The sequence below is a fragment of the Corylus avellana genome, chromosome 4 (genome assembly GCF_965113065.1).
Source record: "Corylus avellana chromosome 4, dhCorAvel1.hap1.2, whole genome shotgun sequence".
In the NCBI taxonomy this organism is placed as follows: Eukaryota; Viridiplantae; Streptophyta; class Magnoliopsida; order Fagales; family Betulaceae; genus Corylus; species Corylus avellana.
The window spans coordinates 6,449,858-6,521,946 of NC_142493.1; the positions used below are offsets into that span (position 1 = coordinate 6,449,858).

The following is a 72,089-nucleotide window of genomic DNA, read 5'->3' on the forward strand; positions in this document are numbered from 1 at the left end:
ATAATAATTGCCTGTACGTTGAATTCCACACGCACCTAATTATAAGCTATTTGAAAACAACCGGCAGATTATTAAAATAGAAGAAAGTTCAATTTCTAAACCTTTCTTTGATGGATGCCATTTTATTGCGTCATAGAAAGGTCAACGATCTGACTGATTAACAAAATTCACAAAATACACCATTTAACAAATTTTTTATTCAATATTAAATTTAATTATTGTGACTAATGCTCTCTAAATTAATTTAAAGAGAGTCCAAAAGTAAATTAACGTTATTATTGTTATTTTTTTTAATGTTATTTCTTTTTCAAGTCTTTTTTCATCTCAATTAAAGAAAATTTTAATGCAAAGAGTTCAAAACTTGGTTTCATAAAAAAAATATTTTTTTTAGTTAAAGTAGATAAATATTTGAAGCGTTTGATGTTTAGTGGTTTTAAAAGTGGCTAGCTAAATCAACTCAAGGAAATTTTTAGAGTTAAATTTTAAAACAAATTTGAATAGTTCATTGTGAATGCTATAAGCAAATTAGTCAAATAATAATATCAACCATATTTGGTTAATATTCACCATTTTTCTCTTCCAACTGACTAGTTAAAACAATTTTTGTATTATTGTAAGAACAGAGTTTTCTTTCAAACTGGATTAGAGGAATTTCTTTCAACTCAGTCTATAAAAATGACATGTGTCTATTTTTTTAATAACATGTGAGATGCACATGAATTTTTAATATTATTTATTTCAACTTTGTCCCTACTATTAAAAAAACATGTGCATCTTACATGTTCAAATGACACATATCACTTCTGGCTATTCACTATAGCATACTACATCAATAAAATATTGATTCTTTCTTTTTCTCTCTTTTTTTCTTTTTTTTTTTTTTTAAAAAAAGGAAAACTATTAAAAAAACTCAAAAAACTAATATTTAAATAAAATTAAAAATCTATCGTAGTGTATAAAAAAAAAAAGTAAAAAACAAAAAAAATTTCTTTTTTTTAAAATTATTTTATTGGAGATGCTCGATCCAACACGTCTCTCTCTATTTGAAAACAATACTTTAAGAATGGTAAGAAATGAATCAATATTTTAATGTAACCTAATGACGGTGTTGACATTTTAGATGAAATGGAAAAGATCATGATGCTCCCCTAATCAGAAGTCCAATTCATAACTCACCTTTGTCAACTCGAATAACTGGATACTTTACTATTTCTAAAGGACGACGCACGTGCTAGGTGATCACAAGCCAATACTATACATTGTTGAGAATTTTCTCATCAAAATGTTTCATAGTTCAATTCTGGTAGCTAGTATGACATGTATGATATGTCACAACAGTTACATTCTCTGTACGTATTTGAATATGGTGCATCTTTGAATATAGGATAAGAGACTTTATCATCCACCTTAAGAATCTTCAAAGTAATTGGGCGTGTACTAGTTAGGATCGAATGAGAGTTTAATTCTCGAAATGAGAATCTCCAAACGCTAATTAGCATCGGTACTCGTTTTGGATTTTATTGTTATGTCAGATTATGACTCAGTTGGATTTGAAGGACCGCTTGTGGTTTTCATTGTCTAATTAAGCACTCAGCATGTCGGTGCCACTATGATCATACCCAGATAAAATAAATACATGTGGTCTCCCTTGCTTGCCTTTTTAATTTATAAAAGAAAAATTAAAAAAAAAAAAAGAAAAAAAAAGATGGTGATGATGATGACAATGAGAGACTTTGTTTACGGTTGTTATGGTAACCCAAAGTCATAGATAGTTAAGTCAATATCAAAGTCCAATTGCATTATTCATACTCAATTCCCAACAGTCTCACATCTTCACATTATGCTTCTGAAATATCCGCGCGTGCATATTGGATAAGAAAGATTTAGAGGCTATATATTGCCCATATCTCCTTAAGGTCAATAACATCAATTAAACCAATATTAAAATCACACCCAACCTGTGGAACTTTTCAACGCATGCACTCAATGAAAATTGTGCTCAAATCCACGACCAGTTCAATGCATTTTGCAGATTTGCTGTTGTGATTATTGGTTCAAGCTTTTGTTAAAATAGGAGACTTTAGAGATTTGCTGTAAATCCTTTATAAAATTGGATAATCAAGGGCATGTTGTAGATTTGGTGTTTCACGGTCAAGGCACACATCTCTTTCATTCCAGAATGGCAAAAAAATGAAAAGGGAAGTGAGTATTGACAAGGTATTGAAGTGTTGGGAGATTAAAGCGATTATGGTGTTTTTACGTACCAAGAATACATTAATATACATAATTGAACATAACTCTAGCGCGCCCAAAAGTTGATTATGGAGTTTTTAACTAGAGTACATTAATATAATTAATTGAACACAACTCTAGCCCAAACGCTTAAGCTAATGGGCTAAGGTCCATTTAGATATATTAAGCACTCTTTTCTTTTATATTTTTTCAATGTGGAACACAACACTCACATGTGCACTCACAACATGAAGACATATATAGCTAGTGGAAGATTTCTTATATTAATAATGGCCTAATTACCTTGAGACGGGCAAAAAGGAACACGTTTTTGGACCACCACTTGACTTGTCTCCAATCCTCTTTCCAAGCGAGTGTGCTGAAGTGCCTTGGATGTTTGTTAATTTGTCAACACATGCAGTTACACTAATGAGAAAACTAGAATCAATCTTACCAATTGTAATAGGTTTGTTCTTCTTAATTAAGATGCAAAACTTCTACACTAATCACACCTTGAATCAAAATTAAAGTTCCTATATAAATTTATTCAATGAGTTCATTTTGCTGCTCATTGACTTAATTTCTTCTACTTCTAGTAGTATGTCTACTACTTTTAATAACAGATAAATGTAAGGGAATGGTCCCCATTTGAGCGCTCCCCCTATCTCTCCAATTTACGTATTGATTTATTTTAATAGCAAGTGTTGATAGGTTTTTTTTTTTTTTTTTAATAAGAATCCATGATTTTTATAAATTTATTTGTTAAGAAATTTATTAGAGAAATGCCAAAACTATACATACTCCCATTCCATTCTCATGATTTTGTATCCTTAAAAATAGAAAGTTTGCAGTCAGTAATTAGAATTGAGTATTTTATTTTGAGAAAGACTGTTACACATCGAATTGTAGTGATTTACCTTGATCAAGCGAAGTGGAGACTTCGGATTGATGTGATAATGATGTGGGCCCCCCCATTTGGGCACATGGGGTTGGCCGGACCTCTCCCATATGACAAAAGGTTTTAACCACCCCCAATCGGCTAGCATAGGGGTGGTCGAACCACCCTTATGGCCAAATAAGCTTAAGATCAAACCCAAAAGTCTAGAGGAGAAACAAGCGTATAAGGCCTGGAAAAATTTCCTAGCCCTACGTATTGAGGACTAAGAGAAGGGTATTGGGTAAAACCCAAGCCCAGTTCTCTAGGCAAGGGAATGCATGGACCAGGGAGATATTTCTAGCCCTATGCATTGAGTACAAAGATAAGGGTATGGGATAAAACCCAAGCCCATTTCCCTAGGCAAGGGAATGCATGAATCAAGGAGAAATTCTTTGTGCACATGCGATAATTACAGGGAGGCTAGGGTTTTTGATGTAGATCGCAGGTCCCCTGAAAGTACGATCGATCGCACACGTACCTGTAATCGAGCTCACTTCTAGACATTTGTGCACCAGGTCCCTAGAACTGCGATTGATCGCACTTGTACTTGCGATCGATCGCACACGGAGCTGCTTATGTTATATTCCTCGTTTTAATTAGGTTAAGCCGTCTTTATTTCCTTGTTTTAGTAGCATTAAGGTTTTGGGAGTCAATATTTCGTTATTTTATTAGGTTTAGGGTTTTAAGGGATATTTATGTTATATTTTATTATGTTTATGGTTTTGGGCTATAAATATATGCTTATATCCTCCAGAGAAAGACAATTGTTGATTATTATTGGGGGGAACTTCACTTACCCCCCCTATACTTTCGCGCTTTTTGCAGACACCCCCCATTGTTCAAAACCTCTCACTTTGATGTATCTAACTTTTGTTTCCTTTCACTTTGCCCCTTCCATTAGGATTTTCTGTTAAATCCTAACGGAAAGGGTGAAAAATTACAATCGTGCCCTTATTTTTTATTAAAAGATAATTTTTTTAAAAAAATAATTTAGGGGTAGAAAGGTCAAAAGTTAACGGTAGGGGGGTATTTGAAAGGAAACGAAAGTTTAATACACCAAAGTGAAAGGTTTTGAACAATGGATGGGTGTCTGCAAAAAGCGCGAAAGTATAGGGGGGGTAAGTGAAGTTTCCCCTTATTATTGATTTTGATTAATGAGAATACTCATAGTTGAGTTTATTTCTATTTTCCTTCAAAACCTAGAGAGTATCTAGTTTTGTTAAGAAGAATTCTTAGATCTTTGATATAATCTAGATCTTGAGTTATTTATCTGCTGCTTATTGATGATCTTCGCTGCAGCCCACTGAGTCACGCTGCATCAGTTGGTATCAAAGCTTAGTTACTTTCCATGAATGGGGAGGAGCAACCGCTTTGAAGACATGAACGAGGTGTACGTGCGCATAGAGACAGCACATAAGAAGTAACCGGCAATTCGTTTGCGGCACATGGAGGAGAGGTTTGGTGATCTAACCGTGTGGAAGAAGGGGTGTGCACACACCCAACACGGGGTTCCTACCCATCACTTGGCCGACATGGATGGTCCGAGCATTCGTCGTCGCCAACCAAGACCGCAGTACGCGGGGGTGGGAGACAAATTTATCGTTGAGGGTGAACCTGTCAATCCTTATGCGGGGCGCGGAGTGCGGAAGGAATTTCCAATGGCACAAGCTCATGCTATACTACGGGACGCAAGCGTTAAGCTCGACACCCAAAAAGAAAAGATAGAAAAGTCAGAAAAAAGAGGGTGCCTAGGGAGGCGGCGGAGATGACAAATCAATCGGCGATTCGTTGGCAACGCATGAAGGATGATGTGACAACCTGGTTGGCCCTAAAGTTCGTCACCATCAAGCAACTCCACGCTTTGTGGATGAAGATAATGTGGTTGTCGTTCATAGGGCGCAATCTTAACGACAGAGGGCATGGGTGAGACGGAGATGCCGCGACAGGCCAACTTGACCATTATTCGCAAGCCTTAAACCCATCAACCAAATCCATATTCTGTGGAGGAGGAATGAGAATTTGTGGATGAAGAGTTCAGACATAAAGATGTTGAAGATCCTTCGCAAGGATTCATGGATTGGAATTCTCCACCAACCTATGATGAGAAGCTCGAAGAAGATGACTCATGGGAAGAGGAAAGACCCACGGAGGAGCACAAAAAAGATGATTTTTTTCCAATGTTTGGAGGTTTTTATCCCGAAGGAGATGACCCGTTGGAAGAGGAAGAATCCACGGATGATGTTAGCGATTATGAAGAGGTTGATGAAGACTTTTCAGGTGAAGTGTCTAATTTTAATGGTGAAAAGGTTAATTATGTTGATTTCCTTGGTGTTGAAGATATTTTAAATTCGCCTAACAAAGATTATGGTGAGTTTTATGTGAATGAGGAAAATTATATGTTCACAAGGGAAACAATAGTTGACCCGTTCTTGAGTATTTTCATGACACGTGGAAGGGAGAAGGAACGAGAGAAGTATGGCAAATCCGAGATATAGCCAAGTAGTGTGTGGGGCTTTTATGACAACCATCAAGGTATTTCGATGATGAGAAGCGTCATGTTTATTTTGGAGTGTTGCCTTGTTTTGATCTTGAGGAAGGACGAGTGGAATAAGTTGACTGGACATCCAAAGGACCATGGAAAGAACCAGCCGAATTCGAGCGCGAATTCTCTCCAACAAGGGGAGAATGATGTAGATCGCAGGTCCCCTGGAAGTGCGATCGGTCGTACATGTACCTGCTATCGAGCGCACTTCCAGATATTTGCGCGCCAGGTCCCTGGAATTGTGATCGATCGCACTTGTACCTGCAATCGATCGCACACGGAGCTGCTTATGTTATATTTCGCGTTTTAATTAGGTTAAGCTGTCTTTATTTCCTTGTTTTAGTAGCATTAAGGTTTTGGGAGTCAATATTTCGTTATTTTATTAGGTTTAGGATTTTGAGGGATATTTATGTTATATTTTATTATGCTTATGGTTTTGGGCTATAAATATATGCTTATATCCTCCAGAGAAAGACAATTGTTGATTATTATTGATTTTGATTAATGAGAATACTCATAGTTGAGTTTATTTCTATTTTCTTTCAAAACCTAGAGAGTATCTAGTTTTGTTAAGAAGAATTCTTAGATCTTTGATATAATCTAGATCTTGAGTTATTTATCCGCTGCTTTTTGATGATCTTCACTGCAGCCCACTGAGTCACGCTACATTAGTTTTTAGCCATAGCCGTCCATGCAGTCTCACACTCCTTGGATTGTGATTTGCACTTAGTTTAACATTGCTTATTTCTCAATCTCCGTGACTGCTAGAATACTAAGCATATAAATGGAGAAGAGCCTGAGCTCTTAAATCAATTCATTAAGTTCTCTTGATAATTAATTCTTCAGGAATTCTCTAACAATTAATAGTTCTTGGATTAAGTCTCGAAAAATAAAAGTTAAAGATTTAAAGAGCCAAGTAAGAGCCCACACTTTCATGGTTATTGTCAGTCATTGGTTAGACGATCTAGATGTCTCATTATCCTTAAGGTGAGTTGTGTTTTTGGAAGAGGAAGAATCAAAACATTTTTGCCCAAAGGTAAGAGTGGCAACTGATTTCCAAGTAACTGTTATTCTTTTTAAAGTCAATCTTGGTTTAGAATTTATTCTGCTGTGCAAACTAGTTTTTGCAATCCTATAGCCAACAAGTTATGCCCTGTGTCAAACTCTCTCTCTCTCTCCTTCCAGAAACTGACGGTCTTCTTATCATTTTATGTCCGTACGGATGGGAAGGGACTAATAAGCATGTTCCATCAATATATAATAAAACAAACAAATCAAAACGATCAAGAGATGTTATATTTATATACTCTACCATTTTGGGAAACAAACCAGCTGTAAGAAATTATTTAAATATCAAAATCTAATGCTTTCATACTTGACTCGACAATATTACAGGGAAACATAAATATATATAATCTAAAAATCAAGATCAGAGCATGATTTTAACATATAACTATGAAAACAAATACATCGATCCTGGATAAAAATGAGTTTAACGTCCGATGTTAATGGATGAGAAAGACATCGTGGGCGCCAAATCCGTGCTTACTCGAGGGGCCGCAGGTACATTATAGTTGGCATCTGGCATCTTCTTCGGAAGATTTGGCAATGGTGCATCAAAATTGAGAACCTGTATGGCTTGCCTTATGGATGGTCTCAGGCTCTGATCCGGGTGGGCGCACCAGAGTCCAACAATCAACAAACACTCCATCTCTTTCATGTCAAACTCCAACAATGTCTTGTCAACCACTTCATCAAGCCTTTCATTTACGTACGAATCCCAAACCCATCCAGCAATTGGAACATGAGGACCCTCATATTTTGCTTCTGTTGATCTTTTTCCGCATGCTATTTCCAGTGCCACTATGCCGAAGCTAAAGACATCCGATCCCTGTTAGAATATCAATTAAATGATTAAATTTATTTCTTCTTATAAGCTTAGATTTTTAGAATAAGTGGTGATGTAACATGATATCAGAGTTGTGGTCCTGAGGTAAAACCTTGTCTTTGTTATTCATCTTACATTTCAGTTAAATATTATACATATTGGGCATTAGAATATAAATTAAGGTGCACATAAAATATATTCAATCGGAAAATATTTCAAAATATCAATTTTTAAGAAAAAAAAAATGATTTTCCTAAATATACTTTTTGGCGTTTGGCTCGTACAAAAAATAAACGACAATAGAAAATAGCCGGCGACTTCTAGCGGAGGTTCGACAGCTTTTGGTAGTAGTCTGGCAAACCGGTGGTGGTCCGAAAGCTTTCAGCGATGATCAAGTGAACTCTGACGCAGACTGACAGCTTTGGACAAATTTTGATGGTTATCTGATGATCTGATTAGAAGAAGCTCATACGCGAAAAATAGTTTATGCTTTCATAAAAGGAAAACATTTTACGGAAATCAAAAGATGGTTTTTCTCGTCAACCATAAATATTTTTGGTTTGACCAAAACTTTTGGTAGCATCAAATAAACACCAGAAAATATAAAAAACCTTTTTCTATAAAACATTTTACATGGAAACAAACCGAACCTAATTGGTTAAATTCATCTATTCTTAAAATAAACTTTTGAAATAAGTAATGATTTAACAATACCTTTGTGGCCTTGCCTGTGCTTGCATATTCTGGTGCTATGTAACCCCAAGTTCCAGCTAGCCCTGTCGTCTTCACGCCTGCCTCTTCATCCATGAGCCTTGCTAGACCAAAGTCCCCAAGCTTCGCATTGAAATCTGAATCCAACATTATGTTGCTCGATTTGATATCTCTATGCACCACATATTGTCCTGATTCTTCGTGCAGATAAAGTAGAGCAGAGGCAAGACCAAGAGCTATCTTATACCTAACTTCCCATGTAAGAAACGTTCGACCTCCAAAAAGGTGAAAATCAAGGCTACCATTAAGCATGAACTCATAGACAAGAAGGAGGGCGCCATTTTCATGGCACCAACCAATGAGTTGTACGAGGTTTTTATGCCTCAATATGCTAATGATTTTCACCTCAGTTGTGTATGCCTTCTTTCCCTGATCGGACGGTCTAGAAACCTTCTTCACTGCAATAAACTGCTGCAACTCACTCAAGAAACCTTTGTAAACACCTCCAAAACCTCCTTCACCAAGTTTGCCTTGTTCTGCAAAGTTGTTTGTGGCACGAACAAGATCATTATAAGAGAACCTTTTAGGTCCTTTTCCCTGTTCAATCTCTCGTTCCACAGGATCAACATTCTTCACACCCTCTTTTCCATTTCCTCTACTCCTTTTTCTCCAAACGAACACCAACACTAAAATAATTCCACAAACTAAAAATAACCCACCAACTACACAACCAACAATTAATCCAGCACTAAAAGTACTGTCCGGAGCCGGTGACAATTCCGTTGTAAATTCCCATGAAAGGATTTCATGCGTCTCAAAGTAAAAGGCTGATCCAGCCGCGAAGCCAATGGATACCCATTCAGGCAAAAGTGTTGTCAGGTTAACTCGATGTGGAAGGCTAACAACAGGGTCGTCAGGGAAAGACCAGGATACGCTTAAATCATTGGCTTTAGAGTCGTAGCGGATCATTGCATCCATAATTACTCCATTTTTCATACTTCGGCTCAAATCCTGTTTCTTATCGGATTTGATGGAATTTATGTTGATACCGACATGTTCGTTGTCGGTTTCATCCCATTCACGATTTCCAAAGGTGTCAAACTCGACAGCAACCATTTCTTTTCTTGGTATAGTGAAATTGTCACATTGGCTAAAGAGTGCAAGGCATCCTCCTGAAGCATATTCTGGGAGGAGAGAACCGTTGGGTGCAAGGAAGAAGGCGAGCCCATCTTGGCCTGGTGGATTAACGGTTGATATTTTGAATGAAAAATGAGTAGTGAAGTCGGTGGAATTACCTGTAATGGGATCATAAAGATGCAGCTGTTGAGAATATACAGCTCGGCCGGCAGCGGTATCGTTATTGCGGTCACTGGTGAGGGATAGAATTCCATTTTGGATGGCAGCAGTGCCATTTAATATCAGCCTGCTATCGGTAAAATTAGAGAAATTGAATGATAGAGCATGATGCAAAGGAAGATGGAAAAGTAAGCACCAAAGAACCAGCTGGGAGAGAAACCAAATAGTTCTAAGGATGCTGTGATCCATATTGGGAAGGGAATGCATGCATGCAATGGCAATTTTGGAGGTTTAAAGGGGCACACTAAAAAGACTAATGTGAAGAAAAGTGAGACAAATACGAGCTATAACTATATATATATATATAAAGTAATTGCTGCTTGCCAGGAAAGTTCGTGTAACTAATTACATCAACTTTTCAAAGCCGTGATAAATTTTTTTCTAGTTGCGTGCATTTGGATACTATATTAATGATGGGCTGGAAAAAAGGAACACGTTTTTGGACCGACCACCGCTTGACTTGTCCCCTGTTTTTAAAAATTTGAAATCTTCAAAGGGAGTACCTTGGATGTCTGTTTATTAATTTCTGTAATTTAACTATTGACGAAAACTTGCTGAAGTGCCTCGGATGTCTGTTTTGTGAACACGGTCACATGTTCTACGTATCCTCACATATGCTTTGTACACTAATGACACCGGCCTTGAATCAAAGTTAAAAGTTCGTATAAATTCATTCAGGAAGTTCATTTTGCTGCTCAATTAGTTTCCTCTAATTCTAGTTTGTGATCTACCAGTTTTAATAAAAGATAATTGGAATGGTCCCCATTTTTGAGTTCTCCCCCACCCCTCCCCCACTTCTCAATATCCAAGAAATGAGGTAGATACTGTAAAACGTACATCTACATGCTTTAATATATATAGACTAATGGAATTCGGTTGCAACCAAGTGTCATCATGGGAATAAGCATCTTATATTGACAACTCAATCTCCAAGAGTTGTGCATTTGATAATAGACATGGATTTTAAGATTTTAAAGTATTCTTCTGAACTGGATTAGAAGAATGGGTGGTATTAAGAATACTATAATAATTTTTATCACAAAATTATTTACAAGCTGATATGACATTTCATATATTACCGACAAAATGATGTGCAACATTTAACGTCTCAAATTTTAATACAAGTTGTAAGTGTAAATATCTGAATTTCTGATGTAAACTAGAAAGCTAGGGATGTCATAAAGAGGAGCGGGCCAAATGTAAGGGTAAAGGGTCTTCAAAAGATTGTACCAGCCAAGGGTGACAAGACAAGGCTACAAGCTGGTGAAAGTGAATTGTTGAAGCAGTCACAGAAACCTTTGTTCGCTAGCCGTCCGAACGGTCTAGCGAATGGGACACTCCCAAGCAGTCACCATAGTAAACCCCGAGACGTCCATTCGCAGCGCGTTTGAAGGCCATTTAAACACCTATGTTATGTTTCAGTTTTCGTACTTAGATATTAGTTTTATGTTGTCACCGTCTAAACAGTGGTATGTTTTGTCCGAACGGCCAGTTGTTTTACATACTTTAATTTTAGTTATTTAGTGACCGTCTCAACAGAGGTATGTTCTGTCCGAACGGCCAGCACAAAAGTCTAAATCGACTTAATTTCTATTTACTTTTAGGGTTAGGAATTAGGGGCTATAAATAATGGTTATATCCTCCTGAACGTAACCTTGATGTATTTTGTCAGTTTTTCAATAAGAAAGCTCAAAGTTGAGTTTCTTCTATATATTTTCCTCACATTTTAAATAGGCTCTAGCGTTTTTAAGAAGAATTCCTTAGAGCCTTGATAAACTCAAAGTTTTTAAGACAAGATTGTTTTTTTCTTGCTTTATCTTCGCTACCCACTGCGTCGCTGCATCAATTTCCAAGTGAAATTGACACATAGACAGAAATATCATGTAGATAAAATTTTATTTCTTCTAGAAGCCACATACTTGTCTCAAAACCACGAAATCAACCCCCGTACGAAGGTGAACTAATTTCACTTGCAAAATAAGTTTCCTTGACCGCCTGCTGTATTGTACTGTTCATCTAAGTTCCTTGGATAATTAGCTATGCCTACAATATTTCTGACTAATTCAAATTTCAGCACATATGGCTCGTCAGTCTCCAAAAAGCATTAAAAGTGTACGAGACTTCTTGGCATATTCTTCCAAAAGAAGATATTAAAGACACTTCTTTTTTCTTTTCGTGTGAACAACGGAGACCAGAGGATGGGAGGGATATATTAGCTACCCTCAGAATGCTTCCCAATCAAACTTTCAGACTTATAATAATGAGCATATATAGCAACTCACCTACTATTTAAGGATTTGTGTCAATGGACTTCTTCTTCTTCTTCTTTTGTTCTTTTCTGGCTTTAATTGTTGAATTGGCAAATTCTATGTATGTATAGCATTTTGAATATTGTTTGTGCCAGAGAGATTGATGCCTAGAAGAGTCTTGAAACAATATCCGTCAACTCAAAAGTTTAAACTAATTATGGGTTTAGATCCAATTATGCTATATTAACCACTAACATTTATGACATCTTTTTAATGTGGCACTCGAAACTTTTTGTGCACACTCACAAATATATATTCAAAAAGTTTGCCATGTGTTTCATAGTCAATTTGTATGTCATTTGCATAGAGCCCGAAGTTAAGGGTTAATTAATTATATCACTAGTTTATTAATTAACATCTATTATTTTGTGTACATATGAGCTTTTGTATGGATGTTATCTAATATAATATACAATATTGTACTAATTAATCCCGAATTCCCTACTAAAGTGTCACTCATTCTTCTTAAATTGTACTAAGAGCAACTGACAAAGTAGCTAAATTGCTCATAATAATCAAATTTAATTATTATAAACAATTTATCATCTCCAACAGAATTGTCAAAATAATAATTTTTTTCTTCTAATGTGAACGGTAAATAGGCTATATATATAGACTAGAAGCAATTTTATATTATTTTCTCTCTCTCCCTAAGTCATTTGTTTTAGTGAATGCATTTACTCCTTTGGTAGTTGAGTTTATGCGAAATATTAGTTGATGAATGCATTTAGTACTCTGAAGGAAATTTGTAGCCGTGAAAGAGACATGGTAGTTTTGTCAATGAATTTCAATAACTGATGCAGATAGTGATCGATGGACAATTTCTTCCCCTCCCTTGTAAGTGACTCAGTCAATGTGGAAATCCAATATTTTCCTGAGTATTAATTAGAAATAATATAATAAAAAAATAAAAATAATATTTAAAAGTAAGTAAAGAAGAAAATAGAGAATTTGTTTAAGAATATATATAAAAAAGCAGAAGCTAAAGTATATATATATATAGAGAGAGAGAGTTGTACTTTTTGAATAGCTATTTTGGTTACTATTGCTAAGGATGCTCTTATATATAACACAAAGTCAAGGTTATATGCGTTGTGAAAAAAAAATTTACTTATAATTTTGTTTAGTTGTTTGTTTGTTTTTTTTTTTTAATTTTATATATCTGAGCATGTATGTTAACTCAATTCTAAGATTCATTATATTTTATATGAAGTTGTGATAATGAAAGAAGTGAGGAATTTTCATGCAAATATCCACTTAATAATTTATAGATTGACCAAGAATAAATTCAAGAAAAGTCGACCGTTAGAAATAAAGGAAATGTATCATTTTCTATAATTAAATCCAAGAAAAGGTTTGGAAATTTATCCCAATGCTAAGAATCCACTAGCCTTGAAGTCTTGTAGTTCTATAAATGCTAATTAATTTTCTGTATGTTAAATTCCACACGCACCTAATTAAAAGGAATTAGGATTCTCTTCATTTTATTTTGAACCATTAATTATATTGAAGGGTATTTTTGTCCCCTCAAAGAATGAAAAGTTAAAAATATTCTTCTAATATAACTAATTAGATATTATCTGGCTCAAATGAAATTGAGTTGAAAAACAATCAGCACATACGGTGGGTTATAGCCTAAAGGCTAGTTGTGGTTTTTTTTTTTTTTTTTTTAATTATTAAAAAAAAAATAAAAATAGTTGGGTTATAGGCTAGTTCTTATAAATGGGAAACTTGACTTAAGACTCTTAAACTACCACACATTTTGATACGATCTTTCAAATTTCAAAAACTCTCAATTTTACATGTCTAAACTTTCAATTTGATGCAATGCACCAGTCTGTCAGATTTAAAACGTTAAAAGTGATAAAATGACCTCTATATCCCTATTTTTTTTTTTTATATATACAATTCCAAATTTACTCTTAATTTAAAATAAATAATAAATAATAAACGAAAAATCAAAGGGTAATTTGGTCTTTTTAGTCATTTCCGTTAGGAATTAATGGCTAAATATGACAGAGGGGGTCAATTGATTTAAATTGAAAATTCAGGTGGTTGAATTAAAAGTTTTTGAAATTTGGAGAGTTTTCTCAAATATGTGGTAGTTCAAAAGTTTTCCCTATCAAAAAACAAGAAAGTTGAAACCTTGTATGCCTACTCTTAATGGAGAGCGACAGTTGTTATCTTGTTTAATATGATGGATGTCATTTTATTTTGTTATAAAATAGTAATGCTAAAAATCTTTCTTGTGCATATCTTTCTTGTCTCACTCTAAAAATGATGTACCTTTTAAAATTACTATTAGATTTGTGATAGATTGTTATTGAATTTTGATCAAATGGTAATTTTAAAAGCAATCATTTCTGGACTGATATAAGAAGAACTTTTAGACTTGCTTTCTCGTTATTGTATAGGTTAGTCAATGATTGTTTACAGAGTAATGCTATAGGTAAGACTTTTGTTCATTTTTTATCTCTCAAATGTGACATGGCTTTTAAAATCACAATTGAATCAAAATTTAATAGTAATCTATCTCAAGTTCAATGTTAATTTTAAAAGTTACATCACCTTTAGGCAATAAAAGAAAGACAATAGTCCTAATTATAGCATTAATCTCATTTACCACTGCATATTGTTGTAATTAAAGGATGCTTATCCATTATATACTTAGAGCATCTCGAACAATCTAGTCAAATAGTTCATTTTCTCTCATACGGTGGACTAGCCAAAATAACTTTTGTGGCACATTAGATAACTTTTTTCTCCTTTTGGCTATTCAATATGGCACACTATATCAATAAAATATTAATGATTCTTAATTTCTCTTCTTCTTCTTCCTTTCTTTTTATTCTTCTTTAAGAAAACAATTAAAAAAAAATACTTTGAAAAATAATATTTAAATAAAATAGAGAGTAAAATAAAAAACTTATTTTAGTTTGCATAAAAAAATAGTTAAAATAAACATTTGTATTTTTTTAACTAAAAATATTTTAACTACTATTCCTACTAGGGTGCCATTTGGTAATGGACTTGGTACAAGTCCCAATTTTTAAAAAAGAATTTAACTCTTCAACATTCTTACTTTTTATATCACACCATTTTATTACCATTCAAACAAAGAATCCACTAAAAAAATAGGGTTAAATACTCCAAAAGCCCCTGTGGTTTCACAACTTTATTTTTTCCCCCCTGGGGTTTCATTTTTATCACAGGAGGTCCCTGTGGTTTTGATAAGTGACCAAATTAGTCCATCCGTTAGTTGACCGTTAGTTGACCGTTAAACTGACACGTGGACCAATCAGACGTCGACACGTGGCACATATATTAATTTTTTTAAAATTTTTTTTTAATTACGGTCAACTAACGGATGGACTAATTTGGTCACTTATCAAAACCACAGGGACCTCCTGTGATAAAAATGAAACCCCAGAGGGGAAAAAATAAAGTTGTGAAACCCCAGGGACTAATTTAGTATTTAACCCAAAAAAATAAATCACTTTTCAATACAAAAAAAATCAAAACTTCTATCTATTTTATATCACATCAATTATTTCCAAAACAAATATCACTTACCAAGTAGACTGACAAATGGACTTTTAGAATTGGCAAGAAATTGATCAACTAAATCTCCATGAAGCATGAATGTTTAACGTATTAATCTAAGGGTTGTCTTGATCACTTTTAAAATAGGGGTAATTACATTTTTCCCCATCAACTACGACTCATTGTCACTTTACCTTCATGAATTAATAACCCTACTGCTCGATCCTATCATCCTATCATTTTCTTCCAAAAACCCTCATTCCGTCAGTCAACCATGTTAAATTGGACGAAATATTCTCTTTTAAATGCTAAATCTCCTTAAAATACATAAATACTCCAAAATTAAAAATTAAAACAAAAAATATAAATATATAAATTAATTAATTTAAAAATTAAAAAAAAAAATAGGGGGATGGCTATCAACTGCTTGGAGGAGGGGGTGGCCAACGAGCCACCCCCAGAGGTGGCCAACTAGCCACCCCCAGAGGTGGCTGGGGGTGGCTTGCAGCCACCCCCCGACCCACAAGGGTGGCGCGCGGCCACCCTAGGGTGGCTCGCATGCCACCCCTAGGCCATGGGGGTGGCCGCGCATGATGCACCACCCCTAACCAAATCTGGGGGTGGCCAGCGAGGCACCCTAGAGGCAGCTGGGGTGGCCGCACGGCACCCCCATGGGTATGGTTGGCGGTGAGCCACCCCTGGGGGTGCCCAGCGAGCCACCTCTGGGGGTGCCCAACGAGCCACCCCAGAGGCGGCTGGGGTGGCCGCGCGGCACCCCCATAGGTTTGGTTGGCGGCGAGCCACCCCTAGCCACCAGTTAGCCACCCCTTCCTCCAATGAGTTGGTAGCCACCCTCAATTTTTTTTAAAAATAAATAAATAAATAACTTTTATATATTTATATTTTTAATTAATTAATTTATATTTAATTAGTAATAAGATATATTAACATCCTATTGGTGATGATGTGATACATTATTAGAATTCGTCAAGTATTTTAATAGAATTTGAGTACAGAGACTAAATTGTTATTTTGGTATATTCCCGATAATTTCTGAATTATTATTACTCATATATATATATATATATATATATATATATATATATATATATAGTCATTTCAAGTTTTTTAAAGTGGCTGGCTGACGAAATGGGGTTTTTTGGAAGAAAATGGTAGTTTGATAAGGTTGGGCAATATGGTTATCAGTTTATGGGACAAAGTGGTCCCCAAGAAGTAGCTCAATCAGTTGAGACCACATTTAATAAAGTGGAGGTCACTAGTTCGAATCCCCCTCCCCTCTCTTGTGCGGACATGTTAAAAAAAAAAAAAAAGTTTATGGGACAAAGTAACAATGCGTTATATTTAATGGGAGAAAAGGTAATTATCCCTTTAAAATATACAATTCTGATAGTATGACAAGTGGCAATTAATGTTGACTTTCCAAAATGATGTCACGGGGATATATAATTAAAATTATTTGATGGTTCTTGTTGGTGTTTTAGGGTTTAGGGTAAATAATCATTGACAAGCCTATGCAAAAACCAAAAGGTAAATACTTTGGCTCCATTCAGTGGAGGATTGTGCAGTGAATTCTTTTGTAAGTGATTGATTTGATATGAAGTACAGAAAAGTTTTGAATTTTTTATAAGAAAAAATAAAAAATCATGTGCTGTAGTTGATTTATTTTTTTCTTTGTTGAATAGAAATAAAAAGTACGTAATTGATGAGATATAAAATGTAAGAATATTTTGAAGTTGACTTTTTAAAGAAAATTTGGTTAATTGCCAAACGGAGCACAAGACCTTTATTAAACATAACAAAATGACATCCATATATATGTAGGCATACAAGGGTTGGGACATAACCAAAAAAATTTTATTGAGAGGGGATAACTAAAGTATTAATCAAGGGTTAAATTTAATTTTGATAGAGACAAAACTAATTTTTAGGCAGAGTATATGTATAGATATATAAACTATATATTAACTATATGTAAATTTTTTTTCTCTTAAAAAAAATTAACAATATATAAAAATTTAACTATAAATATATAAACTATATGTAAATGCGTAGAATAGTGAAGAAAAAAGACAAAACATTTGTTGTTTAGAAATGATAGAATTTATTCATTTTTTAACTATCTTTTAACCATCTCCGTAAAATGGATGAATCCATCATTGCATTTGTGTGAGAGTCGAAAAATCTAATAGTTAATCTGTTAAATTTATAAAATAAAATAAAAATATTAACGTATATCACTTTTCTTTTGTATAAAAGTTGCCATCGTGCAATTTCATGGATTTATCACAAGGGGCATATAAACCATGCATAATACCAAAACTGTAATAATAAACTTGAGGGAATAGGCCCACCAAGATATATATACAGCAAGAATTTGGTTATAGGTCCAAGGGCTAACTAAAGCCCACACATAGGCCCAAGAACCCAGATTCATTGTGGTAAGGGAAGAAGAGAATATACTCCAATAACAACAAATCGAACGATCTCACATATTTTAAGAGAACTGACTTCTACCTTATTTTTTATGCTTTCAATTGCTTTCCTATTAAGAGTTTTTGGTGTAAATCACAGTCGTTCATCAACAACAATTAAAGTCTATCAAAGTTTATAGAAGAAATGTTTGGAAATTTTAGGAGAGCTATTACGGTAGAGGACAAGTAGGTCGCTTGTCAAATATTATAAGGGTATATCAAATGCAAAGATTTTTTAAGTATGAGCATCTAGTACTCTCTCATTTCTTTTATAATTGATTGATTTTATAGGTTTGGCTGGTTTTACTTTTGATATTTTTTTTAAAAAAAAAAATCTATTTTATCACCAAATTACTTATGTTGATTGATTTATTGCCTTCATTATATTTGGTTAATATTTACATGGTTGTTAATTTTTAAATTCCATGTTATATTGGCATACGCCTATTCAACCCACATTATAGGTGTTATTTGGAATCTTGGCTATTATTTTTCTCAAATGGTTAAAGCTTGTCGTAAATAGCTTCCTGCTTCAACCCGCACGCAAGAAAAAGTTCGGTGATGCTATTAGCGGCGACTTTGTTCTTAGGACATTATGTTCTTAGGACATCCTTCTTCGGCACATTTCCGCAATGGCTTGGTTGTTTGTTGAGGTAATATGTCACAACATTCTCTGTATTTGAATATAGGAGGATTATATAAGAGACATTGTTGACGGTCGTTATGTCCCTTGACAAACATCTACCCAAAGTCAAAGTCCTTGCATTATTCATCTTCAACTCCCAAAAGTCTAACTCTCACACCTTCGCATGATGCTTCTGAAATCCACGACCTGTTCAAGGCATTCTGCAGATTTTCTGTTTCATGTTCAAGCTTTTGTCAAAATTGGAGACTTTAGAGATTTGCTGTAAATCCTTTACAAAATTCGTTAATCAAGCTTTCATGGTCGAGCCACACATCTCTTTCATTCTAGAAGGGAGAAAATTAAAAGAGAACCGCGTAGGAAGAGTTCTCATATATATTAATGATGGACTAACCTTCAAGCAACTTGCTTAGAGTCCCAGACAATGAGAATTATAAACGCTCCATTAAGTCCCAATGCCTTAGTGTGTACTTAACTACTTTTAAAATTATTTTGGGCCATTGAACCACTACCTTAAACGGTTACATGAGTGACACCTTGAATCAAAATTAAAATTCCTATAAATTTATTCAAGAACTTCATTTTGCTGTTCAATGATCACTTTGCTCTACTTCTAGTATATATGTCTACTACTTTTAAGAAAAGATAAATGTAAGGGAATGTTCCCGGCCATATGAGTTCTCCCCCACTTCTCCCCAATTTACGTATTGATTTATTTTCATAACAAGTGTTGATGAATTTTTTTAATAAAAATCAATGATTTTCATAAATTTATTTGTTACAAAAATTTATTAGAGAAATGCCAAAAGGCTCAAAACTATACTCCCATCCCATTTTCATTCTACTAGGCAAACTTGTAGTACTCATAAACCCTTGAATTTTTATTTATTTATTTATTTTTGTATTATTATTATTAACAACAGTTGATCTAAGCACTGATAGGCATTACCATGTTAGCCGAATGGGATGGAGTAAGATGATGGCATGTAACGCCCCGTGAATATCAATTAACTAGTAATTAACTCTATAGTTCACCTCCCAACCTTATTTCTCTCAGAACAAGACTCAAGGATCTCATCCTCTCCGAAGAGAGACTACTAGGGGTGCAAAGGCGGTTACGGTTAGCGGTTAATGGCAATAACCGCTAACCGTAACCGCCCTAGCGGTTAGTAAATTTCACTAACCGCAACCGCTAACCGCCTAGCGGTTAACGGTTAGCGGTTAGTGGCCGGTTAGCGGTTAGTGAAATAGATAACCGCCCGCTAACCGCTTTTTTAAAATTGGGCTTTTTTTTTTAGGCTTTTTTTTACCCTCATTTTTTTTTCTTGTATTTTTAATATCTTCTTGGGCCCAATTGCTATAAATATTTGAATTGTCATTGGATCATATGATTAAGTGTTGATCTTATAAACTTACAAACAAACAAAAATACTTCAATTGTAGTTATAAGTAACACATTGTTTAATCCAATGTCAATTACTTAATTTGATATTATATGAATCACATTGTCATTGTCATTGTACATGAATAATTGATTAAGTATTGGAATTGTAATTGGATCATATAGTTAAATATTTATCTTATACATTTATATTATTCAATATGCATATAATATAACTATAAGCAATTATATATATATATATATATATATATATATATATATATATATATATATATATATAATTCAAAATTGTTCAAAATTGTTAATTTTCTTTTTTTTTTCTTTCAAAAAATGGTTAAATTTCTTTTTCTAAAAAATGTTCAAAAAATACATTAATACTTCAATTGTGATTATAAGTAACACATTGTTGAATCTAATGTCAATTACTTAATTTGATATTATATAATCATATAGTCTCATTAAATTATATCATATGATTCATATGATTAATTATTTAAATTCTTATCATATTTACTTATAATCTTTTTTCTTTGAATTGAACTTAATATCTAATGGTAAATGGTAATGTTCAAACTCCTAAATCCTAAATTCCTAAAGTATCTAATAATGCTTTAATTAAATTGTAGACTTGTAGTTATAAGTAACATATTGTTTAATTCAATTGAATCAATTGTGATTATCATTGTACATGAATCATATGATTAACTTGTAGACTTATGACTTATGAGTTATGTCATAATATGTATTATTTATTATTATATAATCATATGATTTAATGATCAAGTCATCATGTGATATAATCATATCAATTATAGTGATAATATATAAATTACTAAAATTATAATGATAATACATTAATACTTAAATTATGTTTATAAGTAACACATTGGTCATTGTTTAATCCAATGTCAATTACTTAATTTGATATTATACGAATCATATCATCATTGTACATTAATAATATGATTCACTTGAAGTCTTGAATAAAGTATTTGAATTGTCATTGAATCATATGATTAACTATTGATATTATACATTTATATTATTCATATACATATGTAGACTTATATAGACTTATAGGTTTATAACATACATTGGAAATAAGTCTCTAGATATTTAATTGTTGTATTAGTATGAATTAGTATACTTATGAGTTATGTCATATTATATATGTATAATTTGTTATTATATAATCAAATGATTTAATAATCAATCTCATGTGATATAATCATATAAATTATAGTGATAATATATTAATACTCAAATTGTGATTTAATTATTTTTTAAAAAAAATTGTGATTTAATGATCAAGTGATTATATGATATAATCATATAAATTATAGTGATAATATATTAATACTCAAATTGTGATTTAATTATTTTTTAAAAAAATTGTGATTTAATGATCAAGTGATTATGTTATATGTATAATTATAAAAATATATTATATAAAAAGGCGGTTAGCGGTTAGCGGTTACGGTTAGTAGACCCAATAACCGCTAACCACTAACCGCTAGGCGGTTATGGCGGTTAGGCGGTTAGCGGTTAATGCGGTTAAACGGTTAGGCGGTTAGGCGGTTGGCGGTTATAGCGGTTAGCGGTTAGCGGGCGGTTAAAAACCGCCCGCCTTTGCACCCCTAGAGACTACAGCAGAAGACTTGTAACTAATGGACAAAGATAGCAATAAATTTAAACCATAATAATAATAAAGCATCATAACATAACTGGATCTCTAAATGTATGAGTCAAAAAATGATCATCAAAATAATAATACAGACTTCTAGTGGTTGTTCTAAAATAGCATCAACACCTAAGCTGAACCAAAGATAACATAATCACAATCCCGATCAACTCTTGTCGGGTAGTTCTTCAAGCATCCCATAGGGATTTGAGCTATGCCGGGTCCAAATTCTCAAAAATGACTTGAATCAAGTCCTTTGCCACCACTTATTGGCTCCCCGAGTCTATCATCCACTAAACTAGCTATGACAACATATATTTTCATAATATGAGGAAAAAGAATACAAGGGTAAGTCCGACGACTTAGTGAGTAAAAATTGACACAATGCTTATGCCATTTGAATGATGAACTCAGTTGTTGATAAATTTATGCATCATTATGACATGACAATTATTCATGGATGCAGTATAACTATAATATATGTTATAATTATGAGAATTGAGTGATAGTTCAAACTGTGTGGTCTATCTGAGGTATTACCTATTCTCCGCAAGGTTGGTGCTGTACCAAGGGACTTGTAATACAATGCCGATGCCCCAATCATTATATGCTATCATTCATAATCCTAGCAGCCCGACCGAATCTGACCTCAGGTGGCTCAAACTATTAATAATATATGTCTTGTAGTGACCCACTAATCATGGCTACTCCGGTCATGAAACAACCATTGGATCGAAGATCCATATAAAAAAACTCACACTTTTGACTATAGAATTAACATGTATTGTAAGCCCAAGGCTGTTATCCCGCACATATCGGTATACCATGTCATAGGATGCAATTAGTCTTATCCGTCTTTCACATGTATGCTATTACAAATCTCACCATATTCATTATCTTATTTAAGCAACATATTTTCACAAAGCAAAGTTCATAGCATATCAAAATGTATTTCATGAGAATTGTAAAAATGTATATTTGGTACACAAAATAACCGTGCAATGCGAAAAAATAACGGCAAGCATCCATGTGAGTTTGTACTCACCCAGGTTGTATTATCCTTCCAAAAATAACTTCGATTGGTCTATACTCCTCAAATATGTGAAAATGCCTATTATTAGTCCTAGAGCTAAAACAAACCCTAGCCCTAAAACTTAAAAAACAGCGGTTTTGCCTGGCCAGAGAACATTCTCTTGTTGGGCAGAAAACACATCTCAACCAAACTAGCTTCTGATCATATCTTAGCAGGTTCTAAAGCTACAAGAAAGGTTTCTAACATACTGTAGCTCAAAGTAACATCACCATGCAAAATAAAATATGCTAATTAATAACGAAATGCTAAATCAAGCTAGAATCGAGATTAAAACCTAGAATGACAATACAACTTCAAAAACAACAACCAAACTTATGGAATACTGTTTAAACAGAATGTTAACTAAGTAAAACACGAGTTAGAACAAGAAGGTTACCTCTCTTGAGCAAGACCTCCAACAAAAGCTCTCATCCATCTCTCAAACTCACCAACCACTCAAGTAGAGTTTATCTATGGCTCAGAAGGCAGAATGGGGTTTAGAAGGGCATGAGAGGGGGTATTTATAAGTTTAGAAAAGCTGAGGATGCTGTTATAATAGTCTGCAGTGCAATGAATATTCGGTGGTCCATGGCTAAATGTTTGGTGTACTGTGTGTATAGTGTTTTAAGGTTGCAGGCATACGTCTAATCATTACCCAACGGCTCAAAGTTTGGTCAACGAACATTTGGTGTGGTTCCTTAGCGAATGTTCGGCGTACAGTTTTACCCAGTGGTTTCTTAGTTTAGGTAGCGAACGTTCGGTGGTCTTTCTGGTGAAGGTTCAGTCAGTGTTAAAACACCCCCAAAAACTTCTCCAAACGGCTCCTAATGAACCAAGAACTCTTGCTAATTCTTCGACTAAGCAAATCTCAACCTAGTAATTACCCAAGGCACTATATCGCATTACAATATTTAATATGAAAAATTTATATCTCATTAAATCAAATGGTTGTTTTCAATTATTTATACCCCATACCAATTATTAGGGGTGTACAAGCGGTTGCGGTTAGCGATTAATGCATTTGACTGCCAACCGCAACAGCCACATCTCCTCTACCTTAAGCGGTTAGGAGTTTTAAAATAACCGTTGGTTAGCGGTTATTGAAAATCTTAACTACACCGCATAATAACCGTTAGTTTGGTATTTTTGACCTTCCTTAAGCCTAGGGGTAGGGGTGGGTATTGGTAGGGGCATTTTCGCCAACCGATTCATGAAAACCGGTGAAAATTAACCGACTTCATACTAAAAATGAATATTTTTTACTTTTTTGGTTAATTGGTTAGTCAGTTAATAGGTGGTCGGTTAAGTTATTTAATGGTCGCTTAACCGACAAAATGTTTTTTTATCGCCTACCAAAATGAACTGATATCGGAACATTATTTTTATTCTGGGTATCGATCGCCAGAAGTCAGTGACGGTTCTGTGGCGGTCGATAAGTAGTTAGTAGGTGGTAAACTGTTAATCTGTCTACCCCAACTTAAGCCTCATTTTAGAGGGACTTGGTATTTGCTTTCATCTAATCACCTGCTCATATCCAAAAAATAAAGCACCTAAATAACCTATAAATTTAGCTAAAACGTGTCATGTTTTAAGCGGCCACTTTATTTAAGATTTTTTTAGGGGGATTATTTATTATTTTTTATTGGAATATTTGATGGCTAGCCAAGGAGCTTGTAAGTTTGGGCTCAAAAAATCAAAAAAACTTATTGGGGAAGGTTGAGATACCCCCCTCAAACTACCATCCAATTGACAATGTCTTCCTCAAACTTTTAATTGTGACTATGTTCTCCTAAATTACCAAAACATTGTCAATGTCCCCCAAGGCTAGCAAAAAGATAAAAATACCCCTATAAGTTCTCAATAAGACAAAAATACCCCTATAAATTTGAAAAAAAAAAATTTAAAACAAAAATTTTAATTGAAAAAAATTAATATTTTTTTAAAAGAAAATTTTTAATTAAAAAAAAACAATTTTTTATAAACGATTTTTTTTTTTTTTGAAACTGAAATTAAAAAAAAAAAAAAAATTTAAATAATGTTTTAACAAAATTTTTTAAAAACAGAATTTTTTATTTAAAAAAATTTATAAAAAACGAACATTTTCAATTTTTATTAAAACAATCGACTTTTTTTTTTTTTTTCTTATAAAGAGGATTTTTTTTTTTTTTTTTTTTTTTTTTAATCTGGCCACTCCTTGGATTTATTTATTTATTTTAGTTTTAGGTTTTTTCTAGAAGTTTTAGTATTTAAAAAATAAAATAAAATAAAATAAAATTACTAAGGGTAGTTTCATCATTGGGGGGACATTGAGTTATTGACAATGTTTTGATAGTTTGGGGGGCATTATCACGATTAAAAGTTTAGAGAAGACATTGTCAATTGAGTAGTAGTTTGAGTGAGATATATCGACTTTACTCCAACTTATTTATTGAAGAGCTATGTTGTGATCGAAAGGCCCATTCAGATTTTTTCAGAGTTTTATTGTATGTGTACATGACCCATTATACATAATCCTGCCTCTTGCAATAATCCTTATACAGCTATGTGGGTAAATTTTGCTCGATCTACCATCGAGATAGAGTACTGTACACAAATGCATGGCTTCTCAAGTCGGAAGATTAATGAGCCCTTTGCATTATTTTGACGATTTCATTACCTACCATCTACACATTCTGAAACATTCAATTTGACATTTATCTTTTTGAATTGTCATGCAGGACTTTCTCACACGCACTCCGCCGGACTGCATATATACGTAATCTACGACTTGACCGTTTCAGCCTATTATCAAACCTGATTATATATAATCATCTGTTTTTAGCTCTTCATATTTCAATCTGCAATTTCTTATCAAACCCAACCTCCCAGCTTCCAATTGTTCCAATACTCATGGCTTTTTACATGTTCAAAATCAAACATTTCCCATTTCCAAAGCCCCTAATCCTCTTTTATCTCTTAATCATCACCGGCTTCTTCTCAGAACCAAGCCCATTTACAAGTGCTTTAAACTTCCGCTTCCCCAATTTCACTTCCGGTGACACCCGTATAAAATATGAGAGAGCTTTCCCCAAAGATCAAATCATCCAACTCACCGGCAACAAGGCCATAACAAATGTTGTAGGTCGAGCCACGTATTCTAGTCCTATGCACTTGTGGGACAAGGCATCCAGAAATCTCACAGATTTCAGTACAAATTTTACCTTTGTCATCGATTCTCAAGAGAAAAGTAATTATGGAGATGGGCTTGCCTTCTTCCTAGCACCTAATGGGTCAATAATTCCTCCTGATGTCGATGAAGGTGGCGCTATGGGTCTCACTAACGATCACGAGCCACTAAACTCGACGGACAATCCTTTCGTCGCTGTGGAGTTTGACATCTTTTCAAACATTGACCCCGTTACAAAGCTATGGGATCCGCTTGGCGAACATGTAGGTATTGATATAAACTCCATGTTATCTGTAGCTAATGTGTCATGGCGGGGGGGTAATTATTCAATTATTGAGGGGAGAATTAATGAAGCTCGGATTAGTTATAATTCTATTTCTCATAATTTGAGTGTTGTCTGCACTGGTCTCATAAACAATGCTACTGAATGGCAATCCCTTTATTATATTATTGATTTGAGAGATCACCTACCTGAATGGGTAACTTTTGGATTCTCAGCCGCAACAGGAGGTTCTTCTGCAATCTATACAGTTCACACATGGGATTTTAGTTCAAGTTTGAAAGATGTTGTAACCAACCAAAGGAAAAAGAACAACTTAGGATTAGCCATCGGGTTGGGTGTCGGTGGACCTTTTTTGGTTGGTGGGTTGGCTTTAATTCTTTTGGGCTTGTGGAAGAAGAGGAATAGGAGGCGCACAGATGAGGAACTTGCCCTTGATAGGTGCATGGATGAAGAATTTCAAAAGGGAATAGGACCAAAGAGGTTCTTATTTAATGAATTGGCTTGTGCCACCAATAATTTCAATGATGAAGAGAAGCTAGGTCAAGGTGGATTTGGTGGGGTTTATAAAGGATTTTTAAGGGACTCAAAACACCTTTGTTGCTGTTAAGAGGGTGTCAAAAGGGTCTAAACAGGGAATAAAGGAGTACGCATCAGAAGTAAAAATTATTAGTCAATTGAGACATAAGAATTTGGTTCAGCTTATTGGTTGGTGCCATGAAAGAGGAGAACTCTTACTTGTTTATGAGTTCATGCCCAATGGAAGCTTAGATTCACATCTTTTTAGAGAAGAAAACTTATTGATATGGGCAATGAGGTACAACATTGCTCAAGGATTGGCGTTGGCATTGCTTTACTTGCATGAAGAATGGGAGCAATGCGTGGTGCATAGGGATATAAAATCAAGCAACATTATGCTTGATTCAAACTTTAATACCAAGCTTGGGGATTTTGGACTAGCTAGGCTTGTGGACCACCTAAAAAGGTCACAAACCACTGTTGTGGCTGGCACCATGGGCTACATGGCTCCAGAATGTGTTACAACCGGAAAGGCTAGTAAGGAGTCAGATGTCTATAGTTTCGGAATTGTCGCTCTAGAGATTGCTTGTGGAAGAAAACCAATCAAGCTCAACACCCTTGAAAATCAAGTAGTTATGGTGGAGTGGGTTTGGGAGCTCTATGGAATAAGAAAGATACTTGAAGCAGTAGACCCAAAGTTAGGTGGAGATTTTGATGACACTACAAGAAATTAGGTCTTTAGGGGCGACTTAAAGTCGCCCTTAAAGGTCCTAAAGTGGACGCTGTTGGCAACAGCGTCCACTTTTCGACCCTAAAGGTGTCGATGCTAATAGTCCGACCCTAATGATCAAATGTCTGATTATCAGGGTCCACTTAAAAGTCGACCCTAATGATCACTTTTAGTGTCCACTTTATCGCCCCTAAAAGTCGCAATGTTTGGACCCTAAAGATGATGTAAACGGAAGCGAAAGTCGACCCTAATAGTCAAGCATTAGTCCAATTTTAGTTAACCATTAGGGTCGACTTTATGGACCCTAATGGCCCTTTTAAAAAAATAATAATAATAACTATTAGCATCCAAATCAAAGTGGACGCTGACAGTTGACCATTAGCGTCCACTTTTGTGGACGCTAATAGTCCTAAAAAATAAAAAATAAAAAAACTAACTATCAGCGTCCACTTAGAGTCGACCCTAATGATGACTTTTAGCGTCCACTTTATCGACCCTAAAAGACGCATGTTTTGACTCTAAAGATGATGTACACAAAAGAATTAGTCGACGCTAATAGTCGACCATTAGCGTCCACAAATAATGGTCCAAAAATATTAAAAAAAAAATTGACTATCAGCGTCCACTTTTGAAGTGGACGCTGATAGTTGACCATTAGGGTCCACAAATGTCGACCCTAATGGTCCTAAAAAATCAAAAAAAAAAAAAAAAAAAAAAACTGCGATCGATCGTAGCATCAGTAGGTTTTCAAAATTTGGCAATCGATCGCACTTGGAGTGCGATCGATCGTAGCATCAGTAGGTTTTCGAAATTTTGGGATCGATCGCACTTGGAGTGCGATCGATCGCAGCATCAGTAGGTTTTCAGAAATTTGCGATCGATCGCACTCCAAGTGCGATCGATCGCAGCATCAGTAGGTTTTCGAAATTTTGGGATCGATCGCACTCCAAGTGCGATCGATCGCAGCATCAGTAGGTTTTCGAAATTTTGGGATCGATCGCACTTGGAGTGCGATCGATCGCAGCATCAGTAGGTTTTCTAATGATTTCCAGTTCAAGTGAAGAACAATTCACACAAATAACATCAAAAGTCAACTGACTAGTCTTAGCTAAAAGAGTCACTAATAGAGTAAGATCTTGAAGGCTTAAATATATCATATTTGTAACTCTGACAAATGACAACTAAGAGGCCAAACTGCAGTCCATTCTTATCCATGCAACACATATCAACTGATGTTAAAAATTAGACTTTCAGTCAGCTCATTATTTATCAACCCACTTAACTTGTCTCAAGAGTCATGGAGAGATGAAGACCACATGAAATTAGTCAAAATACAACCACCAACCTCTTGTTGAATGTGGACACCAAAATCTCCAAATACAATGTTCCCAGACGCATCTTTAGCATTAGTTTTCTGAAGAAAATTCTGCATCAAAAAACAATGACATACTGAATTTTACTCTTCATCTTGGGGAAAAATATAATGAAGAAGTTATAAGATCTATGCAATGCAATGAAATGAACACAGGTAGTTTTTCACAGTATTTCATGAAACCAAAAAAGAACTGCACAATTTAAATCACCTGATCAATTAATAGTATTCAACCCAAAAGCGAAAATATAAATTCCTTACGTAACTCACCTGCCGTGCTCCCTCTGCGACACAAATAACAGCCGAACTCTTTGTCTCAATCAGGTATTTCAGATGACTCAAAACACCATAAGGCTCGTGCAAATTAAAAGATACCTTAGATGTGCATATCAGTAGAATCAGTAACAGCTCACAAAGATAACTATCCAATTAATTGCTAGTAATAAGTACCTCATGAATCAAACATATGTCAATTTGTCCACTAGCTAGGGATGCATGCATAGCTATATATCTACTGCTACGGCCCATCAATTTCACAATGCCAACACCATGATAAGCACTGTGTGCCTAATAACAAGATTGAGGCAAAACAAAAAAAAAGTTCACTATGAAGAAACCAACACTAAAAGAATTCAGCAGGAAAACTTATCCGGAGAAACATAACTCCATGCATGGGCAAATAAAATGCACGTATAGTACCTCTATAAGAAACATTGCATTTATGTTTAAGTACACAACAACATTGTTTGATGAATCAATTAATATATGAAATAATCAAACTAATCTAAATGCCCACAAGAAACATAACTCAAAATGACTAACCTCATCAAAATCATAAAAAATATGTGAGAACTGCCCCATTAACCAAACCTACCAAGGGAGAAAACTATTAAATATATGTTTTACAATCCATGGGCAGCAAAATTCCAAAACCCAAAATAAAGTACTTATCTGCATCCTCTTCCTTGCCAATTCATCCTCATAAGCAATTTGAGTAATCTACCACAATGAACCAATATATAATATCAAAGACAATGAAAATGAAACCCAAAATGATAGAGAAAGAGATACTAAAAATGTGTTTCTTCATGAAATATATTAAAGCGAGAACCTGCTTGGGTGGTTTAACTTTCTTGTACTCTTGTCATCCTGCATACACTTAAAAATAAAATTTAGAAAGATATTATTACTCCCTTACATTGTTTACTCAAAGTTCTTTAACCTTGATAACCATGTCAAGGGAGATTTACTAACTCAAAAGTTGTTGAACCAAAAATTTTGCGAATATCTTAATATAATATAAACCAAATAAAAAGTACCAACAAATATACATTACCAAACAGATCACGATCAACAAATAGTCAAATACACATTAGCAAATAGAAAGTACCAACAACTATCCAAATACATAGTATCAAAAAATATATCACAAATAGATGCTATCAAAGAGTACATCCTAAATAAAGTTATTCCAAAGCTCCCTCAATTGTTGGCTTCACTTGATGCACCTCCAAGCAAGCTCCCTCCAGACCTAAGAGAATAAAATTTCATATAATGATCAATAAGCTTTTTAACGATTACTTAGTATGTGTGTTTTTGTAAAATTAATGCATAGGTGGAGTTTCATTAATCCTCCAATACGTGACATTAAGAACTCAACAGTGGCTTTCAATTTGTTCGTTTCCTCAACGTTGGCTTGCAAATTCTCCCTGTACTGATGAAGTTCGATTCTAGTCTGTTGAAGCTCGCTTTGAGTATCTTCTTGTCTTTTCCTACACTCATCGTGGTTGTCGAAGTGGGTGAACGCTTGAGATGAAGTTCTTAAAGGGGTAGGAATAAGACTGCATCCCATTCCTCTAACGTGCCCAGCTCGTTGGCCCCCTAGTACTTGTGTGACTATTTCTTGCATTCGGTCATCCACACTTGTTCCCTCCACATTGCCTTCCTCTAAGGCCTCACTGGTTGTTAATTCTTGCTTTTGAAGCTGCACAAGTCATAGTTGGCCTTAGTTTAACATATACTTCATGCAAGTTTACTATTCATGTTCTTCACTAATCAACTTAATGATCGGAGCGTAAACAGTTACTTACATATAGACTTTTGCATTTGTCGTTCACAAACTATTTATCATTTTTTCTTGTATGGGTAACCTTATATAGTTCAACAGGATTAGGCTTCACTTTTGTTTCTTGTTCCTACACATAATATATATAATCAAAGTTTACACTAAATAACGTTACTTTCATTAAATTATGGTACGAGATACTTACCTTTTTGTAAATGACGTTGACAAATGAACAAGTCCCAGCTGTGTGCTTTGTTTCCAATTTGCTTCTGTTTTTTATATTTCGTTCAGACTTTTTCTATGAAATTTGGAAAGAAAAAAAAAAACACAATTATTCATAAAATGTCTTCAAGTGCATGCAAATTATATCAATTTGAATATTCTAATCAGTATAATAATATATATTTACCTTCCATTTACCGCCATCAAATGAGTCACATATTAGGTTCCATTGTTGAGGACCATACCCTGCTGGCACGTTTTCCCTCCCAATAGCCTTAGCCTTGGCAATCCCCTCATCATCGTCTTTATCAATGCCGTCAAAATATTTCTTGTAATGATCCCTATACAAGTTCGAACGAAGCCTAGCATATGCACAACCCAATTTATGTTCAACATCTTTGATGTGCTCGTATCGTTCCATATTCAGTGCGAAGTTTGACTGATACATAATAGATAAGAAAACAATGGTAAAAAATGTGTCACATTAATTTTCCATACGAAACATATTATTAAACATTACATTGATATTCATACCTAAACATGAAATAACAACTTGCTCTTTTCTTCAGCTGGGACCTTTTTCCATTCACCGTGATGGAGTTCGCACATGTTACGAATAATCTCCCCAATCTTGCTTGCAAACCATGATGCATTCTCACCTACAGGTGCCCGGTGTCTATTCGGGATGTTTAGCACTAAGGGACCATTCTTAAGTACGTGGTCACTCAACTTCTTACACTTTGCCTTACCCCTTACACTTCTGACAGACGTGGTAGCTGTTACGCAAAACATGGTAACGTAGTAAGTTATATTTGGAAAAGTATATTGTCAAATGTCTATAACAAACCAAAATAATACAAAAATAACAGTTCATAAACATAAAATTCATGAACTTACAAGATGCAGTAGGGGCGGCTCCCTGTGAATCCAATCCTGCCACTAAGTGAATAGGATTATTAGACTCATGCGAAGGATGCCCATCCACTGACTCGAGGAGGAGGGGGGGAGAGGGCGACACTTGCATATCTGTATCACCAAACCTAGAATTGAGAGTCGGACTCTCATGCTCGTCAATAAGGCCCCGACCTTGACCTGGGCCTCGGCCTCGGCCTCTTGCTGCTGGGACACGTTTGCGTCCTGTTGTTGTCATTGTTATAATCAATCTGCTAACAAGTCAAAAACCACAAAATTCTATTAGTCAATTTATAACCATATAGCATGTTCAATATTTTTGACAAACATATAATAATCATGCTAGTGTTCAACACATTTCATCATCAGATTCATATTCAGAATCTGTATCACTGTTACTTGAAGATGATTGTTCGTGTTCAGAGTCCTCTTCGTGTTCAGAGTCCTCTTCGTGTTCAGAGTCTATATCGTTGTCGCTACATAACTCCTCTTCCTCATCAAAGTTTGTATCATGGTCCTCGTCTGGCAAGTTATTGTTGGCAAACATGCTTGCATCAAGTTGAATATATAATTCGTCAATTGCTATTATCGCATCATCTCTACTTAATTGAGTGGAGGCTTCAACATTCGCTTCATCAACAAAGACCATATTACCCCCAACACATTCACCTTCCTGGTATACGTCATCACTGAGTCTTTGGTCATCTTTTGTACTATCTCCTTTTTGTACTGTTGGAATATCATAGATGTCTCTATTGATCCACTTCTGCACCACTTTCCAATTACCACCCAATTTGAGATCATCCAAGTAAAACACTTGCGAAGCTTGACATGCTAAGATGAATGGGTCGGATTCACACCATTTACGAGAAGTATTCACAATCGTGAAGCCTTGGTCCATTCGTACTCCTGTTGCACTCCCAGTGTCCCACCAATCGCACTCAAACAAGTACACGAGATTTTGGCCAGGGTAACGTAACTCTAGAATATTTTTTAACTCACCATAATACTCCGTTATTGAGGTTTCGTCCTCACCTGAAACAGAAACACCACTGTTCTGGGTAGTATGAGTTTCTGCACATTCTTTCGTGTGATACCTAACCCCATTCACGATGCAACCTCTATACGATTTAACATGACGATCAAGCCCACATGCAAGATCATATAATTGTTTTGAGTCATTGTCTGCAGTACGCCCACTATTGTATAAACGTTTATGGAACCAACGTTCAAAGTTAGCCTCATGCTTTTTATCAATGTCACGGCCACCCTCTCTTTTGATCATATTATAATGTTCACTGCATGAAAAATAAACGTATTGGTAAATGATCATCAACCCTACAATTATAACATGTCGTAACAAGTAAAACACAAAGGCCATTACTAAACTTACTCCAAATATGAAGCCGTTTCGTTACAGTTGGTAAGCACATACCATCGTGCCCTAACAAAATCATTAGCATCTAGTGTTACTAATTTAGCTGCTCCTAACGGCCGAACTCGTTGGGAGAACACATCCAAGCGCTGGCTCATTTTTACAACATCAACGTCAACATTTCTCCATTCACGGTTCCATCTTGTCTCAATCCCCCGAAGATACCTGGAACAGAAGGTCAAGCTCTCCTCAGCTAAGTAACACTCGACAATAGACCCCTCTGGACACGCTTTGTTACGCGTCCACTTCTTATATCTTCCAAGTTCTCTTTCGAACGGATACATCCAACGGTTTTATACAGGACCAGCAAGCTCGGCCTCCCGAGGTAAATGAAGTGCTAGATGGATCATAACATCAAAAAAAGCTGGCAGAAATATTTTTTCCATTTTGCATAAAATTATTACAATGTCAACTTTCATTTGTTTTAGGATATCAACTTTCAACGTCCATGCACATAACTGCGTAAAAAATGTACTGAACTCGGTCAATGTTGTTCGTATTTCCGACGTAGAGAAATTTCGAATTGCAACAAGAAGCAAGCGCTGTAAGAAGACATGACAATCGTGGCTTTTCATACTCGAAATTTTACCAGGAAGCTTGTTCACACATCGACCAATGTTAGATGCATACCCGTCAGGAAATTTAACACCTTTCAACCACTCACATAAACTCTTCTTCTCATCTCTTGTCAAGGTGTACTTCGCAAGTGGCATCCTATAAGTTTCACCCTTTGGCTTCACATGCAATTTTTTACGTATACCCATCAACTGTAAATCTCTTCGTGCCTTGACTGTGTCCTTGGTCTTCCCATCGATATTCATCAACGTACCTAAGATACTTTCACATATGTTCTTCTCAATATGCATTACATCTAAATTATGACGTAGTTTCAAGCTTGATCAGTAAGGCAACTCAAAGAAAATACTTCTCTTCTTCCAATTCAACACAACATCTGTGTACTTTCTCTTTCTCCCGCTTGTTTTTCCAAATTGCAAACCCTCAGCATCTCTTAGCTGTTTCAACAATTGACTTCCAGACAATTCTTCAGGTTGCAATCTATGCTCCTCTGTACCATCAAACAAATCTCCTCTTTTGCGCCATGGATGCTCTTGAGGAAGCCACCGACGATGACACATGAAGCACACCTTATGCCCATACTTCAAATACCTGAACGATGTATCCTTATTACATACTGGACATGCAAGCTTTCCAATTGTAGACCACCCAGATAATTTTTCATATGCGGGAAAATCATTTATAGTCCATAGTAATGTCGCATGCAATTGAAATGTCTCTTTCTTTGATGCATCGTACACGCGTATGCCTTCATTCCATAAATCTTTCAAGTCATCAACCAATGGCCGCAAATATACATCAATATTCTTTCCAGGATCTGAAAGCCCTGGGATAATAAGGGGCAACATCAAATTTGGACTCTTCATACACTTCCACGGAGGGAGATTGTACATCGTTAACATTACTGCCCATATGCTATGTGTTGTACTCATATTACCATATGGGTTGAAACCATCACTTGCTAAGCCAAGCCGCACGTTGCGGGAATCACTTGCAAACCACTCATGTCTTTTATCAAACTCTTTCCATACAATAGAATCGGCGGGGTGTCTGAGAGTATTGCCATCATCTTCTCGACCTTCTTTGTGCCACCGCATTTCCTTGGCCATTTCTTTTGTCATAAACAACCGTTGTAACCTCGATTTTATTGGAAAATACCGTAAGACCTTTTGAGGAATATTACTTTTTCTGCCTTTTCCATCAATCCATCTTGAATTGTAGCACTTTGGGCATACCACTTTATCTGCATGTTCTTTCCAAAAAAGCACACAACCATTCTTGCATGCGTGTATCTTATCGTAACCGAATCCCAAGTGTCGCCTAAACTGTATTGCTTCTCTATACGAGCGTGGCAATGTCTCTCCATCTGGGAGGGCCGTCTTTATCAAGTCAATCATCATATCAAACGCCTTGTTACTCATGTTGCAGAACGCCTTTATATGAAGCATCTTCAGTATAAAAGCAATTTGTGTAAATTTCTTGCAGCCTGGATAAAGTTCTCGTAAACTATCTTCCCAAAATTGGTAGAAGGAGCTTGTTTGTTCGTGATTATCAGTTGTGGGGCCCTGTGAAGTAGAGGATTCTCCGATGTTAGCATCAACAAATGTCCCCATACATACATCGTCTAACAATTCTTCAACTGCATCAACCTCCTCCATCATTTCACTTGTATGTGTATGCATGTTTGTAGAAGTGTTTTCCCTAAGATGATCTTCTTCCCCGTGAAATATCCATCTAGTGTACGTCGGAGTAAATCCATTCATATACAAGTGGCCCTTCACCTCGCTAATATGAGAATAATATCGATTTGCACAATCACGGCATGGACACTTTGTCATATCACGTGAATCAACTGATTTAACTGCCATTCCCATGAATTCTTCCACACCTTTTTGAAATCGCTCTGAACATCGAGTACTTTCCCGCATCCAACTCCTATCCATATTGATGTCCCTATTAGAGGTTATTCGTTACGTACATGTACGCACACAAGGGAATTAGAAGATCATATTCTTAAGAATTAATAAAATTAAATGAGAGGTCTGTTCTCAAATATTAAGGGAGGGAACGTTTAAAAGGAGCATGGGTAATGAGAGAATTCTAGAAGTGGGTTACTAGTTTAGAACAAATATACACGAAATGATGCTAGCGCAATGCGATGTTACCTAACAAAATATTCTAGAAGTGGGTTACTAGTTTAGAACAAATTTCTATTTGTAATTTATTTACTAGTTTAGCTCAATGACAATATTACATTTTTTTAGTATTGTTGTTAGGTTTGATATTTATTATAGAATGTTGTCTTGTTTCAAGTTTACTGTGCTGCTTCCTTATTGAACTTAAATAGGAAAGACAATACAATCATAATCCATACCAACTTTGATAACAGAAGTAGATGTGAAGTAGAAAATTAATAACATAATCCTAATATAAGAATAAGACTTAATACTAATCTAAAAGTAATAAGAGAAGAAGCAAGGTTTAATACAACTACAAGAGAAGAAGATAGGTTTAATGGAACCACAAAAGTATATGTGTTTATATATGTTAAAGCTTGTCCTTAGGGGATCGAGTATAGGGCACGTGCAATCGATCTCGGGATCGATCGCAGTACCAGAAGCTCAAGGTGAGAATCAGAGCAAACTGCGATCGATCGCAGGATCAAAAGCTCAATGTGAGAATCAGAGCAAACTGCGATCAACAACAGGATCAGAAGCTCAATGCGAGAATCAGAGCAAACTGCGATCGATCGCAGGATTAGAAGCTCAAACTGAGAATCAGAGTACTCTGCGATCGATCGTAGGCTTGATGCGATCGCAAATAGGCGTTCAATGCCATAAAAAACATAAGGAAAAAACTTCATTGTAGCCTGTATTTCCAACTTGTGATGCTCTGGATTTCCAGCTTTTAACAATGCTTTCAATCTCTCATCACTTGGAAGTTTGGAAGCTCAAGATGAGTCAAGGCCAACGCTTATTTCTTTCTCTTTCTTTGCTAAATTATCAAGATGAGGGATGAGGAAAATACAAGGCTTTCTATCATATTAAGGAACCATATATATATAGCTAGCTACAATCACTATAGATTTGATGCTTGGATTTGAAGCTTTGTGCTTTTCTGCACAAAATGTCAAATATCCAAACTCCAACCAAAATGATGGAGATTAAGGACCTTAAAATGGACAACTATAAAACGATGCACATCATTTGACAAAATTACCCTAGACAACTACATAATATCTTCACAATTTTTTTTTTTATAAATATTTGACCCTGGACCTTCTCATAGAAAAGTCATTATGAGATTAAATTAATTGATTGAAAGGATTGAAGGATTGGATAATTTCACAATATATATATTTTAAGGATTCAAGCTCACTTATTCAAAGAGCTCATGAACCTTACAATCATACACACTACTCTGCCTTATTTTTTTTTTGGTCACAAATGAGTAATCCTAAATATCATATCGCTGGTTAGCTATTTGAATAGCAAATATGAAATAGAGACATCGGGGGGCAAGTGGGCAACCGAATGTCAAATGTGGCGCCCATATTTGGGCATGTCCAAAGCCTCTCCCTGTTGGAAAATTACTTAAGAGGGGCCTAACCGTACCTCATCCTACCAAACTTCTCTTCTTCTTTTTTCTTTCTATCAACGACCTCATTCATAATCCAATGTTTGTTGTTAGGATCTAAATACATAGCAAGGCATTCATTCCACTCACTTTCATGGTGCTTTATGTTATAGTATTTATACCAAGGATTATAGAAAATGGCCATTCCCAATTTCCCATAGTATGGTTCTCTTCATTCACACTAAAGATTCCAATATGTGCCAACAAGGCCCACAACGACAGAGATGCCGTGGGCAATAACTCAGTCATCAGATTATTAGGTAAATACATCCACAGATTTACATACTATACTAGATTTACATACTATATCATTTACTAGTAAATCCAGACTAGTTAATGATTCACACACATATTCAAAGCAAAGATTAAAAAATAATACCACAAAATTGTGAATGTTAAAAATGAAGCACCTTTTTTACAAGGTAAAATAAGATGAAATGAAGTGATTTGTGGATCGTGCAATTCTAAACGAACAAAATATAAGTAAGGACTCAGTTAAAATAAGATAGGTTGCAGCAACCATAGCATTTGACAAAAAACTCAGTTGAGCAGTTGAGTAAGTTTTAGAAATTGATGTTTTAATCCATTATTTAATAACAAAAGAGAAACAAACACTTCCACATTTATATTAAGATCCAAACTCCAAAGCCTAATCCTTGGAAATTATCATATATTTCCTTTCCATGTCTTCGATACAGCAAGAGAAACATTTGTAAATGGACCTAAAGAATTGCCTCAATAGCAAACTAAGAAAGTAAATTTAGAATGAAATCTTGAAAGAGTAAAATCTTGAAGAAACAGGAGAATTCAGATTTTATATTATTCGTTTAATCAACTGAATTGGAAGAGCAAAAATCAAATATTCTAAGATTGGATGTCAGTTTAATCAACTGAATTGGAAAAACTTTCTCACTATAAGCTATTCTATTGAATCATACAAAAATAATCAACAGAAAAAACGGAGAGCCCAAAAAACAAATTAAAGTAACACATGAGAAACATTTCTTGGCTCCCATTAAAAGCCCATATTTCACTATCTATTTGTACATGTGCACCTAATAGATATGATATCTATTCACCCAGAGTTAGAGGCTAAAAATCTACCTATAACCCATGCAACCAAGCAAATAGCTAATTTAACCACCCACCTAAAAATCCCTATACATTTTATATACAGTTATAAAACATTAACACAGAAAACATCTCTCGAGATGTTATATGTTCTGTTCTCTTCTTCCCCATACCGGACCTTCTCTATCTAACTCAAATGTCATGATAATTTTGGCTTACTTTTCCTTTTGGCTTAATTTTGGCTTACTCAAATGTCAAAGTTTTTTTTGGAATTGGAATGAAATACAAGTCTTAAATTCCTGGCTCCCATTAAAAGCTTTCTCATATTTCCTCCCACTAATCACTCATTTAGCCACATTTAGGGGTCCACGGCAGTTTTTGAATGAAACCAATTAGTTCGATAGGGGAAAAACTAGAAAGAGAAGAAGAGAGGAAGTACCCAAATACTTAATTTCTTCAAATCACAATTCATGGATACTATTTGAGTGATTGAGAGGCATTTAAGGTTTGCAAGGGTTTAGGAGAAACTCATACCTGAGAGAGCTACAAGAGAGAGTTAAGTTCGCCGGAGTGAGAGCTGGCAGTGAGAGAGGTGTGCCGGAAACAGCTGCCAGAGAGAGAGAAACTTGCGTGGAGTGAGTGAGAGAGAGAGAGCTCGAGAGAGAGGGAGGGAGAGAGTGAGAGTGAGAGACAGAGTGAGAGACGATTGGCGGGAGGTGTGGGAGTTGGTGAAAATTTTGTTCCGAAAATTTTAGAACCCCCGCCAGTTTACCGCCCTCTAGCTATTGGTAAACTTTTTTGTGCAGCTAAATATTTGGGGTATTTTATTTACAAAAAAAAAATAAAAGAGAAAAATATAAATAAAAATCCTCCAAACTATGAGCCGTTTGTAATATAGTCCTTCAATGTTCATAATGGACTAAAGTAGCCTGTCAAACTATTTTAATTGTATCAAAAAGTCTACTTATTTTGTTATATTTTTATAATACCCCTATTCTTTTAACAAAGTAAAATCAAATGTACGGTTCTTTAGATATTTTAAAAAAATAAACAGTTTATTCCCTGAAGTCAAATTTTGTACCTTTAATTTTACTTTAATACGATATGAAGCAATTTTTAATTTAGGTAAACTACAGTGATTAATTATTTATTATTTATTCCAAAAAACATTTTCTTTTTTTGTTTTTATTCACCCATTGGTTTTCTTGTATTTTTAAAAAAAATTGTTTCTTTTTTTTTTAAATTATTTTATTATTTATTTGTTAAAATAATAGGGGTATTCTAGGAATATTAAAAATTAGTGGCATTTTTATACAATTTGGTAGTTCGAGTTACTTTAGTATATTTTGAACATTTGAGGGTTATATTGCAAACGACTGGTACTTTTGGTGGCTTTGTTATATTTTTTCCAAACAAAAAATATACTTCCAATTTTTTAATTTTAATTTTTTTAATTTATTTATTTTAAATTTGTCTCTTATAATATGTTTTTATTATTATAATATTAACTAAAAAATTTCGTTTAATAAATTTTTATGATAAAGATCATTAAGTTGATATTTATCTTATAATTAATTATAAAATAATACAAAATCCAAAGGAATATAAGATCAATATAACTAAGGCACTAAGATAATATAAAAAGCTAACAGTTCAATTGAATGTTCGATTGAACCTTCAATTGTATCCAGTTTGATTTATCAATTGATCATACCATAGTCAATCGAACTAATTCAGTAGCATCGATCAGACATTTGATTCTATCACGATCAATCGAACTAATTCATTATGATCGATCGGATGTTTGATCGAACGATTGATCCTATCGCGATCAATCGAACTAATTCATTAGCATCGATCGGATGTTTGATCGATCATTTAATCATATCATGATCAATCGAACTAATTCATTATGATCGATCGGATGTTTGATCGAACGATTGATCCTATCGCGATCAATCGAACTAATTCATTAGGATCGATCGGATGTTTGATCGATCATTTAATTATATCACGATCAATCGAACTAATTCATTATGATCGATCGGATGTTTGATCGATCATTTAATTATATCACGATCAATCGAACTAATTCATTATGATCGATCGGATGTTTGATCGAACGATTGATCCTATCGCGATCAATCGAACTAATATGTAATAGTATCGATCGGAATTGATTTTATCAGATCTTTGATTGAACCTTCAATCATGTCAAGTTTTATTGATTGTATCTCGATCAATTTAAGTAATGCACTAATATAATATAAAATGCTTAGAGTTCAATTCAATGTTCAATCGAACATTTAATTTGTTTGAATTTTGTTCGATTATTTGATCTTATCACGATCGATCGAATGAATGCACTAGGTTGGACCAATTGGATGTCTGATCAAACATTCAATTTCAATTGTTTCAAGTTTGATTAATCATTTGATCATATCATGATCGAAGTTGTTGTACATTATGCAATAAAAATTTAAAAAAATAATAATTGCATAAATATATATATATATATATATATATATATATATATATATATATATATATGGTGATTCTGTTATTGCGATCGATCGCACCTTGGGTGCGATCGATCGCAATAACAGAATCACTCCACGCACACCCTTCGCCGAATGCGATCGATCGCACCATGTGTGCGATCGATCGCACTCGGACAGCACACCATGTGACCTATTTTAGGTCACTTTCCCCCCACCCCCCCACAACATTTTCTCCCCCTCCCCCTGGGCCGTACACCTCTCCAAGCACCCCACCCACGCACCTCCGGCACAACCACTCGTCCACCATTTTTAATCACCTCTACCACACAACCACCACACGGTTCTCTTCTCCGGCAACCATACCAGGTACTTTTCACCACCTCTACTTTACACCCCATTCCCCATTCCCATCAACACCCCAACCACGATCACTTTTGAATTTTTTTTTTTTTGTCTCATATTTCTGCAATTGTGGGTGTTCATCCACCCACATTGCTTTGTTGTGGTTGGATTTTGCTGTTTTTGCAAGGGTTTTGAGCGGAGTTGCGTTGTTTTGCAATTTTGCCTATTTCTAGTGCACAACAGGTGTTCGACAAAAGTCCCCAATCAAGCTCATCATGCCAAGAACTCGAGCTTCGTCCTCCCGAGGGTCTGATACCCGAGCTATTTCTCCGCCACCCACTTTTGAGGAATGGGAGCTGCTATTTGAGACCACTTTCGCCATTCGCGAAGACTTTGAAAATCTTGAGGGGACTCAATGGGCCGTCGTCGAGTTCAAGCGACGGGGGCTCAAGAAGCTTTTCAAGCCGGTCACCTCCACTGCTTACAGAAAATTGGTGATCGAGTTTTATACCCACCTGTCTCATGACTACAGGAGGCTGGCTGTCCTCTCTTCGAAAGTGCAAGGCAAAGCTATTGACGTAACACGGGCTGACATTGCTGCTGCCCTTCAATGCAATGATGAGCAACCTCCAGAAGCCGCACAACTTGCTGACCAACCGGACAGCTTCTACGTGGCGGAAATTATTGAGGACATGTGCGAAGGGATATATGCTGATGCCCACCATAATGCCGCCAGCCGATCGAAGCTACCTCAACGGCTTTGGTTTGTGGACTCCGTATTACACCCACTACAAAAATTATGGTCATTAGCGGCGACCCAAAGTTGCCGCTAATGAGCAAAAAGTTGCCGCTATTTACAAATACCGGCGACACGAGGCCGCTATTTGGTGGTTGGTAGTAAGTCGACGGTAAAACCAAATACCGGCGACTTTCAAAGTTGCCGCTATTGTCAAGGTAATAGCGGCCACTTTAAGTCGCCGCTAATACATTTTTTTTTTGCCGGAAAAAATGATTCAAAATGGTTCCATGGTTGCCGCTATTATATATCATTAGCGGCGACCACCAAGTTGCCGCTAATTGTATGTCATTAGCGGCGACTTTAAGTTGCCGCTAATAATATAAGAAAATTAAAAAAAAAATTAAAAAAAGTCAATAGCGGCAACTTGGAGTTGCCGCTATTCCTCTGTCATTAGCGGCAACATCCAGTTGCCGCTATTTATCTCATTAGCGGCAACTTAGAGGTTGCCGCTAATGAATTAAAAAAATAGAAACTCAATAGCGGCGACTATAGAGTCGCCGCTATTGATTAAAAATAATTAAAAAAAAAAAAACAAAAACAAAAACAAAAAAAAAACAAAAAAGAAAAGAAAGAAGCATCCATATATATATATAGTTGGGATGGCACATGCAATGCACATGCTTCATTCCCTATATTATGTATCACTATAATTGTTACCATTATAATTTTAATAATATACATATATTATCCTATAAATAGATTTAATGTCTAGATTATTTAACAAGTATACATAAAATTTTCTGAAAAGTAAGACTATAAAAATCACAATTTCATATTCTCAGCAATCAAACAGATCGTAGAACCCAAAAATTCACACTATTACAAGACAGTCATTAAAGTTTGTAATTTCTTAGCAACCAAAAAGCCGTCGGATCCAATCTTTTCGTTTGAAAACAACACAAAGAACTATACCTGCACAAACAGCACTACAAGAGCATCAGATATTTGCTGCAGGCTACGATGAATGGTTTTTAAGGAATATTATAGCCAAGCAAAAACACAACTGGTGCCTAACATGGGAATTTCGGATCTAGACAACATTTAGAGAAAAATTAGCAGTATGGCAAGCAAAAATGGGAGGCAGCATAAAAATACAAAATACTGCAGCCTTTGAGCATGAACTAAGTAGAAGCGACTCCAAGCAAAACAAGCCAAAGCCAACTAAGTAGAGAATATCTGCAGTAAAACCAACCGACACATTAGGTAAAACCCCAACACCAAATCCAATAACTTGCATGAATATAAAACATTAATATGTTGCATTTGTTATTCCCCAAACTATGAATTTTGGCCTTCACTGTTCAAGGCCATAAGACAGTAAATTTGCTTTTAAAAGTAAGAGGTGTTAGAAAGCTAGCATTATGAGTAAAAAGGCAAATAACCCTTACCATATTTATTATGACATCTTCTAGGTACATGGGTCTGTTTTCCCACTAAGCACTCTACGCATTCATTTTTTGTAATGTTGAATCATTTACATCAATGAGATTTAAAAAAGAAAAAAAAAATCACTCTTTTCCTTTTACAGCACATTCTACACCATTACATATCTCCTATTAGACAGCTTTACACTATGAAGAACATAAGAAGTAGAATAAATCAACCTAAAATTCATTGATAACTACCCCCACCAACTGCACGAACATCCCATGACTCTGCAGTTTCATATCAAAAGTGAAAGTAATAAGAGCCATTAAAGGAACAACGTACCCCAACCAATACATGGTCATTGAAGACATCGATTGCTGCAAGGATTCCCCTGAATTAGAAAAAGAAGAAAAATTTATATGAATTAACTATAAACGTATGGAAGTGCAAAGACAAAAAACAACGAAAAAACTAAGTACAAAGGAATTATAAGAAACCTAGAGGGAAGTGCAAAGATACTTTTGGAAAAAAATGGCGGAACAAATTAAAGATTTTTTTCTGGCAAGTAATCAACGAATAAGTGACAAAAGAGTACACTACCTAAGTACAAAGGAATTATAAGAAAGAAAAAGAAATAAACAGATAGCAAGACAACAGATGCAAAACGGGGAAAAAAAAAAAAACATATTATCCAAAATTAAATTGAGAAATAAGGGGGGTGTTGGCTGGATTTTCCAGCAAGACACACTCCAAGGGCAGTAGATTAAACAAGGGAAACACAAGAGAATAAGAAGATCAACTTGCTGCAGAAATTCTGCAGAAAATGAGCAAAAGGCAAGAGAAAAAAACAGGGGAAAAAACAGGGAGAGGAAGAACAATTTTCTGCAAGGGACTTGGCTCTTTCTTCTATTTTTCTTCTTCTTCTTACGTTACAAATTTCTGAAGCTACACAATACAAAAGACAAGAGAAACCTTTTACAAAAGTAAGTTCTAGAACCACACGTGGCTTCACAACAAACACACATTTTCACCTACTACAAACTAGAGTTTAATAAACACAACCAAAGATAAAAGTTGAAAAGTCAAAGCACATTAGTTTGTAACAGGGGGCAAAAAACCATAAAACTATATTGGCTGCAAAGAGGGAAAGGAGAAAGAAGAGAAAAACGGCCAAGCAAAGGGAAAGGAAGAGAGGGGGGAGGAGAAGTGTTTCTCCTTTGCATTGTGGTTATAGCGAAGAAAGTAGAAGAGAAAAGGAAAGGAAATTATTTTCCTTTGTTTGGTTCCTAGACACAGGTAAAAAAAAGAAAAGGAGAATCACTACTCCATAACAAGCTGCGCGTAATGTAATATTAGCAAGATGAGAAGATTTCAAGAACTTACAACAGAAAAATAATGTAAATAGACTGAAATATATGACCTCCCTTACCTAACCAACTTGCAAAAGCCAAATACTGTAGCCTTTGAGCATGTCAAAAAGTTGCATTGTTTCCAAAAATAATATCAAGCTATGACAGCATGATTATAACAAGTCAGATATACAAAACCTCTCTACCATAGCAGCACTTTTTCTCTAATCTGCACATCAAGTTGGACATTATGACCAATCAAGTACATCAGTAAACATAATCCTGCTCAATGGGGAAAAGGATCAAATGGAGATATCAAGAAATCAAATGGGACTTAACCAACCCACACTAGCCATATAGACGTCACACCATGCAAGTGTACTGGCCGGTTGGCTCCAACATTATCTATCTCAGTAGTTAATGGTTGGTCATATTTGGTCCACTCTAAGCTATGAAAAAAGGCATTCTCCCTTTTAGCATCTGTCTAATCTCCTTGTGCTTCCTAATCCTATTAATGAAGACTCTACAACAATGATTCCAAACAAGTGTCTTTTTAGATTTCATAAACCTATGATCATTCTGTTCAACAAAAATGTAATGAACTAATCAAAATTCTTTAAAGTTCTCATAGGAACATTCTGGCATATTTGCGTAAAATTTCATCATTCTAAAGCTATAAAATGCAAAGTGGTCTCCCCAAATGTCCATCATGTCTCACCTAGTCCCTTCACCACCCTTCTGTTGAAAAACATGGCATGAGTAATGGTATGTCCATTGGATATCCAAAGCAATGGAAAATATCTCTGAAGAACAGAACAATCCAAACCCAGCAACCCCACCTCACTCAACCCTTATTGGATTTCCCCTTTATAAACCCAAAAAGAACTCCAAATCAAGGACCTTTAAGACCAGTTCAAAAGTAGTAAGTATCAAAGCAAAACCACAAGATATCCATAACCAATTAGATATTCCAATTCCGCACCCTGAAGTCTCCGAGTATTCTATAAAAAAAGCTAGCTAAAGTCAACATATGGACAGAATCACCTTGGAAACATGCAAGGAGACCAATAAGTACCTTGGGTAAGTTATTATCTACTCAATTGTTAAAAAGAAACTATTTACATTGATCACTACAAATGAACATGCCTAAATTATGAAACATAACACCTAACAAACGAGTGAAAATAGTAATATATAAATGCACAACTGAAATAGGAGGACATCATTTCTAAACAACTGAAATCGTCTTGTGTTTGTTTGATTTCTTAGAAACCAAACAAACACAAGACGCAAACTTTTTCACACTCTTACCTCTCTATCTTTACGAACTCCACTCACAAAGCTCACTCGAAAACCAGAGCTCCAAACGCAGCGTTTTCAGGCTTGAAAGCCATCGGATCCATCATGGGAGGGAGGGAGAGCAGCGGGAGAGAGATCGAGAGTGAGAGTGATGAGGGAGGTGAGTGAGAGGGGTGTTAGGGATTTTGGTGTTTTGAATGTTTGGGGAAAAAAGACGCGGTTTATGAAATTTTTTGTCCGAAAATTTCAGAAACCCCGCCACTGGATGGCGCTTTATTTTTCGCACTGCCTCAAATAGCGGCGACCCCAGAGTCGCCGCTATTGAGGGTAATTTTTTTTTTAAAAAAAAAATATATATTATACTTACAATTTTTTAATTTTTATTTATTTTTGTTTTTATTTATTTTCTCTTGTAATTTGTTTTTTTATTATTATAATATTAACTAATAATTTCCATTTAATAAATCTTTATGATAAAGATCATTAAGTTGATATTTATCTTATAATTAATTATAAGATCAATACAAAATCCAAAGATAATATAAGATTAATATAACTAATGCACTAAGATAATATAAAAAGCTTATAGTTCAATTGAATATTCGATTGAACTTTCAATTGTATCCAGTTTGATCAATCAATTGATCTTATCATGATCAATATAACTAATTTACTAAGATCAATTGGATGTTTGATCGATCAATTGATTCTATTACGATCAATCGTACTAATTCACTAGGATCGATTGGATTTTCGATGAGATGTTTGATCTTATCACGATCAATCGAACTAACTCACTAGGCTCGATTGGATGTTTGATCGATCGAATTTTCGATTCAACATTTGATTGATCATTTGATCCTATTACAATCAATCGAACTAATTCATTATGATCGATCGGATGTTTGATCGATCATTTGATCCTATCACGATCAATCGAACTAATTCATTCAGATCGATCTCAATCGAACTAATTCATTAGGATCGATCGAATGTTTAATCGATCACTTGATCCTATCACGATCAATCAAATTAATTCAGTAGGATCGATCGGATGTTTGATCAATCATTTGATCCTATCACGATCAATCAAATTAATTCAGTAGGATCCATCAGATCAAGTTATCAATCATTTGATCCTATCTCGATCAATCGAACTAATTCACTAGGATCGATCGGATGTTTAATCTATCATGATCAATCGAACTAATTCATTAGGATCGATCGGATGTTTAATCGATCATTTGATCCTATCACGTTCAATCGAACTAATTCATTAAGATCGATCTCAATCAAACTAATTCATTAGGATCGATAGAATCTTTGATCGATCACTTGATCCTATCACGATCAATCAAATTAATTCAGTAGGATCGATCGGATGTTTTATCGATCATTTGATCCTATCACGATCAATCGAATTAATTCAGTAGAATCCATCGGATGTTCGATCGATCATTGATCCTATCTCGATCAATCAAACTAATTCACTAGGATCGATCGGATGTTTAATCTATCATGATCAATCAAACTAATTCATTAGGATCGATCGGATGTTTGATCCTATCACGTTCAATCGAACTAATTCATTAGGATTGATCGGATGTTTGATCGAACATTTGATCCTATCACAATCAATCAAACAAATTCACTAGGATCGATTGGATTTTTGATCGAATATTTGATCCTATCACGATCAATCAAACATTTAAATATGAATAAGACATAGAAAACTTCAATAATATTATAAAAAAAATTAATTTTTCTAAGTGTTTTAATTTAATAGGAAAATTTGTTTTATTTAAAAGAAAAAAATAAATATTTATTTTTTTTATATAAAATAAGAATAGAAAAATAGAAAAAATTCACCAACAATTAATATAAAAGAAATAATGACATATTATCGAAGGTGAATTTTTGAGAAATAATTTTTTTCCTATTATATATGTAGGGTAAATAGCATCACCCCAATATTTATTTGTTTATTTTTTTAATTTTTTTTTTCAAGGGTCAATAGCGGCAACTATATGTTGCCGCTATTAAGTGCCTAATAGCGGCAACTTTTTAAAGTCGCCGCTATTGGGGGGTCAATAGCGGCAACATATAGTTGCCGCTAATAAGGCCTATTGTTTATTATTTTTTTAGCTCAAGTCCATTAGCGGCAACGTTTAAAGTTGTTGCTATTAGGCACTTAATAGCAGCAACTTTTAAAGTTCCCGCTATTGGGGGGTTAATAGCGGCAACTATACGTTGCCGCTAATAAGGTTTTTTTTTTTTTTTGGCTCAAGTCCAGTAGCGGCAACTTCTAAAGTTGCCGCTATTAAGCACATAATAGCGGCAACTTTTTAAAGTTGCCGCTATTGGGGGTCAATAGCGGCAACATATAGTTGCCGCTATTGGGGGTCAATAGCGGCAACATATAGTTGCTGCTAATAAGGCCTATTGTTTATTATTTTTTTAGCTCAAGTCCATTAGCGGCAACGTTTAAAGTTGTTGCTATTAGGCACTTAATAGCGGCAACTCTTACAGTTGCCGCTATTGGGGGGTTAATAGCGGCAACTATATGTTGCCGCTAATAAGGCTTTTTTTTTTTTTGGCTCAAGTCCAGTAGCGGCAACTTTAAGTACATAATAGCGGCAACTTTTTAAAGTTGCCGCTATTGGGGGTCAATAGCGGCAACATATAGTTGCCGCTAATAAGGCCTATTGTTTATTATTATTTTAGCTCAAGTCCATTAGCGGCAACTTTTAAAGTTGCCGCTATTAGGCACTTAATAGCGGCAACTTTTACAGTTGCCGCTATTGGGGGGTTAATAGCGGCAACTGTACATTGCCGCTAATAAGGCCTTTTTTTTTTTTTTTTGGTTGCTCAGGTCCATTAAAGTTGCCGCTATTAGACACTTAATAGCGGCAACTTTTACAGTTGCCGCTATTGGGGGGTCAATAGCGGCAACATATAGTTGCCGCTAATAAGGCCTATTGTTTATTATTTTTTTAGCTCAAGTCTTTAAAGTTGCCGCTATTAGGCGCTTAATAGCGGCAACTTTTAAAGTGGCCGCTATTGGGGGGCCAATAGCGGCAACTATATGTTGCCGCTGTTAAGGCCTATTGTTTATTATTTTTTTAGCTCAGGTCCATTAGCGGCAACTTCGAAAGTTGCCGCTATTGACCCATAAATAGCGGCAACTTTTGGAAGTTGCCGCTGTTAAGGTCATAATAGCAGCAATTGGCCGATGCCGCTAATTGTGTTTAAATAGCGGCAACGTTTGTTGCCGCTATTGTATACCTAATAGCGGCAACATTAGGATGTCGCCGCTAATGAGTAGTAAATAGCGGCAACAATTTGTGCCGCTATTGATGTTGTTGCTGAATATCAAATATAATGGTATTTAGCGTCCGCTAGTAGCGGCGACTTTAATGTTGCCGCTAATGAGAGACGATTAGCGGCAACTTTTAAAAGTTGCCGCTAATGACCCCTCATTAGCGGCAACTTTTGGGTCGCCGCTAATAATTTGGTTGCTAATAACCAAATTTCTTGTAGTGACCGTAATGCTTTTCCCTTGGGGCACAAAAGTCAGAGGCGGGATCAATTTCTTCAAGCACTCTACGCCTTCCATAAAGGTGCTTGGTACTCCATTCCCGACATAATTTGGAAGAAAATTTACAAATTTTGGAATGGGGTGCACGTTGGAGGAGCGGCGTCCACACATTCATGGGGGTTGCCTTTCCCATACTTAATCTCCTACATCCTCCGGAAGAAAGGCGTCAAGGGTACCGCAGCTGATGAACCAGTCACTACTACTCCCATATTTGGCATTCGCCAATGGAACAAGAGCCTCTCCCACATGCCCCAGGTAGCTCCAGCACCTGCAGTTGGTGCGGAAGAGTATGAGGCCGAGCCAATGGCCGAAGATGAACCTGTAGTTGATTCAGAGACAGCTGAGGAGGAGGCACGAAACCGAGAATTGTTCGTGAAGCACGAAACCGCTCACTTAGTGAAGAAATAGCGGGCCTTCGGAGAGAGTTGGCTGGCCAAAGAAAGGAGGCTCGAAAAAATAACGAATTGATGGACAAACGCCTAGGCGCCTTAGAAGAATTGATGCAATCCATTGTCAATTGGTTGCCACCACCATCTGCAGGAGCATCATCTTCTGGACAACAGTAAGCAAGGACTACCGTCTGGCTGAAGACATTAAACTTAGCGCTCATGGGAGGCACCCCATAGTTTACCATTTTTATTTTGTTTAGAATGTTTTAAGTTAATCTTTTTATTTGTCTTTAGTTTTGTTTCTTTTGACTTGCTTTTGTGTTTTCTTATGGGAATGACCCCGTATTTGCACATGGCCGGTTTTTGAATTGCAAGGTATCAATATATTTTCACTTAAAACTGAAATGAATTATTTTACGGTTTAGATTTTATTTTGTTATATTTGACAGTGTAAAATCTTTCCATAAGGTATCAATATATTCATCATATAATATATATACACTATTAGATCTGTAAAATTTAATATGAATTATGAAATGGGAATTGACTCTTCAAATTAGTCCAAATGTAACTACTAACCAAATGACAAATATATACAAATTAAAATCTTTCTTTAGGAGGATGGAATTGACGGTGCATAATGTGTCACTTTATTTAAAAATTTTAAATAATGTAGTGATATATACACAATTTTAGTAGACGTTATTGGGCAGCAATAAAATATATATATTTGAGCCAAGGTGCGATCGATCGCAGTAATCGAATAATGGACTTAAACATTCTGTTACAACGATCGATCGCACCCAAGGTGCGATCGATCGCAGAAACAGAGTCACCACTCACATCCTTGGCCGAATGCGATCGATCGCACCATGTGTGCGATCGATCGTACTCTTATTTTTTTTTTAATTTATCTACCTACTCTTTAGGGTCGACTCTTGTCGACCCTAATACCTAAGCATTAGGGTCGACTCTTAGAGTCGATCCTAATAATGCATCTTTAGCGTCCACTTTTAGTGGACGCTATTGGTAATCAATTTTAATTTTTAATTTTTTTTTCATTTATCGACCTACTCTTTAGGGTCGACTTTTGTCGACCCTAATACTTAGGCATTAGGGTCGACTTTTAAAGTCGACCCTAATAATGCATCTTTAGCGTCCACTTTTAGTGGACGCTATTGGTAATAAATTTTAATTTTTAATTTTTTTTTTCATATATCGACCTACTCTTTAGGGTCGACAAAAGTCGACCCTAATACTTAAGCATTAGGGTCGATTTTTAAAGTCGACCCTAATAATGCATCTTTAGCGTCCACTTTTAGTGGACGCTATTGGTAATAAATTTTAATTTTTAATTTTTTTTTTCATATATCGACCTACTCTTTAGGGTCGACTTTTAAAGTCGACCCTAATAATGCATCTTTAGCGTCCACTTCTAGTGGACGCTATTGGTAATAAATTTTAATTTTTAATTTTTTTTTTCATATATCGACCTACTCTTTAGGGTCGACTTTTGTCGACCCTAATACTTAAGCATTAGGGTCGACTTTTAAAGTCAACCCTAATAATGCATCTTTAGCGTCCACTTTTAGTGGACGCTATTGGTAATAAATTTTAATTTTTAATTTTTTTTTTCATATATCGACCTACTCTTTAGGGTCGACAAAAGTCGACCATAATACTTAAGCATTAGGGTCGACTTTTAAAGTTGACCCTAATAATGCATCTTTAGCGTCCACTTATAGTGGACGCTATTGGTAATAAATTTTAATTTTTAATTTTTTTTTTTTCATTTATCGACCTAATCTTTAAGGTTGACTTTTGTCGACCCTAATACTTAAGCATTAGGGTCGACTTTTAAAGTCGACCCTAATAATGCATCTTTAGCGTCCACTTTTAGTGGACGCTATTGGTAATCAATTTTAATTTTTAATTTTTTTTTCATATATCGACCTACTCTTTAGGGTCGGCAAAAGTCAACCCTAATACTTAAGCATTAGGGTCGACTTTTAAAGTCGACCCTAATAATGAATCTTTAGCGTCCACTTTTAGTAGACGCTATTGGCCATCAATTGTAATTTTTAATTTTTTTTTTTGATTTATCGACTTAATCTTTAGGGTCGACTCTAATACTTAATCATTAGGGTCGACTTTAAAAGTCGACCCTATTGATCTTTTATTTGATATTTTTTTATTTTTTCCATCTTTTTGCGTCCACTATTGGTGTACTATAAGCATCGACTATTGTCGACGCTAAAAGTTTTTTTGGCCCCAAAAACGTTTCCTGCCCCTTTAATAATTCCCGCGTGTATATTAGGGTCGACTTATTAGTGTCCACTGAAAAGTTGACGCTAATAGTCAAGCTTTCGACCCATTATTAGCGTCGACTTTTATGTGGACGCTAATACGTGACTATTAGGGGCGAGTTTCGAAAGTCGCCCCTAATAGTTGAGTATTAGGGGCGACTACTAAGTCGCCCCTAATAAGTCGCCCCTGATGAATCAGTTTCTTGTAATGTGAGTAGCAAATGGAGCGATTGATGATTGTTGGGCTTTGGTGCGCTCACCCTGATCGCAATCTTAGGCTTTCGATAAGGCAAACAATTCATGTTCTCAATTTTGAGGCTCCATTGCCTGTTCTTCCATCAAATATACCAGGGCCACCACATTTTTCTGCTACAATGAATAGACATACGAAGTCACTTTCGATGCCCCATGTTGCTACTCAGCATGAAGGAGGACATAATCAATATACAAGCAATAGTTACACCAATTCCTCTGTATCTACCTCATCCTCTACGACTTCTCCATCCGCATCGCTTTTGCATACGAGTTAAATTAGTCAGAAGTACACTTAATTTGGGATTCTTATTAATTAATTAGGTGTTCAAGTTTTCTTCTACATTCTTTTTCGTTCTTCATGTTTCATTTTACATTTTTTGTATACCCAAAGCTCAAAATGGTTAATAGTGTACTTTGTTTACGGTTGAGTGTACATGGTTTACATGTGTTTTTGCTTCTACCTTATATGACTTTTTGTACAAACCATTCATGTGTATAAACAATCTAATAGTCCCAATTACAACCGTAATGGATTGAACATCATTATAGTATAAATTTTATAGAAAGATACAATTAAACTATACAATAGTTAGTAAGACCATTTTTAAATCATCACTTGTCGTTAGGGGTGTTAAGAGAGCAAGCCGCTCGTGAGCGAGCTCGGGCTCGACTCGAATATTAAATGAACCGTTTCGTGAACACGAATCTTAACTCAAATATTAAACGAAGCAAGCTCGGTTCGACTCGGCTAAGCTTGTGAGCAACTCGTGAGCAAGCTCGTATAAGGTTCGCATCGTTTATTAGGCTGGGCTCGTATATTTTGTTAATAAGTAACAAATACCTTTGTTTTTTGTTATTTATGCATATGTGTGTGTGTATGTGTGTGTGTATCTATATATATATAGAGTAAATAATAAGAAATATTTGATATTATTATTAATTATTTTGTCATATGGTACAAGTTATTGTGTCATTTAATAAAAATATTATCATTAGATAGTTTATACTTGACTCGTGTTAAGCATTAACATTTTAATATATTAACTAAATAAATAAATAATATTATATGTAATATGATGGTAGACTATTAGTGTGTGTGACATAAAGGCGTTTGACATTGTCATTTAAAAAACATTAGAAGAAAAAAAAAAGGCGATTGAGCCTTGTGTGTATCTATATTAATTATAACTTAAGTAACAAATAACAATGGTCTTACTTAAATACAATAACCTTTGAATCATTTGAATAATTCATATGCTTAATCATAATATCAATATGGTATATTGGTATGGTCACATTGTCTAAGAGCATGTTTGGTATTGCGGTGGGAAATAGAGCTTTTGGATGTAGAGCTTTTGACTGTGAGTTTGGTTAAAAGCGCTTCTATTGAAAAGTTGTTACATGTTTGGTAACTACATGTCTAAAGTACTTTTTGAGAAGTTATTGATGTTTGATAACAAAAACTAAAAGAATGCTTTTGGTTGCAAAATGACCATAAAAGACATTTAATGTTATTGAGAATAATAAACACGTTTACATCATTAAAATAAGAATATATGATCCTCAAAACATCATTTTTATTTTCCTCTTCCTCAAAAAAGAAAGTAAATAAATAATACAAAATAAATATGTAAACCAAATGAAATTAATAACTTGTAGAATGTTGAGCGATTAAAATTAATTCATTTATTTTTCATGAAACTATAACCCTTTTGTTGGTCTGTAATGAGAGAGAGAGATAGAGAGAGAGAGAAAAAGAGAGAAGTGATGTGTTGAAATTTTTGTTGGTCTGTAACGAGAGAGAGAGAAAGAGAGAAGTGATCTGTTGAAATTTTTGGGATTAGTGTTCTATTGGGAGGAGAGATTGTGGGTATTTGTCTTTGTTGTAGGGTGTGAGCTTTGGCAGAACCCACGTGATGCTCCTTGATATAAACATAAAAAATACAACAAAAAAAAGAAGAAGTAAATAAATAAATAAAAAGAATTAAATAAATCTATTCAGGCCTGCTGCACACTGCACATGGCGTGTGCAGGCCTGAACATGCTCCTGTAGGTAACAGCACGCCTGCTGCAGTAGGGAAACACCCCCTTATATGCCATCTTCGTCTATATTTTTTCCCCTCACACGCCATCTGCAGGTCTTCCTCACATGCCATTTTCGGCTGCATTTTTCTCTCTATTTTTTCTTTTTAAGTCTCTTTTCTGCAGGTCTCCCTAACATGCCATCTTCGGCTATATTTTTTTCTCTATTTTTTCTAATTCTCTTTTCTGAGGTCTCTCTCTTACATCTTGAAAACTTTAGATCTCTATATGAAAGGCCCTCAAACCCAGATTTTACATACCAAGCAAGAACATCAACTTGGATCTCCCTCGCTTTGGAGCAGATCCAACCGCTTGGGATGAGATGTTTATGTATGGGTATGGTTGTCATTTGTTGAAATTGGTGTGTGTATTTCTGTCTGTTCATATATTTCATTAAATGAAAACTGCGGTGCGCCTTTCTTCGAGAAGTCCGTTTGAGGAGAAGCCTCATTTTCCAGCTTTGGCTCAAACGTGGTTTTGAGCGTTTGAAACCTCAAAAGCGCTTTGAAAATATTTGACCCAAACGACTCTATTTTTTCTCAAACGGACTTCTCTTGCCTTATAAGCGCTTTTTGGGTCTGCAACCGCAGACCCAAACATGCTCTAAGTATTATCATGTGAATCTAAGAGTTTTGATCATATAACTTGAAGTATCACCGTTAGATCATTAGGAGTTTTTGCTCATATGATTTGAAGTATCATCATTAAATTAGTAAGAGTTTGAGAATTACCATTAGATGATAGTTTAATATGATATGATTTTTATGAGATAATACGATCATATTCATATAAACCAAGATAATGGGTAATAATTGAAGTATCACCATTAGATCATTAGGAGTTTGAGTATTACCCATAGATAACAATTTAATTTAATATGATCTAACCAAATCATATGATCATATTCATATAAATAATGATAATGATCCAAAAAATAATTACTATGTTTATTGTTGTTCTTCATAATTTCAAGTAACTACAATTATATATTCTATACAATTGTTTTTGAAGGGAAACAAGAAAGACGCAAAAGATACTTTTAGAATTATTCCTAGTTTATATAAGATGAATGACAAATTTTTCCAAGCTCTAATTTGTCAAATAACACAAGGAAAAAAAAAAAAAAGACTTTGTGGTCTCCGTTTGGTAAAAAAACTTGTGGGCTCTCATTATAAAACAATATGTTTTTTTTTTAATCTTTTCATACCAAACATTCTGATTTTTTTTCACATTAATTCATTTTTGCTACAAGGAAAAAAGGAAGAAGAAAAGCCCCAAGGCTCAATTTTTTGTTTTTTGTTTTTCACATTAATTCATACTGCACACTTCCCATTTTCCTTCTTGAACCATATTCATATCTAGATATTCTTTGAGATATACCTTACATCAACGCATATTCTTTTGTTTGATTTGCTGCAGATTGGAACGCCAGGGATGGATGGAATAGAGGAAATAAGTAAAAGAAATAAGCATACTACAATTGCCACGGTCCAGTGGGTCCATGGAGGGAGAGGGAGAGGGAGAGGGAGAGGGAGAGAGAGAGAGAGAGAGAGTTGTGAAGCAGAATTTATGAGAATGTAAAAAAAGTGAAAGAACTGAAGCTCATCCATCCCAAATCGATAAGGAAGCAAAAGATCTCATCTTCAGTTATCTATAAAACGGCATGCCCCTCACAAGAAGAATAATATTAAAACTAAAATTGAGGCTCATGTGGAGCATTGCTTGTGAGGGGGTCCCACCTTCACGATTCACAATGCTTGTTGAGCCTTTTGGCTCACTTAGTTGGAGCTTGCCTAAGCTAGTAGCTTGGGCAAGCTAGCTTTTTGAGCTGTGGCTTAAAATTTAAAATTTATACAAGAAAAATAAAAGTTTGAGTTTATCGAGCCAGCTCGGTTCGCTAAATATGCAAGCTCGGTAGTGAGCCGAGCTCGAGCAAGGATAACTCTTTGGCGAGCCAGCTTTTTGAGCTGTGGCTTAAAATTTAAATTTTATAGAAGAAAAATAAAAGTTTGAGTTTATCGAGCCAGCTCAAGTCGCTGAATATGCAAGCTAGCGAGCCGAGCTCGAGCAAGGATAACTCTTTGGCGAGCCGAGCTTGAACACAATTGTTAGGCTCGTGTCTGAGCTCGGCTCGAGCTCGAGCTCGACTAAAACTTAAATGAGCCGAGCTGGGACAGGCAAAGCTCACCCAAGCTCGGCTCGTTTACACTCCTACTTGTCGCCATGTTTGGGCTCAGATTCTTTTTTAATAGGTAAGGCCTAACGCATAAAATATTTAAATGAAATGAGAGGTAAAGGATGAAAACAAAGTTTATACCATGAATGAGATTGGTAAATCTTTACCTACAAGAAGAATCTGAACAATGTGGGCTGCTTCAAGTTATCAAATCGAGCAATATTTCATTGTATTTGGATTTCAATATGCCAAGCTGGGTAAACTTTGGTCGGACTAGGCTTGTCATTTATTTCTCAACCCCGGTAAAGGATAAAAGACATATGATTGTGCTTGGAATAAAAGGCTAATATAATGGCTTTAAAAGCTCCACAAATTTCTACAAGAGCCCGATAATAATGCTTCTGTGACCATGTAGTGAAGAACAACCGAAATATATTTGATTTAAAATATATATATATCACCAAAAATCACAAGAACAATCCAATCCATACAACCCAAAATCATACACAAACCGATAAGGCTTTTTTCAAGAAAAATCATACATCCCTAGCCCTAGGATGCTTCGACTACGATCCAAGAAAAGGTCCACCTAATTAATTAAACACACCAATTCGTTCTCAAAGATGAAAATAAATTGGTGATACGGCAAATTGTTGACCTTCATATTCAATTTTGTCTAGGTGGCTTTTAGATGTAGTGTCGCGTAGTGGATTCTTAATAGCAAACAATAATAGAATCTCAACTCCTTTCTAATCAAAATTTTATTAAGGAATTGAGGCAAAAGGGATTGAAAACCAATCATTGAGGTTTAATATTAATTAACTCATCAAAATACATAAACCAACCTCTAAAGCCATCTTATTATAAGGCTATATATAAAGCCCAAGTTCGAAGACCTAAAAAATAATATTAAAAAAAAAAAAGATAAAGATAATTATTGGTGCTATGGAAGAAGAAGGATTAGCATCACATCGTCGTGCCACCCAACGGCGTAAGTACATTTGGCATGATCATTTACAAGGAACCAAAAGGTTTTATCTCGACTATGTTGTTGAAACACCAATATATCTTCCCAAAGTATTTTAGTGGAGGTTTTGGTGGAAGGTCACGAGCTATACTTCGTCCAAGTAAGAAATAATTGTTGAGGATTGTGCCATAAATCTCAATGATTTTATATCTATGTTGACATACAATGTTTGTAATGAATATGTGTTATATTCATTGATTAAATTATTTGAGCATATGACATATAAATATCTTTTCATGATTATTACAAAGTTCATCATTTATATTGTGTATGTAAGATATTCTAGGATTACATTAAATATGGCTATGGGTGTGAGTAACGAAGTTATCACACAAGGTCTTAGTCCATAATTCTTATAGTCTTAACATAAAAAAGTTTGCAGTCAGTAATGGAATTGGGCATTCCACTTGAGAAAAACTGTTACATATCCAATCGCAGTGGTCTACCTTAATCCAGCAAAGCGGGAGACTTCGAATAGATGTGTAGGTGCTAGACACTAAAGGGACCAATGGGTTGTCTTTCCACAAAGATACTGTCTATAAGGAAAGACAATAACTCCTAAAGACTACGTACTTATGACTTTAATTCTAAATCGTGGACTGAGATGTGAAATGAAGATTGCTTTGATATACCAAGGGGTGAGATCAAATCTACGGTCAATGATTCTGGTGTGTTGGGCAATGACATATAGCATTAATGTGGGAAAGCTTTTCTCATAAGGGAATCCAATTTCTTTGTCGGAGAACAAAGAGACAAGAAATTTCTTCTTGAGATAGATTTTATAGATATTATTCTCAATTCTTTGGCAAAAGCATTTGGGTTGACATACTAAAATAATATACATGTGATAAAATTTTTCAAGTATGAGAATAACTTAAAATCAATTACTCAAAGAGAAAGATATAGTGAATTAAGTGGCGATATCATTAGCCTTAATCATGCTACATAAGATTTCATGCACTAATCATAAGTCAATATTAAGTAAGTCAAATGGATTAATTGTTTTAATCAAAAATATTTATTAGAGTACAGTCACAACTATTTAGTGAAATTAATTGTGATTAAAATAGTATTGTGTGATGAATGTCAGGGAAAACATGATCACGAACATATTTAAACTAATTAGTTTTCTCTTTAGGTCCCTCACCAAGCTAAAGTAATTTAACTAAAGATAAGTTTTCTTATTTATTGAGCCGTTTGTTTTATTTATCTAAAATGTGGGTTAGAGAAATATAGTGCAAATATGCATATATGGGAGATTGGGGCTTGGGGCTTGGGATCAAACCTAGGAGCCCAAGGAGATTAGCAACGCCTAAAGGCCAGGGAAAATTCCCTGGTCCTATGCGTTGTTGGTGCTTGAGAAGTTTGAGCTGGGATAAAACCGGCTCAAACTGCAGAGGAGGCACATGAGGCCAAGGAAAAATCCTGGGCCCATGCATTGGCTTGTAAGAAGTGGACGGCTAGGGTTTCCTAGTTAAGCTAGGATTAGCTTTTTTCATCTCTTCTCCCACATGATTAAATATCCACTTCTGCTAGCATACAAAGCGTATAAATAGAGAAGATCATAAGCTCTCAATTCACTAATTAAGGTCCCTTCAAATTAATTATTCAAAAACTCTGAGAACTAATAATCCTTGAATTAAGGCTCCGTTTGTTTCGACGTAAAATGTTTTCTCTCAAAAAATATTTTCAACATAAAATATTTTCCTAGAAAATGATTTCTTGAAAAACATTTTACGGTGTTTGACACGTACTAAAAAATCAATATATATATATATATATAGAAGTATCCTAACCGAGTCCCGCAAGACCCCCACTACGACTTCGCCGGGACCCGACTTGGACATTTTTGTAATTTAGAGTTTAATATGATGTTTCGTATATGCCAAATCCCAAAAAATGTTTTCAGACCCTCCTGATTTTCCGTACATGCCAAATACCGAAAAATGTTTTCTAAGAGTACTAGCAGCAGCTTCTCTTTGATTTTTCCTACGTTTAGGGTACAAAACTACTTTTTGCTTCCGTATGAAAATACATTTCACAATAGCTTCCCTTACCTTTTCTTATACCATTAAAATATTATTTCTTTACAAAATACAAGTTCCTTACCTAACTTCACTTTTTTCACAAAATCCCAACACAATCCCCAATTAAAGACAAAAAGATTAAAGACGAGAGAGAAAAGATAAATGTATATATTAAAATAATGTATAGGGAACCATTTTTGGTTCCGTACACTTTGAGAAACGTTGTAGCAACCCTTGAGGATTGGTTAAATGTAGGGAATCTAATGTGAGTAAGTTTTTGTGGTTTTTTTTTTGAAATTTTCCCTAAATAAAAGGAAGGGAATGGCATATAGGGCATCTGCGGCTAGTATTCTAAAAAATCATTTTCCTGGAAAATGTTTTTCGCTAAAAATATTTTTTGATTTCGGGTCCCGCCGAGGTCCCGATCAAGTCCAAGCAAGGTCCTGGACAGGTCTCGGGCGAGTCCTGGCGAGGTCCTAGGCAAGTCCCGGCAAGGCCCGGTAGAGTCCTAGGCGGGTCCTCGTCAAGTCCAGGCAGGGTACCGGTCAAGTCGCGGGCGAGTCTAGGGCAGGTCCCAACGGGGTCCTAGGCAAGTCTCGGGTAGGTCCAATCGAGTCTCGAGTGGGTCCCGGGCGAGTTTTGAGCAGGTCCTGGGCGAGTTCCGGCGAGGTCCTGGGCAAGTCCGATCGGGTCTCAATCAAATCCTGGGTGGGTCTTGGTAGGATCTGTCGATTTTAGAATAAGATGCTTAAACTCGAAAAATGGTTTACAGTTTTCAAAAATGTAAACAATTTTTCAAAAATTAAAGAAAAATTTTTGATCAAAGGAAAAATATTTTCCGTTGACTATTATTTTAAGTAGCACCAAACACCCTAAAATATGGAAAACATTTTCCGAAAATTATTTTACGGCGAAATAAACGGAGCATAATTTTTTTTTTTTTAATTAAAAAAAAAAGTTTAAGATTTGAAAAGCCAAGTGTAAGATTCGCACTCTCTTGGTTATTGTCAGTCATTGGTGAAAAGATTTAGAGGTCTCATTATTCCTGAGATCAGTTCTGTTCTTGGAGGAAGAAGAATTAGAATATTTTTTTTACCAAAGCTAGGAATGGTGGTTGTTCTTCATGTAAGTGTTATTTATTTTGCAAGTTTAATTTTTAAATATCAATTGTTGTTTACATGTTCTTCTTAAAGTGGATCTTGGGTTGGGAATTTATTTTTTGCGTTGCAAAAACTTTTGCAATCCTATTTCCAACAATAATGTTGGAACATTTTGTTTATGCTTGCATATCGAGTAATTGGGTGATTTTGTGGATGAATATCTAAGGATTGTAGAAACCACAAAAATGAAGTGTCCAAAACTATTTGTTAAAGGGTGGTTTCTATTTTCTCCGATGAGCACTTGAAGACACCAATTAACAAACCACGAAATTGGGAGATTGCTTCAATGGATGTTGGTGTGCATTGATTGTATGTATTAAAGATGGATGAACCGCTGAACGGCATGGAAACATATGTATTTTGGTCATAAGTGTCAACCAACTATTATTTTGGAAACAATTGCATTATATGATTGTTGGATATGACACGTATTGTTTGGGTTACGTGGGTCTCATAACGACATTAATATGCTGGAAAAATCATGTAAGAGTTATTTTCAATTATATGAACATAATTAACTTATGTTATGAATAACATAGTGAATACACACATTTTAAATCAATCATTTCTAAAAATATTAGGGCTTATGACATATGTTCCATAGAAATCATGTATGTCAAAAATGCACAATTTATATGCTTGAAAATATTCATGATCAACTAATAAGTTGTTTTGGCATTCTTATAGGAGATTATTTACCCAGTACGCTAATATCCAAGTTTGGACAGTCTGAAAAGTCAAGCTCCTTGTTTTGCACATTTCATACTCTATTTTTAGTCAATCTTCTAAACCACAAACCCTAGTTTCACTTGAAAACCTTAATCCCATTTTCTGGTCTTATGAATTGATCACTACAAGGGATTGATCTATTGGTTATCGGCAACGATCGACCAAGAACACTAATCGATGAGTGACTACACATAATCCATTTTGGTTCATTTTCTACTCCAAGTTTGTAAGTTTAACAAAATCCACTTGTTCCTAGTGTACGTGTCCTAAGGTCCTAAAGGCACTTTAAAAATCCTCGCTTTAACACAAAACCCATAAAACCATCACCTTTTCTACCCATTTATGTGCTTAAGAAACATTAACCCACAAAATATGTTTTGTGTGTTGGGTATAACATTGTTCTAGACCTAATCACAAATTATCTAGTCATGAAATTTCGTATGGTACAAAAAGCACCACATTTCTCCATAAAATACTCATTTCCTAATTTGATCTACATTTTTAATATGCTAGACAACATTTAATCGAAATGTAAACTCAACAAACATGAAAAAAGAGGCTAGGGCTTCAGATTATATCTCTTGATGATGTGGATTCTTCATTATTTTTGCATGCTAGTTTGACACCGATCGATCATTGTTTGGACCAATCAATCGGTGACTATGCATAAGGCATCAATTGATTACTACCCACCATCACCCTTCGGGTAGTGATCATTCAGTCTACCCTTCCTTTTTTTTTTCTTTTTTTTTTAAATAATTTTGGCTATTTATTAATACATTTTATTATTAAAATCATCTTTGTCTATTTTAGAGTTTTCAGTTGTTTATTGCATCCCATTTTTATGGCACTAGTTTTCTTTAATTAAGAATATTCTTGAATTACAAATTTTTCCATAAACTCGTATTTTCCTTTGATTATTAAAGTCGTGTGTGAATTAGAAAAAAAAAAAAAAAAAAGCAGTCGTGTGTGTTTAATTATTAGGTGTTTTTTTTAGGGTATTCTAAATCATTTTTGATTTGTTTTATTAATTCTGAATCTTTTTTAGTCCAGATAAATTCTAGTTCCATTGTTGATTTAGAACTCAAACAAGAGGCTAAAGAAACTTTAAATGAATTAATTTTTGAAAAGCTAAGTATGATTTAATATTTTTTTTTTTGACAAGGTAAGTATGATTTAATTTTTATTTTTTTGAAAAGCTAAGTATGATTTAATTAACCTAAGATGTAAGACTTATATTTATGATTAGCTTATCTTGAGACTTAATCTTTGGTGACTTATTATACGCTCTCATTTATAAAGGTAAGGGTGACGTACTTGTTGGTTGTTTGGTTATATATATATATATAGATAAAAATTTCCTCCAAACCAGTCTGAAGGAAATATTATCTAACTTATTTAAAATAGTATAAGTGTCTATAAACATTTAAAAGACATATTAAATTCTTAACTCATTAATAACAATTTACTAACTTAGATTAAACTTAATGTGCATTTTAAATGTTTATAGATACTTGGCACTAGTTTAAATGGGTTGGAGGATATTTCTACCAAAGAGAAATAATAGCATCACATTGATTAATTACCAATTAATTTAAACTTGAGGTCATCGTGAGGCCATTAAAAGTTCATGGCGGCCACCATTGCACCAACAGAAGTTCCTGGCAACTACCACAAAGTCTGCGGACATATCTAGTAGCCATCATATGAGATCACCAGAAGTTCATGACAACCACAATAGAGTTGATAAAAGTTTCTAGGGGTCACCAAACATGCATTATAATTATTTTTTAAGAACTGTTTTTTGTTTTTTGTTTTTTTTTTTTTTTAAATGCCTTTTGTGTTTTAAGAAAAAAGTTTATAATTTGTTTTAAAAAGTGTGTTAATAGTGAGAGCCCCAGTCCCCAAGAGATAGCTCAATCGGTTGGGACCACGTTTAAATGAAACGGAGGTCACTAGTTCAAATTTTTCTCCCCTTGTGCGCACATGTAAAAAAAAAAAAAATTAGTAGGTGCCCGTTTAGTGCATCAATTTGAATTTAATATATCGGATGAGGTGTCATATGTACGAACCGAGCCTGTGATTGGCCAAACCCACGTGATCAAGATTCTACATATTAAAGGAGATAATGGTGTTTCCTTAAATACCAGTAGAAACGTAGGATGACCAAAACGTTAGCACTGGGATAACATTCAAAAATAGCACGATGTCCCAGTAGAAACCTAGGATTACCGAAACCAAAGCACAAGGGATAACATAAAAAATAGCACGCTGCACGCCTTCCTTCCCTCAATTTTTTTTTTTTTTTTTTTTTTTTTTGAATCAATAAATAACTCTTCTTATTATCAATAGTGGAAAAACAAGAGCTGTAAAGCTCTATACAAATAGAGCAGATTGCTCTAGTGTAACAACATCCAAAATGGAGTTGGGTATATCTTCTAGCCAAATTCTCTCTCCTACATCTCGGATTGCTGCCTTAGCTAGCCTGTGAGAAGCTTCATTCGCTCCTCTTTTGACATGTCGAACTTCCCATGTTCTGAAGGTCTTCCTTACTTCCTGAATATCACCCACTATTTGTCCGTATTTGCTCCATGAAGGGCCCATGTTGGTGATGGCATCAATCACTTGCTTGGAATCCCCTTCTAATATGATGTCAAAGAAGCCACTGTCCCTACTAAACTCCACTGCTGCTAAGGCCCCCATTGCTTCGCCCACAACTGGTTCCGGAAGAGAGTGTAGCGTTTTGCTTAAAGCTGCTAAAACCCATCCTCTGTCATCTCTAATAATTACTCCAATACCCAGCCTGTTCTGTTTTGAATCTAGAGCAATGTCCCAATTGGTCTTGACTTTACCCCACGACGGTGCCTTCCACTTCTCCTCCGTTTGATTTCCGCTAGTAATGTTCATCCGCCCAGCCTCCTGGACCGATTGGAAGAGCTTCAGATGTTCCAGAGCCTTGCTAACAACAATGTTTGGGTGGGTAAAATCTTCCCCATGTACCATGGCATTCCGCCAAGTCCATATGCCCCTAGCAATCATTGCACATAACTCGGCATCCTCCTTGCTGCAGCGTTCCAGAATCATTTCAAATATGTCTTCAAAGTCTCTCTCCATGGATAAGCTTTTTTGGATTCTGACATTGCAGCATCCCCACACGTCCTGCGCTGCAGGGCATGACCATAATACATGGGCCGTGGACTCTGGTTCTCGTTTACAAAGATCACATAAGTCATTTTCCAGCACCCTTCTCCTGACCAGGTTAACTTTGGTTGGGAGGATGTTGTTGCATGCTCTCCATAGAAAGGATTTCATGGGATTTGAGATCTTCATCTGCCAGATGGAATTCCAAAGAGTGCTACTTCGGGTACTGTTGGATCCTTCACCGTGGGTTCTTTTTTTCTTGTCCATCTCAAGATAGTAGGCACTCCGGACCGAGAACTCCCCCGTGTTGGTTACCCGCCAATATAGTTTATCACACTGATTATAGCGGCTAATGGGCAGCGAACAAATGATGTCTGCTTCTGTTTCGCAAAATAACTCCCTTATTACCCGAACGTTCCAGCTGTGTGATCCGTGGTCAATTAACATGCTGACCTTTGCATCAGTGTTGAGTTCTTGACAATGAGATTGGATTTGGTAGGAAGAAGGTCTCGGTAACCACCTGTCCCCCAAAATGTTCATTGAATTACCATCCCCGATTCTCCACATCAACCCTTCTTCGAGTAGATCCATTGATGCCATAATACTTCTCCATGCCAACGAGGGTCTATTTCCCACTTTCGCCTTTAACAAAGTGTCATTAGGAAAATATTTCGCCTTTAGGATTGTAGCAACCAAGCTATCCGGATTTTGGAGTATACCCCACCCTTGCTTAGCGAGGAGCGCTTTGTTGAAACATACAAGGTCCCTAAAACCCAATCCTCCTTGTGATTTTGGCCGCCCCAATTTCTCCCAACTCATCCAGTGAATTTTCTTCTCATTTTCCTTATGACCCCACCAAAATCTTTGCATAATAAAATTGATCTCCTTGCATAACGATTTCGGTAGCAAAAAAATGCTCATACTGTACGTGGGGATAGCTTGTACAACCGCTTTCAATAGAATTTCTTTTCCTGCTTGGGATAAAAACTTGGTCTTCCAGTCATTAACTCTTCTACTTACACGTTCTTTAATTGACTGAAATTCCCTAATTCTGGATTTTCCAACCAACGCAAGGAGACCCAAGTATTTGTCATACCTTTGGGTAGCGGGGACTCCCGCTAATCGAGTAATCACTTCTTTGACCTCATTGTTAGTGTTCCTTCCCTCAAATTAAGAGCTTAGCGAAGTCAAGTGTGAATTAGTATATGATCAATTTTATTCTCTGAATTTATTATGGTTTCATATAACAGTGTATATAGACTTAATATTGATATATTTTTTTTATAAATTTAAATAATACAAAATCATGTAGATCATTAAATGTAGAAATGAAATGGCAGGTGGTTAATAACTGCTCGCTAACCGCACTAACCGATAACCGCTTTTGAAAGGGTTAGCAAAAACCACTAACCGCCTAGGCGGTTACGGTTTGCGATTTTAGACTTTTTCATAATCTTAACCTCTAACTGCCTATATATATATATATATATATATATATATGAAATGATGTCGTTTTTGTGTTTAAAATTTTAAATATATATGAAAATGTATAAAAATTTAGAAACAATGTCGTATGTACTATGATATTATCGTATTACTATAGAAACGACATCGTTTTGGTTTTATGTTTTTTAAAAAAACCTAGGATTACCAAAACCAAAACACAAGGGATAACATAAAAAATAGCACGCCTTCCTTCCCTCAAATTAAGAGCTTAATTATTCTCAGAATTTATAATGGTTTCATATAACAGTGTATATAGGCTTAATATATATATATATATATAAATTAAAATAATGTAAAATCATGTAGATCATTAAATGTAGGGGTGAAAGTGCGGGATGTTTATAACCGCCCGCTAACCGCACTAATCGATAATCGCTTTTGAAAGGGTTAGCAAAAACCGCTAACCACCTAGGAGGTTACGGTTTGCAATTTTAGGTTTTTTAAAATCGTTAACCGCTAAGCGCCTATATATATATATATATATGGTTAACGATTTTAAAAAACCTCAAATTGCAAACTGTAACCGCCCAGGTGGTTAGCGATATATATATATATATCTAGAAATAATGTCGTATGTAGTATGATATTTGTTAGAGATAAACCTTCTATTCAAGAATTTGAATCATCAACCAAGTCAGCAGCTCATCCACAGTTACCAGATCAGCCACAACATTCAAATTCAAACCTTAGATAACATTATCTTATCTTGTTATCATGTATTTAATTTTTGTATTGTAACCATCAGATAAGATTTTACGTTAAGCTGTACAGCTCTATATATTGAGTAATATACTTCACAGTTTTGGTATTCAAGCCAAAACCTTTATTAAAAGATTTTCATGGTATCAGAGCTAAGCTAAAGCTCACGCTTCAATTTTCGATCCGATGGCTTCCTCTTCTTCCGCTCTTTCCTTCACCTTTCCCAATGTTTCCCCTTTCATGACCTACAAGCTTTCTGGTCCTAACAATTATCTTCCATGGACGTCTCAGCTTGTTCCCACCCTTAATACTTATGATTTAATGGGCATCGTTGATGGAACCGAACCGTGCCCACCTAAGACTCTTCCTCCTTCCTCTGATAAGGAGGAACCTTCATTGAATCCTGCTTATTCTCTTTGGTTTAGAAAGGATCAATTTATTCTCAGTTGGATTAATGCTACTCTATCAGAGTCCATTTTATCCACTACTTATGGTCTTCGTACCTCCTATCAGATTTGGCAGTTTTTGGCAACCAAGTTTGCGTCTCAGTCACGCTCTCGGATTGCACAACTTAGACGTGAATTACAGACTCTTTATCAGGGCTCTCAGTCATGTGCAGATTTTCTCAATTCTGCTAAGCTTCTAGCCCACCAACTTTCTGCTGCTGGAAAAAAAAGTTGAAGATGAAGAATTGATCACATATGTTATTGGTGGCCTCAATCCCACCTACAATCATTTTGTTACCTCATTTACATTTGCTACTCGAGATTCAGCTTTATCTTTTGACACATTTCAAGCTGACTTGCTCTCTTTCGATTATCTCATTGATCGACAGCAACAACGAATTAGCCCAGATGCTTCTGTTGCATTACTATCTACCAAGCCTACTTTCAGTAATTTTCCCAAGAAGTCGCCTCACAAAGCACCATTCCGCCACAACAATTTTCAGAAGAGGTCCCCACATAAGTTTTCTCAACAGCCACGAACCTCTGCTCAACAGTCATTTACTGCCCCACGATCTCCTTGCCAGATTTGTGGCAAATCTAATCACCGTGCTTTAGATTGTTTCAGCAGGATGGATTATTCTTTCCAGGGAAGACATCCTCCTGCTCAATTGGCGGCTATGGTGGCTCAGACTACTGCCCAACCTGATGATTCTCCATGGTTTGCAGACAGTGGTGCTAATCATCACTTAACACCAGCTCTTGAGAAACTTCAACTCACTGAACCGTACACTGGATCAGACTCCATTGCAGTGGGCAATGGCTCAGGTTTGCAAATCACCCATACTGGTTCTGCTTCCTTTCATACTCCCTTTGCTAAACTACAGCTTTCTCAAGTCTTTCATTGTCCTAATGCCCTTGCTAATCTCCTTTCTATTAATCAGTTTTGTAAGGAAAACAATTGTTTCTTTATATTGACTGCTGCTTCCTATTTTATTAAGGATTGTCTCACGGGCCTAACCCTGCTGGAAGGCAAGAGTGAAGGTGGCCTTTATCCCATCCGCACATCAAAGGCTGTCCATCGTAAATCTCAAATCCTCACGGCATTGCTTGGTGTTAAGGCTCCTGTTAGTGTGTGGCACTCAAGGCTCGGTCATCCATCTTCTCCTGTTGTTCGTCAAATTCTGAAAATACATCAGTTACCATTTGTTGGGTCTTTGCAAAATAAGGAAGTTTGTGAGTCATGCCAATTGGCCAAAAGCAAACAACTTCCATTTCCTTTGTCATCTAGAGTGTCGTCTGCCCCACTTCAGTTAGTTCATACGGATGTTTGGTGCTCTCCTGTCGTGTCTTTTAGCGGTTTTAGGTACTACGTAATTTTTATTGATGATTTTTCTCGATACTCATGGTTGTATCCTCTTCACAATAAATCAGATGTATTTATTTCTTTTAAGAAATTTAAAGCATTAGTGGAAAATCAATTCTCTTCTCGTATTAAAACTTTGCAATCGGATGGGGGTGGTGAATTTACTTCTCTCCAATTCACTTCATTTTTAGAAACCCACGGTATTTTTCATAGAATTAGCTGTCCATATACATCCCAACAAAATGGGCTAGCTGAGAGGAAACATCGCCATGTAGTAGAGATGGGTCTCTCTCTAATAGCTCAATCTGGACTTCCTCAAAATTATTGGGTTGAATCGTTCCTTACAGCTACTTTTTTGATCAATCGTTTACCTACACCTTTGCTGAATCAATGTTCCCCATATTACATGCTCTTTAAACAGCAACCTAACTATTCCATTCTTAAGTCATTTGGTTGCTTGTGTTTTCCATTACTTCGTCCGTATGTCTCTCATAAGTTGATGTTTCGTAGCAAGCGGTGTATATTTTTGGGTTATGGTTCCAGTTACAAAGGTTACAGGTGCCTTGATCCACTCACTAACAAAGTCTTCATCACTCGGCATGTGGTGTTTGATGAAAAGATTTTTCCAGCCAAGGTAGAGGCCCCATCAGCTCTGTCTGCTCCAGCATCTTCTACAAGTGCCCCAATTTTCATTCCTGACAATATCCAGCCCAATTCATTATCCACTTATAATGATATGTCAGGTATTGTTTCTTTGCCATCTTCTCTTAGTCCATCTCACATTTCTACTTCCCCTGTTTCAGTACCCATAGAGCCTTCCTCTATTTCACCCTCTTCAGCATCTGATGGTATTTCTCCATCACCATCCGTGGACTCTTGTGATATTTCAGTTCCCCTTATATCATCAGATTCCTCTATCTCTGATACTTCTAGTTCCCTTCCTCACTCCTCACATGGTATGGTCACTCGATCCCGTACTGGTACACTTCGACCCAAGACATTTCCAGATTACAAAACCTTCTACTCTACCCGCCACCCACTAAAAGCCTTATCTAGTGTTGTAATTTCTGTTGAACCTTCTTGTTATAGTCAAGCCGTGATATCACCTGAATGGAGAGCTGCAATGGGTCTTGAGTTTGATGCACTATTGGCTAATGGGACTTGGTCCCTTTGCCCACGACCCATAAATCACAATGTTGTACGCAATAAATGGGTCTATAAGATCAAGAGAAAACAGGATGGTTCTCTTGAGCGTTTCAAAGCTAGATTGGTGGCTAAGGGGTTTGATCAGAAAAGTGGGGTTGATTTCTCTGAAACATTTAGTCCTGTAATCAAACCTGCAACAATTCGTGTAGTCTTGGCATTGGCTGTTCATTTCAATTGGAATATTCGACAACTGGATGTGTCGAATGCGTTCCTACACGGTTATTTGGCTGAGGATGTATATATGGAACAACCACGGGGTTTTGTTGATTCTACTCATCCCAATCATGTTTGCAAGTTACACAAAGCTATTTATGGTCTTAAGCAAGCACCTAGGGCCTGGTTTACTCGTTTATCTCAAGCTTTGTTTGATCTGGGATTTCACTCTTCAAATGTTGATACTTCTCTATTTATTTACTTTCAATCTGATGTAACAATATATATTTTAGTCTATGTAGATGACATTTTGATCACAGGGACTGACGACTCTGTTATCCTCTCCATCATCAAGCAATTACAATTGGTATTTGCAATGAAAGATCTTGGCAACCTTGGGTATTTTCTTGGTATGCAGGCTCACCGTGATGATCAAGGTCTACATATTCGCCAATCTAAGTACATCATTGATTTGTTACACAAATCATCTATGGCTGGGGCTAAACCATACTCTGCACCTTCTATTTCTGGTTCCAAAGTATCAACTACAGCAGGTGATCCCTTATCTGAATCAGATACTGCAACATATCGTCAAGTTGTGGGAGCTTTGCAGTATTGTACTATTACAAGGCCAGATATTGCGTATTCGGTTAACCAACTGTGTCAATTTATGCATTCCCCAACGTCTTTGCATTGGATTGCTGCCAAGAGAGTGTTGAGATATCTCAAAGGTAGTGTTGATCATGGCCTATTCTATCGTAGAGGTTCTCTTAACTTAGAAGCCTTTTGTGATTCTGATTGGGCTGGGGATCCGGATAGTAGACGATCCACCACGGGTTTTGGTATTTTTCTTGGGCCATGTCTTGTTTCGTGGTGTGCCAAGAAACAACCCGTTGTTGCTCGTTCCAGCACAGAAGCGGAATATCGAGCTATGGCATTTACTACAGCTGAGGTTTATTGGATTCGAATGTTACTTAAAGATCTACGTCTTCCATTGACAATTCCGCCTATACTATGGTGTGACAATATTGGTGCCCTTGCTCTTGCATCGAACCCGGTTTATCATGCTCGCACCAAACACATCGAGGTGGACTACCATTTTGTTAGGGAAAAAGTTGTCAATAAAGATATTATTGCTAAATTTATTTCTACTCATGATCAGTTGGCTGATATTTTCACTAAGGGTCTCACATCAGCTCGGTTTTCATTGCTACGTGACAAGCTTCAGGTGGTTGAACCCCCTCTTAGCTTGAGGGGGGCTGTTAGAGATAAACCTTCTATTCAAGAATTTGAATCATCAACCAAGTCAGCAGCTCATCCACAGTTACCAGATCAGCCACAACATTCAAATTCAAACCTTAGATAACATTATCTTA

The 72,089-nt window shown here is 35.6% G+C and overlaps 1 protein-coding gene and 1 pseudogene across 1 annotated transcript; one reads left to right on the forward strand and one right to left on the reverse strand.

The window, feature by feature from the left end:
* Window positions 1–7,203: 7,203 nt before the first annotated feature.
* Window positions 7,204–9,873, reverse strand: LOC132177946 (L-type lectin-domain containing receptor kinase IX.1-like). The gene is made up of 2 exons (XM_088516076.1): window positions 8,314–9,873; window positions 7,204–7,602 (listed from the first exon to the last, which is right to left on the reverse strand). Exons 1-2 carry the CDS (start codon window positions 9,871–9,873, stop codon window positions 7,204–7,206), a joined length of 1,959 nt encoding a protein of 652 aa, XP_088372202.1.
* A 15,824-nt stretch (window positions 9,874–25,697) lies between these two features.
* On the forward strand, window positions 25,698–53,273 carry LOC132177945 (L-type lectin-domain containing receptor kinase IX.1 pseudogene; annotated as a pseudogene).
* The last annotated feature ends 18,816 nt before the right edge of the window (window positions 53,274–72,089 follow it).

Bases quoted from the DNA above. Each gene is read 5' to 3' on its own strand.
- LOC132177946 (XM_088516076.1), bottom strand. From the start codon at position 9,873: ATGCATTCCCTTCCCAATATGGATCACAGCATCCTTAGAACTATTTGG. The intron at 7,603-8,313 runs GTATTGTTAAAT...ATATTCTAACAG, and splicing joins GCACAGGCAAGGCCACAAAG to GGATCGGATGTCTTTAGCTT.